At 39.6% G+C, this 72089-nt stretch overlaps 4 protein-coding genes across 6 annotated transcripts in view; 1 reads left to right on the forward strand and 3 right to left on the reverse strand.

The window, feature by feature from the left end:
- Window positions 1–10809: 10809 nt before the first annotated feature.
- ohgt (E3 ubiquitin ligase component cereblon) lies at window positions 10810–23864 on the reverse strand. The gene is made up of 9 exons (XM_045748802.2): window positions 23596–23864; window positions 22398–22516; window positions 20858–21066; window positions 19016–19168; window positions 18702–18844; window positions 16873–17033; window positions 16079–16213; window positions 15202–15395; window positions 10810–14255 (listed from the first exon to the last, which is right to left on the reverse strand). Exons 1-9 carry the CDS (start codon window positions 23768–23770, stop codon window positions 14084–14086), a joined length of 1461 nt encoding a protein of 486 aa, XP_045604758.1. The 5' UTR covers window positions 23771–23864; the 3' UTR covers window positions 10810–14083.
- A 3526-nt stretch (window positions 23865–27390) lies between these two features.
- Window positions 27391–38940, reverse strand: p23. Of its 2 annotated transcripts, none has more exons than XM_045748800.2 (5): window positions 38782–38940; window positions 31676–31865; window positions 30286–30474; window positions 30047–30167; window positions 27391–28423 (listed from the first exon to the last, which is right to left on the reverse strand). In XM_045748800.2, the coding sequence occupies exons 1-4, from the start codon at window positions 38793–38795 to the stop codon at window positions 30066–30068; spliced, it is 495 nt and encodes a 164-aa protein (XP_045604756.1). In that variant the 5' UTR covers window positions 38796–38940; the 3' UTR covers window positions 27391–28423; window positions 30047–30065. The 2 variants fall into 2 exon arrangements, with proteins under 2 accessions (XP_045604756.1, XP_045604755.1); XM_045748799.2 differs by lacking the exon at window positions 38782–38940 and adding an exon at window positions 34948–35796.
- Window positions 38941–46806: 7866 nt separating this feature from the next.
- On the reverse strand, window positions 46807–55463 carry LOC123762327 (small ubiquitin-related modifier). The gene is made up of 4 exons (XM_045748798.2): window positions 55351–55463; window positions 55156–55212; window positions 48689–48838; window positions 46807–47478 (listed from the first exon to the last, which is right to left on the reverse strand). Exons 1-4 carry the CDS (start codon window positions 55363–55365, stop codon window positions 47419–47421), a joined length of 282 nt encoding a protein of 93 aa, XP_045604754.1. The 5' UTR covers window positions 55366–55463; the 3' UTR covers window positions 46807–47418.
- A 6020-nt stretch (window positions 55464–61483) lies between these two features.
- The window catches only part of LOC123762325 (cysteine and glycine-rich protein 1), a 37529-nt gene continuing 26923 nt past the window's right edge, over window positions 61484–72089 (forward strand). Inside the window, exon 1 of one of the 2 annotated variants that reach the window (XM_045748796.2) lies at window positions 61484–61648. Coding sequence is in view for 1 of the 2 variants with exons in the window: in XM_069325851.1 (XP_069181952.1) it covers window positions 67328–67392 (65 nt within the window). In the remaining variant the exon portion in view is untranslated. Of the gene's footprint in view, window positions 61649–67312; window positions 67393–72089 lie in introns of those variants that run through there. The other variant, XM_069325851.1, reaches the window with a different exon arrangement.

Raw genomic sequence — 72089 nt, forward strand, 5'->3', positions numbered from 1 at the left:
TCGCATGGTTTTTGGCCGCTAGCGGCGAAAATCGCGCGGTTTTTGGCCCGTAGCGGCGAAAATCGCGCTATTTTTGCCCGCCAGCCGCAAAAATCACATAGTTTCTGGTCGCTAGCGGCGAAAATCGCGCTATTTTTGGCCGGTAGCAGCGAAAATCGCGATTTTTGCCCGCCAGCGGCGAAAATCGCAGTTTTTGGCCCCTAGCGGCGAAAATCGCATAGTTTCTGGTCGCTAGCGGCGAAAATCGCGATTTTTGCCCGCCAGCTGTACAAATCGCATGGTTTTTGGCCGCTAGTGTCGAAAATCGCGCGGTTTTTGGCCAGTAGCGGCGAAAATCGCGATTTTTGCCCGCCAGCTGCGAAAATCGCATGGTTTTTGGACTCTAGCGGCGAACATCGCGCGGTTTTTGGCCAGTAGCAGCGAAAATCGCGCTATTTTTGCCCGCAAGCTGGAAAAATCGCATAGTTTCTGACCCCTAGAGGCGAAAATCGCGCGGTTTTTGGCCACTAGCGGCGAAATTCGCACGATTTTTGGCCGCTAGCGGTGAAAATCGCACGGTTTTTGGCCGCTAGCGGCGAAAATCGCGCTATTTTTGGCCGGTAGTGGCGAAAATCGCGATTTTTGCCCGCCAGCTGCGAAAATCGCACAGTTTTTGGCCGCTAGCGGCGAAAATCGCATAGTTTCTGGTCGCTAGTGGCGAAAATCGCGATTTTTGCCCGCCAGCTGCACAAATCGCATGGTTTTTGGCCGCTAGTGTCGAAAATCGCGCGGTTTTTGGCCAGTAGCGGCGAAAATCGCGCTATTTTTGCATGCCAGCTGCAAAAATCGCATAGTTTCTCGCCGCTAGCGGCGAAAATCGCGCTATTTTTGGCCGGTAGCGGCGAAAATCGCGATTTTTGCCCGCCAGCTGCGAAAATCGCACGGTTTTTGGCCGCTAGCGGCGAAAATCGCGCTATTTTTGGCCGGTAGCGGCGAAAATCGCGATTTTTGCCCGCCAGCGGCAAAAATCGCATAGTTTTTGGGCTCTAGCGGCGAAAATCGCGCGGTTTTTGGCCAGTAGCAGCGAAAATCGCGCTATTTTTGCCCGCAAGCTGCAAAAATCGCATAGTTTCTGGCCCCTAGAGGCGAAAATCGCGCGACTTTTTGGCCGGTAGCGGCGAAAATTGCGATTTTTGCCCGCCAGCTGCGAAAATCGCACGGTTTTTGGCCGCTAGAGGCGATAATCGCGCTATTTTTGGCCGGTAGCGGCGAAAATCGCGATTTTTGCCAGCCAGCTGCGAAAATCGCATGATTTTTGGGCGCTAGCGACGAAAATCGCGCGGTTTTTGTCCGGTAGCAGCGAAAATCGCGCTATTTTTGCCCGCAAGCTGCAAAAATCGCATAGTTTCTGGTCGCTAGCGGCGAAAATCGCGCTATTTTTGGCCGGTAGCGGCGAAAATCGCGATTTTTGCCCGCCAGCTGAAAATCGCATTATTTTTGGGCGCTAGCGGCGAAATTCGCACGATTTTTGGCCGTTAGCAGCGAAAATCGCGAGTTTTGCCCGCAAGCTGCGAAAATCGCATGGTTTTTGGCCGCTAGCGGCGAAAATCGCGCGGTTTTTGGCCGGTAGCGGCAAAAAAAGCGCTATTTTTGCCCGCCAGCTGCAAAAATCGCATAGTTTTTGGGCTCTAGCGGCAAAAATCGCGCTATTTTTGGCCGGTAGCGGCGAAAATCGCGATTTTTGCCAGCCAGCTGCGAAAATCGCATGGTTTTTGGGCGCTAGCGGCGAAATTCGCACGATTTTTGGCCGGTAGCGGCGAAAATCGCGATTTTTGCCCGCAAGCTGCGAAAATCGCGATTTTTACCCGCAAGCTGCCAAAATCGCATAGTTTTTGGCTGCTAGCGGCGAAAATCGTGCGGTTTTTGGCCGGTAGCAGCGAAAATCGCGCTATTTTTGCCCGCAAGCTGCGAAAATCGCATAGTTTTTGGCCGCTAGCGGCGAAATTCGCACGGTTTTTGGCCGTCAGCGGCGAAAATCGCGCTATTTTTGGCCTTTAGCGGCGAAAATCGCGATTTTTGCCCGCCAGCTGCGAAAATCGCACGGTTTTTGGCCGCTAGCGGCGAAAATCGCGCTATTTTTGGCCGGTAGCGGCGAAAATCGCGATTTTTGTCCGCCAGCGGCGAAAATCGCATAGTTTTTGGGCTCTAGCGGCGAAAATCGCGCGGTTTTTGGCCAGTAGCAGCGAAAATCGCGCTATTTTTGCCCGCAAGCTGCAAAAATCGCATAGTTTCTGGCCCCTAGAGGCGAAAATCGCGCGACTTTTTGGCCGGTAGCGGCGAAAATTGCGATTTTTGCCCGCCAGCTGCGAAAATCGCACGGTTTTCGGCCGCTAGCGGCGATAATCGCGCTATTTTTGGCCGGTAGGGGCGAAAATCGCGATTTTTGCCAGCCAGCTGCGAAAATCGCATGATTTTTGGGCGCTAGCGACGAAAATCGCGCGGTTTTTGGCCGGTAGCAGCGAAAATCGCGCTATTTTTGCCCGCAAGCTGCAAAAATCGCATAGTTTCTGGTCGCTAGCAGCGAAAATCGCGTTATTTTTGGCCGGTAGCGGCGAAAATCGCGATTTTTGCACGCCAGCTGCAAAAATCGCATTATTTTTGGGCGCTAGCGGCGAAATTCGCACGATTTTTGGCCGGTAGCGGCGAAAATCGCGAGTTTTGCCCGCAAGCTGCGAAAATCGCATGGTTTTTGGCCGCTAGCAGCGAAAATCGCGCGGTTTTTGGCCGGTAGCGGCAAAAAAAGCGCTATTTTTGCCCGCCAGCTGCAAAAATCGCATAGTTTTTGGGCTCTAGCGGCAAAAATCGCGCTATTTTTGGCCGGTAGCGGCGAAAATCGCGATTTTTGCCAGCCAGCTGCGAAAATCGCATGGTTTTTGGGCGCTAGCGGCGAAATTCGCACGATTTTTGGCCGGTAGCGGCGAAAATCGCGATTTTTGCCCGCAAGCTGCGAAAATCGCGATTTTTGCCCGCAAGCTGCGAAAATCGCATAGTTTTTGGCCGCTAGCGGCGAAAATCGTGCGGTTTTTGGCCGGTAGCAGCGAAAATCGCGCTATTTTTGCCCGCAAGCTGCGAAAATCGCATAGTTTTTGGCCGCTAGCGGCGAAATTCGCACGGTTTTTGGCCGTCAGCGGCGAAAATCGCGCTATTTTTGGCCTTTAGCGGCGAAAATCGCGATTTTTGCCCGCCAGCTGCGAAAATCGCACGGTTTTTGGCCGCTAGCGGCGAAAATCGCGCTATTTTTGGCCGGTAGCGGCGAAAATCGCGATTTTTGCCCGCCAGCGGCGAAAATCGCATAGTTTTTGGGCTCTAGCGGCGAAAATCGCGCGGTTTTTGGCCAGTAGCAGCGAAAATCGCGCTATTTTTGCCCGCAAGCTGCAAAAATCGCATAGTTTCTGGCCCCTAGAGGCGAAAATCGCGCGACTTTTTGGCCGGTAGCGGCGAAAATTGCGATTTTTCCCGCCAGCTGCGAAAATCGCACGGTTTTCGGCCGCTAGCGGCGATAATCGCGCTATTTTTGGCCGGTAGCGGCGAAAATCGCGATTTTTGCCAGCCAGCTGCGAAAATCGCATGATTTTTGGGCGCTAGCGACGAAAATCGCGCGGTTTTTGGCCGGTAGCAGCGAAAATCGCGCTATTTTTGCCCGCAAGCTGCAAAAATCGCATAGTTTCTGGTCGCTAGCAGCGAAAATCGCGCTATTTTTGGCCGGTAGCGGCGAAAATCGCGATTTTTGCCCGCCAGCTGCAAAAATCGCATTATTTTTGGGCGCTAGCGGCGAAATTCGCACAATTTTTGGCCGGTAGCGGCGAAAATCGCGAGTTTTGCCCGCAAGCTGCGAAAATCGCATGGTTTTTGGCCGCTAGCGGCGAAAATCGCGCGGTTTTTGGCCGGTAGCGGCAAAAAAAGCGCTATTTTTGCCCGCCAGCTGCAAAAATCGCATAGTTTTTGGGCTCTAGCGGCAAAAATCGCGCTATTTTTGGCCGGTAGCGGCGAAAATCGCGATTTTTGCCAGCCAGCTGCGAAAATCGCATGGTTTTTGGGCGCTAGCGGCGAAATTCGCACGATTTTTGGCCGGTAGCGGCGAAAATCGCGATTTTTGCCCGCAAGCTGCGAAAATCGCATAGTTTTTGGCCGCTAGCGGCGAAAATCGTGCGGTTTTTGGCCGGTAGCAGCGAAAATCGCGCTATTTTTGCCCGCAAGCTGCAGAAATCGCATAGTTTTTGGCCCCAAGAGGCGAAAATCGCGCGATTTTTGGCCACTAGCGGCAAAATTCGCACGGTTTTTGGCCGCTAGCGGCGAAAATTGCGCTATTTTTGGCCGGTAGCGGCGAAAATCGCGATTTTTGCCCGCCAGCTGCGAAAATCGCATGGTTTTTGGGCGCTAGCGGCAAAATTCGCACGATTTTTGGCTGGTAGCGACGAAAATAGCGATTTTTGCCCGCAAGCTGCGAAAATCGCATGGTTTTTGGCCGCTAGCGGCGAAAATCGCGCGGTTTTTGGCCGGTAGCGGCAAAAATCGCATAATTTCTGGCCGCTAGAGGCGGAAATCGCGCGATTTTTGGCCACTAGCGGCGAAATTCGCACGGTTTTTGGCCGTTAGCGGCGAAAACCGCGCTATTTTTGGCCTTTAGCGGCGAAAATCGCTATTTTTGCCCGCCAGCTGCGAAAATCGCACGGTTTTTGGCCGCTAGCGGCGAAAATCGCGCTATTTTTGGCCGGTAGCGTCGAAAATCGCGATTTTTGCCCGCAAGCTGCGAAAATCACATGGTTTTTGGCCGCTAACGGCGAAAATCGCGCGGCTTTTGGCCTGTAGCGGCGAAAATCGCGATTTTTGCCCGCAAGCTTCGAAAACCGCATGGTTTTAGGCCGCTAGCGGCGAAAATCGCGTGATTTTTGGCCGGTAGCGGCGAAAATCGCGCTATTTTTGCCCGCCAGTTGCAAAAATCGCATAGTTTCTGGCCGCTAGAGGCGAAAATCGCGCGATTTTTGGCCACTAGCGGCGAAATTCGCACGGCTTTTGCCCGCCAGCGGCGAAAATCGCACGGTTTTTGGCCGCTAGCGGCGAAAATCGCGCTATTTTTGGCCGGTTGCTGCAAAAATCGCGATGTTTGCCCGCCAGCTGCGAAAATCGCATGGTTTTTGGCCGCTAGCGGCGAAAATCGCGCTGTTTTTGGCCCGTAGCGGCGAAAATCGCGCTATTTTTGTCCGCCAGCTGCAAAAATCGCATAGTTTCCGGTCGCTAGCGGCGAAAATCGCGCTATTTTTGGCCGGTAGCGGCGAAAATCGCCATTTTTGCCCGCCAGCGGCGAAAAGCGCACGGTTTTTATCCGCTAGCGGCGAAAATCGCGCTATTTTTGGCCGGTAGCGGCGAAAATCGCGATTTTTGGCCGGTAGCAGCGAAAATCGCGATTTTTGCCCGCCAGCTGCGAAAATCGCATGGTTTTTGGCCGCTAGCGGCAAAAATCGCGCGGTTTTTGGCCCGTAGCGGCGAAAATCGCGCTATTTTTGCCCGCCAGCTGCAAAAATCGCATAGTTTCTGGTCGCTAGCGGCGAAAATCGCACTATTTTTGGCCGGTAGCGGCGAAAATCGCGATTTTTGCCCGCCAGCTGCAAAAATCGCATAGTTTCTGGTCGCTAGCGGCAAAAAGCGCACGGTTTTTGGCCGCTAGCGGCGAAAATCGCGCTATTTTTGGCCGGTAGCGGCGAAAATCGCTATTTTTGCCCGCAAGCTGCGAAAATCGCATAGTTTTTGGCCGCTAGCGGCGAACATCGCGCGGTTTTTGGCCGGTAGCAGCGAAAATCGCGCTATTTTTGCCCGCAAGCTGCAAAAATCGAAGAGTTTCTGGCCGCAAGTGGCGAAAATCGCGCTACTTTTGGCCGGTAGCGGCGAAAGTCGCACGGTTTTTGTTCGCTAGCGGCAAAAATCGCGCTATTTTTGGCCGGTGGCGGCGAAAATCGCGATTTTTGCCCGCAAGCTGCGAAAATCGCACAGTTTTTGGCCGCTAGCGGCGAAAATCGCGCTATTTTTGGCCGGTAGCGTCGAAAATCGCGATTTTTGCCCGCAAGCTGCGAAAACCGCATGGTTTTTGCCCGTTAGCTGCGAAAACCGCACGGCTTTTGGCCCGTAGCGGCGAAAATCGCGCTATTTTTGCCCGCCAGCTGCAAAAATCGCATAGTTTCTGGTCGCTAGCGGCGAAAATCGCGATTTTTGCCCGCAAGCTGCGAAAATCGCATAGTTTCTGGCCGCTAGAGGCGAAAATCGCGCGACTTTTGGCCACTAGCGGCGAAATTCGCACGGTTTTTGGCCGCTAGTGGCGAAAATCGCGCTATTTTTGGCCGGTTGCGGCGAAAATCGCGATTTTTGCCCGCCAGCTGCGAAAATCGCATGGTTTTTTGGCTCTAGCGGCGAAAATCGCGCGGTTTTTGGCCAGTAGCAGCGAAAATCGCGCTATTTTTGCCCGCAAGCTGCAAAAATCGCATAGTTTCTGGCCCCTAGAGGCGAAAATCGCGCGATTTTTGGCCACTAGCGGCGAAATTCGCACGATTTTTGGCCGCTAGCGGTGAAAATCGCACGGTTTTTGGCCGCTAGCGGCGAAAATCGCGCTATTTTTGGCCGGTAGCGGCGAAAATCGCGATTTTTGCCCGCCAGCTGCGAAAATCGCATGGTTTTTGGCCGCTAGCGGCGAAAATCGCGCTATTTTTGGCCGGTAGCGGCGAAAATCGCGCTATTTTTGCATGCCAGCTGCAAAAATCGCATAGTTTCTGGCCGCTAGCGGCGAAAATCGAGCTATTTTTGCCGGTAGCGGCGAAAATCACGATTTTTGCCCGCCAGCTGCGAAAATCGCATGGTTTTTGGGCGCTAGCGGCGAAATTCGCACGATTTTTGGCCGGTAGCGGCGAAAGTTGCGATTTTTGCCCGCAAGCTGCGAAAATCGCATGGGTTTTGGCCGCTAGCGGCGAAAATCGCGCGGTTTTTGGCCGATAGCGGCGAAAATCGCGATTTTTGCCCGCCAGCTGCACAAATAGTATAGTTTCTGGTCGCTAGCGGCGAAAATCGCGATTTTTGCCCGCCAGCTGCACAAATCGCATAGTTCCTGGTCGCTAGCGGCGAAAATCGCGATTTTTGCCCGCCAGCTGCGAAAATCACATGGTTTTTGGGCGCTAGCGGCGAAATTCGCACGATTTTTGGCCGGTAGCGGCGAAAATCGCGATTTTTGCCCGCAAGCTGCGAAAATCGCATAGTTTTTGGCCGCTAGCGGTGAAAATCGCGCGGTTTTTGGCCGGTAGCAGCGAAAATCGCGCTATTTTTGCCCGCAAGCTGCAAAAATCGCATAGTTTCTGGCCGCAAGAGGCGAAAATCGCGCAATTTTTGGCCACTAGCGGCGAAATTCGCACGGTTTTTCGCCGCTAGCGGCTAAAATCGCGCTATTTTTGGCCGGTAGCGGCGAAAATCGCGATTTTTGCCCGCCAGCTGCAAAAATCGCATAGTTTCTGGTCGCTAGCGGCGAAAATCGCGCTATTTTTGGCCGGTAGCGGCGAAAATCGCGATTTTTGCCTGCCAGCTGCGAAAATCGCATATTTTTGGGCGCTAGCGGCGAAATTCGCAAGATTTTTGGCCGGTTGCCGCGAAAATCGCGATTTTTGCCCGTAAGCTGCGAAAATCGCATAGTTTTTGACCGCTAGCGGCGAAAATCGTGCGGTTTTTGGCCGGTAGCAGCGAAAATCGCGATTTTTGCCCGCCAGCGGCGAAAATTGCACGGTTTTTGGCCGCTAGCGGCGAAAATCGCGCTATTTTTGGCCGGTAGCGGCGAAAATCGCGATTTTTGCCAGCCAGCTGCGAAAATCGCATGGTTTTTGGGCGCTAGCGGCGAAATTCGCACGATTTTTGGCCGGTAGCGGCGAAAATCGCGATTTTTGCCCGCAAGCTGCGAAAATCGCATAGTTTTTGGCCGCTAGCGGCGAAAATCGTGCGGTTTTTGGCCGGTAGCAGCGAAAATCGCGATTTTTGCCCGCCAGCGGCGAAAATTGGACGGTTTTTGGCCGGTAGCGGCGAAATTCGCGCTATTTTTGGCCGGTAGCGGCGAAAATCGCGATTTTTTGCCTGCCAGCTGCGAAAATAGCATGCTTTTTGGGCGCTAGCGGCGAAATTCGCACGATTTTTGGCCGGTAGCGGCGAAAATCGCGATTTTTGCCCGCAAGCGCGCGAAAATCGCATAGTTTTTGGCCGCTAGCGGCGAAAATCGTGCGGTTTTTGGCCGGTAGCAGCGAAAATCGCGCTATTTTTGCCCGCAAGCTGCAAAAATCGCATTGTTTCTGGCCGCAAGAGGCGAAAATCGCGCGATTTTTGGCCACTAGCGGCGAAATTCGCACGGTTTTTGGCCGCTAGCGGCGAAAATCGCGCTATTTTTGGCCGGTAGCGGTGAAAATCTTGATTTTTGCCCGCCAGCTGCGAAAATCGCGCTATTTTTGGCCGGTAGCGGCGAAAATCGCGATTTTTGCCTGACAGCTGCAAAAATCGCGTAGTTTCTGGTCGCTTGCGGCGAAAATCGCGCTATTTTTGGCCGGTAACGGCGAAAATCGCGATTTTTGCCTGACAGCTGCAAAAATCGCGTAGTTTCTGGTCGCTTGCGGCGAAAATCGCGCTATTTTTGGCCGGTAGCGGCGAAAATCGCGATTTTTGCCCGAAAGCTGCAAAAATCGCATGGTTTTTGGCCGCTAGCGGCGAAAATTGCGCGGTTTTTGGCTGGTAGCGGCGAAAATCACGCTATTTTTGCCCGCCACCTGCAAAAATCGCATAGTTTCTGGTCGCTAGCGGCGAAAATCGCGCTATTTTTGGCCGGTAGCGAGTACATGTGTGTTTGTGCAGAGTACGTGAGGGGTAGAGAGTACATTTGGTGATACAGGGTACATATGGAGGCACAGGGTGCATGTGGTGGTGCAGAGTACATGTGCCGGTGCATAGTACATGTGAGGGAGTTCAGAGTACATGTGCTGGTAGTATTGAACCCAATGCCCTTCCTGTGGGTGTAATGGTCCCTATTCCCATCCTATGAACGGTATTGGTCCCCCATACCTATCCCGTTAACGGTATTGCTTCCCATACCCATCACCATGAATTATACCCTTCCTGTGAGCGGTAGTGTAGTGTACTCTACCATATACGTTTTCTATAATACATAATGTATAATCCATTTTATTGAATTTGTGTATTTAAATGTTACAAGATATATATTGGTTGATACAAAAAAATGCCTAAAGGTTATGGATCTCTTGAAGCTCCTCCGCTTCCGGACAGGAACCGAGGATGCAGCAGGCATTTCCCCTCTGGATCGCTACACTGAGGCGCTGAAACAAAAAATTGGAAGCCCTTGGGTCTCTGGTGACATCAATGAGCTTGGAGCCCAATTCCTTGAGAAATCCCAAGGCACTCTTGGCCCAGGGGCCATGCGTCTCAGACACTATGGGAACAAAGAGGTACTGACCTTCCAGTCGCCTGTCCTTGAGTGATTTTGCTGTTTCCCTGTGGTTGGCCGCCCCACCTGCTTGATCAGCACCGAAGTGTACATAGGTGTCAGCCAGGGTGGATACACATGTGTAGTCCCACACCAACAGTTTGCCCGCTTTCCAAGGGTATATAGTGATACCATCAGGACGAAATGGGGTCATTCGGGTGGTGGGCCCCTAGGATGCGAGGTTCTCTCTCCGCTGGGCACCGAGCTGAGACGAGGCTTCTCTTGATGATGTCATTGACCGCGTAGTGTCTTGCATGCCAACCCTTTGTGCTTCCGCAGTGCAACCCATGCAGTCCATATTGGTCTGCTTCCACCCTGTTGCAAATACACTTGTATTCAGTGTGAATTGGGGAACCAAGGCGGAGGGCCACTGCTACACGAAGGGATTCTGGATCTAGGTGCATGCCCATTGCCGACATGGGTACTGCCAGGAGGAAGTCTCCTGCATGGGGGTACACACACTACTCTGAGGCAGGCTTTCTCCTTGTCTGATGTTGCAGCGCTGAGCATGGCATCAGCTACTTTTTCCACTACTGAGTGGGCCTAGCCGGACTGTTTGTGTTTTTTTGTTGGCTCTATAATTGAAAGGATGAAATACAAATTTTATTGAATTTGTATAGAGCATATCCTATTGTATAATATTATTATTATTATTTTGCGACACAAAATATTTAGATATAACTTCATAGAATAATTATTATAATTTACTGAGAACTACCAAGATTTCTCAAAACTAAACTACGAGTCTTCATTAGGCTGTAGTTGATCTGTGATATTCTAATAGGATGGAAAATATTATGTAAATATCACACCAGAAGTGGGACTGGTAAAATACAATTATCATTAAAATTTAAGCAACAGACTATCCTGCTGTCTACGGGGATGGGACAAGTACTATGGAACGTACTATGGTACTATGGAACGTACTATGGTACGTGACTAAGGGTTGGTGACTGATGATAGCTAATCATTGTAAATCTACCACATGGAAAAAATGAACATAAGCAGCATAGGAACTATGAGCATTGCATCAAGTGACACAAGTACTATAGTATCCCGAGGACAGGTTGACTGCCCACCATCGCCAAAGGAACAGTCCCCCTGCCTCCGGAAAAGAGCATAGAGCTCCCCAACCCTGCAGCCAGAGGCAAGAGCCAACTAAGACCTGACCAAGATGCAGAGAAGGAGCAATGCGCAGGCTGGTGGTGAAAAACCACGAGACAGCTTGTGGAATGGAGTATTAGAGGATTGAAATTAATAACTTTTGTTACATTGAAATAAATAAATGTATTTAATTGAGGTATTTTTACAAACCTAAGATTATAAATACAGTACAGATCTTGAAACAAACAAGTAAATTAAATATAAACACACAGAAATCACATTAACGTGATATATATCAATGAGAAAATCCCCAAGGGCTGAGGGGTGAGCGCGAACCTACGACCAAGGCATTGCCAGCCGCATACTCTACCACTAGACCACTGCTGACTTGTAAAAGTCATACAACCAGATTCTTACTGAAATCACAGGAAGTCTGGAGGCCCCTACTGAAGCCAGTCCAAATGTTTACGTATGACCCACAAGCAATCAGGTGGAAGGGCAAAGTGGTCCCACACCTTACACCCCAACTTCAGAAACACTTTTTCTGAAGTTGGTCATGGGTTTGTGCCCACCTCACAGCCCTAGTGGATTTTCTCTTTAATATAACAAAAATTCTTAAACTGAAATGTATAATAATTGTAACAATTTTCATAAAAAACTATCATTAACTTTCTTTAAGTAATGGTAATGTCTTATCACAGACATAATAACAGGGTAAAACATCCACACTTATGTAGTTTATGTAAAGATTTGAATTACAGAGTCTTTCGCACTCTCCTGAACACAATATCACGGTCTCGAGCACAGTATATGGATTGGATGTGACTTACATCTCAACTAATAAGGTTGCTCTCAGAGATCCAGTCCGTTCATCTTTCTTTATCTCCTGATCAAGTCACCTCCAGTCCCTCCTGCCTATGTTCCCAAGGGTATGTCGTCTAGGGAATTAAGATCAGTTGTCATTTCTGTCATCCTGGGATTCGGAGAACTGGTGATGCTAATGATGAAGGCATTTATTTGCATGCTATCCCTTATAACTCACACCATTCCCAAGGAGAGCAGTTATTGAGACAACTGTACTTGGATTTATCCATTTATTCAAACCTAGTTTTAATCAAAATCATTTTTCTCAAAACTCAAAATCATTTTTCTTGAAAATCTGTCTTTGGAAGTAAAGCTCTTATTTCCAGTGAAAATATTTAAACAACAGTACAGTACTTATTTAAAAAAAACTAGTTCTAATATTAATTTTATAGATAATTTCACACTTCTTAAGTAAGTATTTATCAAAAGAAGGCACCAAGCCGGGGAGACTATGCAGCATCATCAAATGTGTGGGATATTTAAAAAGCACTAAATATCACTAAGGATGCCAATTCGAGAACAAAAACGCATAAAGCAAATGATATCAAAGGTATTTGATTATATAAAAAAAAAAAAAAAAAAGTTTTCTATCGAGGAACCTGACCTTCCCTGACCACGAGGGACAGTCGGGAAGCAAGTAAGTAATTATCAAAAGAAGGCACCAAACCGGGAAGGCTATGTAGCACCACCAAATGTGCAGAGTAATCAGAGGGCGCTAAATATCCCCAAGGATGCCAATACAAGAACAGAAACACATACAGTGAACGATATAAAGGGTATTCGATTCACCGAGAATTCTACCGAGGGACAATTGACCGCGAGGGACGGTCGGGAAGCAAGACGCACACACATCCTGGAAGTCAGGACATTCAACAAGGATATGCACGACTCAAACAATGCACTTTGGACAATAAGGAACAGGGCGGCGCTCCATTAAGTGCCTGCGAGTTAAATATTTATGGCCAAGACGTAACCTCACCAAAGCCGTTTCCCATTGCCGGTTATGGTGGTAGGAGGAAGGCCATGGGGACATGCTACCGTTAAGAGCATGCAGTTTGTTACTGGACCAGTAACAGAAGACAAACAATCCTGCCAATGGCTGCGGATTGAGGAAAACTGGTTAGATCACACTTCTTAAAATCAATTAATATTTCCCATAGTTTGGAAAAGGATCACAATATTGCTTTTTAAAAAGTATGAAATTATCTATAAAAGGAATATTAGAACTAGAAGGGTAGTTAAAGGGTTTTTAATTAATACTGTAGTGTAAATTTTTTTATACTGGAAGTAAAAGCTACTTCCAAGGATAGTATTACAAGAAAAATGATTGAGAGAATTAAAATTAGATTTGAATAAATGGATAAATACAAGTACAGTACAGTAGTCAATAGCTGCTCTCCTTTTGGTATGAAGTGTGTTACAAGGGATAGCATCTGAATGGATATCTTCATTATCAACACTACTGGTCCTCAATCTCAGAATGACAGAATGGACAACTGCAGTCCCCCCCATGGAGCACACTCGCCCCGCACTTCCCGAGAGATTTGGCCTAGGATCATATCCTGGCCAGGGATGATTGACTACCTTCCAATCCTTAACTGTACGCCTCTGTTCACCCAGTGACTGGATACATGGTTGTTAAATGATTCGTAGGTCGTATTCTGGGTAAACTAGTGGATAAGGCTATCCCATGAGCTATGAAATAGGAAAGCTCTCAGCCTGCTAACAGGACTTAGCAGTTGTTTATTCCTGTACCAACTTGTGTGTGTGTGGGGACGGGGGGGGGGGGGGGGGGGAAACTTATCTAAATTTCCTAGAAGACATCTTCTTGGAAACATTGGCAGACAGGAATGAAGGTGACATGATCAGGTCAAGAGCAAAAGAACTGCATCCCAGATAGCAACCTTATTAGTTGTCGAGATTTAAGTCTCGTCCAAACCATATACAGTACTCAGACCTTGATAATGCACTCAGGAGAGTGCAAGAGACTAGGTGTAGTTTAAATCATAAAATACATGTGTGTTTTTTTTATCCTATTAGCTTCCTTTATCACTAGAGCCTCTCAAGGCCTCTCCATAGCAAAATATAGGAATTTGGAGCATCCTGCAGTCTTCCCAAATATTTGGTTGCCAGTGGGTGCAATATGAATAAATAATTAACTATAGGGCTACAAATGTTGAAATACTTGCACAACACATCATGAAATATTTTGCTACCTGTCTATTGTATGATTAATTATTAATAATCACATGAAAATGAAATGCTTGTCTGACATTCACAAACTAATTACTGTACATAGGAAATAAGGTAACATGAAAGAAACTGACTTTCATCACAGCAATTAGGTACATACATTATTTTACATGATGCCAAACCTTACAATTCCATCCTCTACTTATAAATGTATTTTCTAAAGTATTTGCAACAACATGCAGGTAATAGCAAGTTGACTATAGACAGCTGTAGCTCTTAAAGTAGCCAACACAATAATAAATATTGATTAGATGTAGTGTACTATCTTCAAGTTGTTATATATTAAAGCAGTTATCAACAGTGTAAATGTTAAGACTATATCACATGACGCATCTCTCCCTCGTCTCCGTCCCACACCAGTTTAGCTTTGACTGCTTTACGGGTCACACCATAAAATTTTTGAGGCTTAAGTTTACGCTTAGTGGCAGTAAATTTCCAGCCTATGTGATGATGACAGCTCGAGCAATTAGCAATTGTCCAAGCATACCTGAAAAATAAATTAAAATAGTTTAATAGATGGAATGACATACTGCAGTATGATAACCCAGAGGCAACAAAATGTAGTTATCAAGTCTACATTGTGCTGTAAAAAAACCAGCGTTGAATGTAATGAAACGCCATTTTCTGGGTGAGTCCCGGAGGCTCCCCGGAGCCTGCGGGGCTCCCCCCAGAAAGATAAGTTAATTGAAGGGGACCTTGATTATTTACTTTTTCTGACAATTGATGGAGCAAGATGGTACAATTCGAGAAAACAAATGTATTCTTCACATTGGGGTCAACAATTGCCCGAAACGCTATGCGTACTAGTGGCTTTAGGTATTGTATGTACTAGCTCTATTTTTAAATCCAACATTATGTTTGTAACCCATCTTCAATGTATGTACCTTTACCTGAATAAAAAATCTAATCAAATCTAATCTAATTTAATTGACACCTTTCTTACTATATAGTGTATACTGTACAATTATATTTTCCACTTCATTTGCTATTTTTACACATCCTAATGGTTACAAAGCACAGTAGTGTTGTAACACTATAACAAGGGGTTAATATAAGCTTGCTTTGAAACCACTTGGGCTGGGTGGTAGAGTGACCGTCTCGCTTCATGCAGGTCGGCATTCAATCCCCGACCGTCCAAGTGGTTGGGCACCATTCCTTTCCCCCGTACCATACCAAATCCTTATCATGACCCCTTCCAAGTGCTATAGTCATAGGGGCTCGGAGCTTTCTCCTGATAATAATTCCCTTCCCCCTTGCTTTGATACCATAATAAAATACAGTACAACAGATTATGCAAATATTATATGCCTTAAAAGAATACAGTATAAAGTAATGTTATACAGTACAGTACTGTAATATAGTAATACCTATGATAAAAGAAGCATCAAGTCAAAGTTATAGCATCACAAACTGAAAATGTTAATTTTGCCTACCCTGGAAACCACGAATGTTCAGTTGATGGTCGACCATAGTACGTAAGGTTAGAAGCTTTACCGAGAGTCAGCATCTCGTGTACATATCCACCAGGATTTACAAATGTTCCTTGAGGTCCTTCCACAGACATAGAAAAGATATCTGCAGTGTCTCCAATTACCTCTGTACACTGAGTACAAGTTAGCATTTTACACTGAAATATAACAAAAAAATTAATTCTGAATGTGATTTTAGCAATAATTTACACAGCAATTCTGTCAAGACTTAATTTACAATTCATATTTTAAATAATTATTTATTATTGTACAAGCAATCGCTGAACAATGCAACACCATTTCACATTTTTATTTGGTTTGGCAGCATCTACCAAATTGGACAATTATCTGTTGAGAAGATGACAATATAGATTTGGGGACATCCTATCCATTATACTACTTCCCACACTTGGTAGCACTGCTGGAAAGTAGCCCCCCCCTCCCCCCCTCCCCCACACACAAAGTTTCATTCAAGCTATATCATAAGGAATGTACAAGGATATGCACAACTGTAAGAAGGACAATGCAGTTTGGACAATAAGGAGCATCTACAAACCAAATAAACATCTTTGTGACCAATCCCAGTGTGTAAGAGTACTCTTCAATTGTCACAAAAACATCTCGATTCATTCTTTCCTTGAAAACAAACTGCTTTATCTTCGGCCTGACCCTCGCTCCTTCTCATCTCTGTCCACAAGCACACCACACATCATTACTCGCCACATCTGCCTACATTCTTCTCATACACAAAAACTTATTTACAAGCAGGATAAATGCTGTATATAAAAAAATAAAATCTACTAGGAATATTATTCAAATTCAAGAAGAAAACCAATCTGACCTTTGAAAGTACTGAAAGAATGTATCGAAGGCGCTGAGTGGGAGTGTTGAGACCCAAAAGGGCAAGGCGATGACTGTCATCCAGAGGCAGGTTGATGGCTGCCCAGTGCGACAAATCTTGAGGATCACAAGGAAGCTGCAAAAAAATAGAATAAATTATGAAACTATTTAGGGGCTTTTCATAATCAGTTAGCTATATTAATGGTGGGCTGTTTAATGTGACATCTCCATGGTACCCACAAAAATAAATTCAAAAAGTTATTTTCTTTCAAATATTGTTATTGATTAATTTCAGTGTTACTGACTTTTTTCCTGCTTTTTTTGCTGTTATATTATGCAATAATGTATAATTTTACAAATATCTATAATAAATTGTGCAGAACATTGATACACACAAAAACATTCATGTTACTACTATGCACATATTATATTCTTTGGACAATAAAACACCCCGTTTTGCTGTTTCTATGCATATTTTAAGTCAGGGTTCAAATAAGAAAGGTTATAGACTAATATACACAATTATACCAATAAAAGGTTTGAGTTTGTAATACATCTGGCATGTCAAATGACCTTTTCAAGGTCAAAGATTAAATTTAAGGTCAATGTTTTGATTTGAACCCATATTTACTAATCAAGTATATGTAACAGAACATATTAGTATGTGATTAGAAGATAAAACTGCAGTAGCAATAACACAAAAAGTAATAAGCATATTCATAAGGAACAATACTAAAATTCACATAAATTAGAAAATAAGATAATGGTACACAACATGTTACTTCTCTTACTTACTTTGAGCATGTTGGGTTGGATCATGGTACTTTTTTTTATTTCATTTATAACTCTCTGTGCCAAGAGTAGATCATCATACTGATTATATACAAATAATGGCCAGGGAGTCAGCCAAGCGTTTCGCCCCCTTACCCGCCATGAATTTGGTGTTCGAACCGAAGCTGTTGGAAAATGTTATCTGTAAGTCACAGTGGAAATTAACTAGTGAGATAATTTTTCTCATTTATGGTCCAAAAGTAAAATTTCAATCAACATAGTCTGCAGATGTTATAAGAAAGACATCTGCTTTGATAACCCATTTTTAATAGTGGAACATAGGATAAAAATTATTATAACATGACAAGACATATGCTTGTGATTTCCTTACGCTGATCCTATAAACAAGAGTAACCGAGTCTGTCAAAGCCAGACATTCCATCATTACGAGACGAGAACGAAGAGAGAGAATATGCTAAAAAATCAGTAAGGGTCATGAGGAGGATTCGAACCCACACACTTGGTACTCCCAAGCACATGCCCTAAACCACTACACCACGACATGGTCAAAGTCAATGCAACCTGGGATTCAACCGAATCCTATAGGGGTCCTGAGGCCTCTACAGAAGCCCAAAAAGGATTTCACACATGCTCACTGCAAATAATCATAAACAGTAAAATCAAATATATTCGCTCCTTTATAAACTTTTGTCACACATCCTTGTCCCCTACCACGTCCTATGCATTATTACACTCACTCCCCATATCCACCCACCTTCTTCCAGGCCTCCCTTCCCTTCTACCTTCTGATGCCCTAGCTGCACCAGTCTATCACCATAAATTCCTCATTCAACATGCCCAAAACTGTCTCGGTAAAATCACCTCATTCCTTACTCCATTCTCCTAATACCACACATACTTATTACTCGCCTCTGCTATTATACCTCTGATTTTTGTAGTATACTGTACCATACCACTGTTATGTAACCAACATAAGTGTTGCTACCACTCCTTGTGTAGCCCTCTAGCTGCATCCTTTCCTATCTTAATTTACTTAACAGGGACTTTAATTGCATCTGCCATTTTCCTTGTTCAACCTGAACTACTCTCAACATCATCAGCACAAATTCCTCGTTTATCAATCACATATTCCAGGAATCTTAAAATTAATTGCCCACTTCTAGCACTTCATCTGGACCCATTCCCCTATTTCCTTACACACTCACTATCTCTGTCCAACTTCTTGGTTATCCTCTCTGCATCTTTTCTTCAAATCCCTACCACTCAGTCAATGTGCTATCTATAACCCTAGTATGTAAGAATAGGATCAGCTTTACGTTTAACAATGCTGTCAAAGGTTCAGGTTCATTTCAGTATCAAAAATGTTGAAAGCTTTACATTTTTTATTCAGCTGTCATTGTTTATTTGCAATGTTATATAGTATGACTGATATTAATAAAATATTACTCATAAATTTTTAATATCTATAATTTTCCAATATACTGTGAATAGTCACATATCTCTGAGCTGATACTTCATAACCCCATGAAGGTTTTAATTGGGATAACAATAATGTATATATATATGCATTGTTTATCTTTCATACCCTAGCCAAGAATGTCATCCACTACTGGTACTTCTAGATGGAGCTTTGGTTTTCAATATCATATAACCAGTTTACAATCACAATGGGTTTCACAACATACATGCACATATGTGGGACCAAAGAGCCAAAACTCAACCCCCCCCCCACCACCACCCCAACAAGCACACCTAGCGAGTACGTACAATCCCCAGCACTGGTTCACACTTATTAATGCCCCAATCACCTACTACTCTTATTCATTTCTTACCTAAATCTCGTGTTTGTGCTACATGGATAGAAGCCTCCTGGGGGTGAGGTAGCGTTAATTTGTCTAAGGACTGCAGACGCATCATTTCAAATGGATTGCCCATGCGTATCTCAGGCAATATCTGCACTCTTGCCACAATCAGTCTGGATTCAAAAACAAACTTTAAGAAGCAAAAAATAGTAATAATTTGACAAATACATGTAGAATTAATATATTTAATTCAACTGAGAACCAAGAGGAAATGCACATCTGAAAGAATTTCCTAGCATATATATATATATATATCCTATAGATAGTGCTTCTTAAGTACTAACCCTGTAGTCTCTCGACGAGTTGACATAACCTTGAATCTCTGGCGACCTTTGGCTTTGATTGATAATGTTCCTGTAAGTTCTTCCTCTTGGTATTCATAAATTTCTGCTGTTGTTCCATATCTGGCCATCTCTGAATTACCATCATGTGACATTCTGAGAGAAAGAAAGAGAGAGAGAGAGAGAAACCATTTGTAAATTACCCATACCTTAGAATAACTTTCACAACTACATCATATTACCTTTACTAAAACATCTTTTGCAAGTACTAAAAGATAGTCATCTGCTATACTGTACAGTTACAACACAGTAAGTACCAAAGTCTCATAATCTTTGAGAGTGGTTCTCTCAACCACTCTACCCTGAGCTCATCCCTATGGGACAACACTATTAGTGTGTATTACTAAATACAGTCAAATGTACTATATCTTAAGACACCTTAATGAAATGGCTCTTAATTATTTATTCTTGTAGAATTTTTGCTCTGTGCTCCCAATTTCATTTCTATTTACAGAAACATTTAAATGACCCACTTGACCTATTCAACCTCAAATTCTCTTGTACCGAGCTTAAACAAAATACTGTACTTTTAAGACATTAGAAAATAAATGTTAATTCTTTTTAATAAAGTACAGTACAGGTACTGTACATATAATAATAAATTTATTTTGTTCACCTTTCATTGTTCCTTTACCTAATCAAATAAGTTTTACTCTGACCAAGTAATTACCAGTAATTACCTATGCATGGATGTGTATAAATAAGGACTTCCTTGCCTGGACCACGAGGCCTTCAAAACATTATTTATATATATTCTTAGGACATGTTGTGTTCAGCTTCATCTGGGATTTATTTCTAGAAGCATTAGCAAAAAGACATATAATGTTATTCTTCAGCTTTATAATGCTCTTGATTATGCAGCTTACTTTTGGTCGCCATACTACAGAATGGACATAAATTCACTAGAATGCAAACAGAGGACGACGACAAAGTTAATCTCAGGAATTACAACCCTCCCGTATGACAAGAATAAAAAGCTTCATTTAACTTTTCTAGAAAGATAGACAATAAGTGAAAACATGATTGAAGTACAGTGTATAAATGGGTGATATGTATAAGAATATAAATGGATGAAATGTATAACAAAGATGATATAAATAAGATTTTACATATACAGTATAAACACAAAATAGAATGTGAAACGATGGGTAACAGTAAATACCGGCTTGGAAACAGGGTAGATGATTTTTTAAACAAATTACTGGACAACATATTAAACGTTGGATCACTGGATTATTTTAACCGTAAGTTAGACATACTGTATATGAACAAGTAGGATGCATATAAATAGGAGCTAACTCATACAGGCCAATAGACCTTCTGAAGCTACCTTTATTCTTATGTTATTAATACAGAAAATATACCAGGAAAACATTTTATTTTTTAATCTTAGTCCTGCTTATGTGGCCTACATTTAGACGAGCTGTTAAGGCACAAACCAAACAAAGTTCGGTACTGTAACTAGTTTTTGGGACTCAACATTTACCAATTATTCTGCAAGTCAGAACATGGCTCTTGAATTGGATGCTGTCATCACAGACCTGGTGAAGTAAGGCCTATTTTACACTTCTCTTTTGTTCTAAATTCTGCACAGGTACTTTATTTAGAAACACTTTTTTTCAGTTAGTTTAAATGTGAAAGTAAAAATGCAACTTGGCTTTCTTTTTTCGTTATACAATTTATCATTAAAATGCAAATGCAGTACTGTACATTCCATAATACAAATCAAGTACATTACTATGGTACATCATGAAAGTAAAGATGAAACAAAAATCGCCAACTTACTTTGAATGAACAATGCCAAAAGTACGATCCTTATCGATGACATTGCGAAGCATAGAAACGTGTAAAGGATGGAAGATGCTTAAAGGGAGTGTTTGCGTAGGCACTAATACCAGGTTCATAAGTGAACTGTGCATCAATAATGGTATTGTCACGTAGTCATTCTCTTCTTGTACAGTACGGCCTCGTAACTCCTCCGTTTCACCAAGATACTAAAATGAAAACATAGCATTTTTACATAGTGCACGTGAGTTACTTATAATCAATGAAATTCCATTAATAAGTGAATTTCACTGGTTACAGTGACTTCACTAACAATGAAGTCAGTGCTATTATACTAATACAAAAGAAAAAATATCTAGTTTTAGAATTTAATTACCATTTAGGGTCTTTACCACAAACAATTTTATGTATGTTTGGTGGTAAAATTTTGCCAAGTTTAGTTGATGCATGTTTGAACTTTTGCCATTCATACACAATGGCAAAAGTACAAGCAAGGCAATATCATTATTCCTGAATTGTAACCCCCATCAAACTCTCCCAGCCACTCACTCAACCCTGAGCTCAACCCTATGGGAGAGAACTTTATTAGACTGCCTCCTATCACATGGTCAGCAGAGGAGCTTCACAAGTCACACTTATCAATATTTCTAGTCATCAGATCAATCAGTCCATCCCACTACAAAAAGGGTGTTTCACTGGGGGAATGGGTAATAATCCTTAAAGATATAGTCAAGAATAACAGCCATGCCAAATATTACTTACACTAAACATGTTCTGATCGTAGCCAATCAAGAGATATAAATAGAATGGTGTAATAAGAAGGTACAATTATTACATGGTCCACTAATGAGTACAGTACAGGGAGCTGTAATGAACACATGCTTATGAGTACAAACTGCTGTAAGGAGTGGTAGGAGGAGACAAAGGTGGTTGTGCTGTAGTGGTGTTATGGTGATAGTAGTAATGTTGTAGTGTTTGGGGTAATTGTGTTATGGTGTGATCTTGTGGTGGTCAAACTGTGATGATAATGTGTTGTGGAGCAGTTGATGTGAATGTGTTGAAATGTTCCCTTTATAGATATTTACCACATTCTCTACCACATAAAGGAGTGAGAATAGCTTGAGCTACCTCATACTTTTGTGTGTATTAATACCTCAATAAATTTATTTAAATTCTATCTACCACATTTATTGCAGTTTTACTCAAGTATGCAAGGTTGAGGTTTTATGTCGATCAATGTCTAAAGACTTGAAACCAGCCAGATATGAGTAATATTACCCTTCTGTAGTTGCTCTTCCCCGACCTTTCCCCCATATCTCTCTCTCTAAAACCTGCTACAAAAAGCACAACGTGCACATCACATATGCACATATGTGCACATTGAGGCCTGGTCGACGACCGGGCCTAGGGATTGCTAAGCCCCGAAATCACCTTACGGTAACCTCAAGGTAAGGTACCCCGGTTCAACAATTCTCCCCAAAAATCAGTAAATATTCCTAAATTGTGGCATTTCTTACAAATTATATAGCATCAATCTTACTTCATGTCTAGACGGTAATGTAGTGTCATACTGTTCACCACAGCCTTCATCACCGCTTCCATTACTGTCTGCACCATCCGATTCCTCACGACTTTCATACTCAGCCCAGCTGTCAGCATCTGAAAACATGGGTTATCTGTACACTACATTATTCATTTGATATTTATGTATTTCATTCAGGACAAGGGGACTTAAAGAATCCAGGCCTCAAAATAGTTGAATTCTTAAAATCCAAGAATTATTTTTTTAACAAGAGAACTTGTCAAAATTTGGCAGACCCAAATTTTCACTAATTTCCAACATGTACCGTAGAGTAAAAAATCTGGAATATTATAGGATTCTTAGTGCTATACTACTGATCATATTTGTCAACAAGTTTGCTATTATTGAACGTTTGCTTATACGATTATACAATATTTTACGTATTTTTACAAACTTATACACAAGTTTGCTTACACGATTTACCCGAGGGCCACTAACCCTAGTGGCCTCAATGAGGACAGGAAGCTGGCGGCTTGTCCAAGGTCCCCCCACCCAAATTTCCCATGATGATCTTTTCTAGGTATATTTTAAAATTAAAGTGGTAGCTGTACAGGCGGTTCCCCAACTTATGAACATCCAACTTAATAAGAACACCCAATCGATCTTATAAATGTCGACCAAAGTCCCCATTTTTACATCTTGGGGATGGAGCATGGGAAATATTGAATATGCAAGTGAAAACTCAGTACAATAAAGTTCTGCTGGTTGTTATCCATAATGTGACAAGTTGAATTTTAAATTTCACTCAAACTTGGTATATAGAGCATGAGAAAAAAAGAGGGTACAAGTGGAATCTTTTCAAAATTGTGTCAAATGACATAAAAATTTGGTGTTATTTTAATTAGCTAAATAATTAAAAACAATAATTCCCATTGTCATGGACAAGAAGCCTGGACTTTTATTAAAGTCCCCCATGGGTCAAACTTTGTGCTGCCAGTCCTGCTATATTTGTCCTGCCAGAGAATCGAACCCAGGATCCCAGAGATACTGAACAAATCACGGTTAACACAATCATATTATTACAAATTATACTTTGATGCCAGAACCATGTTGGTTAGTAAAGGAATTCCCTTGGTAACTTGCTGCTAGAAAAATGGCATTTATAGAAGCAGCCATTACACAAGTCTTATCTCCAGGACTTTGCCAAGGGACTGACCTTCATCCACGAGCACTTCCTCCATCAGCACAAGCTCCTGTGGCTCCCCTTCCTCCTGGAATACATTCACCACCTGCCCCTCTTCCTCCACTACTCCCACCATGTCACCCACTCCATCTGCTTCCATCTCTTCCTCCGCATCTTCCTCCAGCTGCCTGTCCTCTCTGTCGGCCATAAATTATCTTCAGTTACTTCTTATGACACATATATTCACGTCACCTGCCAAGCCTGACCAAAACAAGTCAATGATATTACGTGGTCGGTTGTGTGTCGGGTTCGACCTCCGGAGGCTTCCAGTCTCCTAACTTTCACTCACGCTAAATTGACTACTTTTTACATATCTCAAAGAAACTGATTTATTATGAACATTTTTAATGAGCTTTAAGGAAAGTAGACTAAATTTAATATACAATTTTGACATATAGTAGAAATGACCATATGCAATAGTAAACAATAGGAAATTTAAATAAGATTGAATCAAAATATTTTGGGTTCAAAGTGCTGAAACGCTCGAGCAGAAATGAGCTATTACAGACTTTCTCTATAGTAATATTTGCAATATATGATATACTAACAAGGGACTAAAATAACTCTGAGATAATCAATAAACCTGTCCACAGGGACTATTAATTAAGCTCATAACTACTGTATTAATCAGGTGATGTCCATGACGTCGTCAGCTTCGCTGCTTCACCAACAAGTCCGCAAACCAATGTCAATGTATTTTTTTATAATAAACTTAGGCACATGATTATTGTTCAGTGGATTTATTGGAATCCCTCGATCTTCGTCGCCCCTCAATCAACAGCAACTTATTGGAAAGTCTATCTTAACTTATTAACCACATAAAGGGAAAAGAAGGCAAATTAAATGTCAAACCAAGAGATTAAAGAGGGTGTGAACATCATTTGAAAAAGATCGCGTCTTTTTATGCCTATATAATGACTAAGATGTGGACAAGACTCGATATAGGACTCTTAACTACTCTGACACTGAAAAAATTCTTTCTAATATCTCTGTGGCTCATTTGGGTACTAAGTTCCCCTTGTTCGTGTTCCACCCGTGTTAAAGAGCTGTCTTTGTAACTATCAAAATGCATATATCTTTGCTTTCACTTCAGTTATATTTATGACAAGGGATTTAAAATTTGCCTATATTTCTGCTTCTCTGATGACATTAAAAACTTTCGTTTATTACAGTATCTACATAAAATTAACATTTATCTTCATTAGGTTGTAGTTCTCATCAATAGGGAGAGCGTCGGTAAAAAAAAAAAAATTGTTTAAATATAAATATCTTTCCTCTCTCAATAATATGCCCGAAACGCTATGCGTACTAGTGGCTTTAGGTGTTGTATGTACTAGCTCTATCTATAAATCCAATATTATGTTTGTAAATCGACTATTTATGTACTTTCCTGAATAAAATGAACTTTACTAATATCTAATCTCTGTGACTAAAACGTAAGAACGACTTTATCTATGCCTTTTTGATAACATATACAATTATAAGCTTTATTAGTGAATCTCTATTAATTAAACAATATATCAGAGAGTGTGTAAGGTTTGGTGTTCCATGTGCGAAGAGACATGGGAGATTTTACATCAGTACAGTAAATGTTTTAAGTAGCGAACGCATACTAACGAATAACGATTAGTATAGACCAACACTATTGTTCTATGAAGTCGATTTAACTTCCAGACATGTATTTTTCAATAAGTCTTAAATATTTTCTGGCTAGTTATGTTAGATATTATTAGAAATACGTATTCTACTTGTTAATATAATAAACTAAATTTGCGATCATTTAAGGAGAGAAGTGCGACGACTGGATCACTGTGTACAGAAGGTTGATATGCCAACAAACACTTTCCAGACAACAATATATCTTGGATAAGTCGCTCCACAACATTGACACCTGGACCGTTGACTTCCTATGAGGCCACATATTTACTTATTTCATAATGGAAGTATATTATTTTATAGTAAATATATGTTTTCTCGTGTTCTGCATTAAGCACCAACATTATAGTGAATAAATATACCATATTTCTTCATTATTTAAGTAATGCTAGGAGGCGTTGAGTAGCTTTGGATCATTAGGTGAACAGAATCTCCAATAGATGGGGCGAGAGTCGCGCTATCTCTTGCCCGAGCGAGAGTCGAAACTTATTTTAGAATTGATATATCTTTGTCCTCCAACAAGATATATTTCCTTTGGTGCACTCACAATAACGAGCATATCTCTGTCTTTCTGAAGGCATATAATATTTTAGGCTTTATAAGCGTATCTTTGTTAATTACACACTATATTGGCAAGTGCGTAGGCTTCTGCATTCCATGACCGACAAGCTACTGAATGCCACTATAAAAACGTATGTATCTTCACTTGAGGTTTATATATGTCTATGTTAAAGTATTTAAAATGAAGCTTATATTTCTATCTTTCTTGAGACATATAAAACATATGTGTTTATTAATGAATTTACGTGAAATAAGCATTGTTCTGAGAGAGAGTTGCTCTGTCGATAAGTCTGTGCGGGGTCGGAGCTCGGCGATTATTAAAACACATATATCTTCATTAGAACTTTATATATATCTATGGTAAAGTATTTAAAATGAAGCTTATATTTCTATCTTTCTCAACACATATAAAAACATTTGCGTTTATTAACGCATTTACGTGAAATAAGCATTGTTCCGAGTTACTCCGTTGCTCGATCTGTGCGGGATCGGAGCTCGCCGATTAGAAAAATACACGTATCTTCGCTTTAAATACAAATATGCCCATGGTAAGGCATTTAAAATGAAGATTATGTTTCTATCTTTCTTGAGACGTATAAAAATCTTACGTTTATTAACGATTCTGCGTGAAATAAGCATTGTTCTTAGATGAATATTGCGGATTTCCGGCTCTACGACCGATGAAAAATGCAACTTTTATACAACTACAAATATCTTTAGTTTTACTTTAAATTTTGTCCTGAAAGAGTTTTCATATATAGATCCAGTTTCTGCCGTTCTTCTGACATAAAAAGACCTTTGGTTTAATAAGTTATTAAGATGTTTTCAACAATATTACTAGGGCGTTCACCGATTCTAACATGGGCGACCCTTTTGGAAACGCAACACATGGGTTGACCTGATTGATATATGGGTCAGATTCCATTAAGGTTCGGAACAGTATCACTGACCCCTTCTCCATCATGCAGAACCCATCTCATAAGACAAGGATGACAAAACGGCTTTATATCACCAGCGGTTTATACAGTACCAGACATTTTCATTCTACTACAAAACCTGCTAATCAGTCTTCATATCTATTGCTTTCATTTTCACGCTCATACCACTCCAGTGGTACATAATGGTCTGCATTACCACTCCTACATTACACCCTTAAGTAATTATCAAAAGATGGCACCAAACCGGGAAGGCTATGTAGCACCATCAAATGATTACACCCTTAAGCTGCATCTCTTGACAACCAGGGTTTGCACATTGGCAAATCTTAACTTCAGTAGTACAAATGCCTTTTATCAGTCACATCCCATGCATTTAAACTGATCTCTTATAGCGCTGCATTAAAAATAACTATTTCCTTTTCTCAGCAGTTTCTTGTCATCTCTCACAAATGACAATTGTAGTATACAAATTTCTACCACATTGCAAAAAGAACTTTCACATTATACAAAGCACTCTTGACAACAAAAAATACTGAACATAAAGTATAGGAAATTAAAATGTAAACCATTCTAATTCATCCAAGTTCAAATAGAGGATAAGTGAAACAGTAACTTGCATTTGGTGTATTGGAAGTTTAATTTTTATAATGTGGATGTTTCGAGTTCTTATGATATGGCATTTGTAAGAAACTTTCATTTTTAACATTAAGGCAAATAGATGGTCTATTATATTTTACAAACATCAGTGGCTATACCAGATAACTATGCCTTAACATACAATTGCAAATACAATTAAGGGGTAAAGAGCTAAATTAGCATCCCACATTACATTCACAAACACACGTCAAGATCACCACCTCGCATATGGATACACTCTTTTTACAAAATGTATGAAACCAACTCAACTTTAATATTACATACAGGTACTCCTTTTAACAACTACATTATTAATTTTCCTCAAATTCAGCTTCTATATACCAGTATTCGTCAACCTATTACTACAAATAAAAAAAAAATACATTATCTGGTTAAAAATAACCTTGAGTTGCCTGACCTGTTGAACAAACCAACACATTCTTATCTGATTATTTATTGAAAGAACAGACTCCAAATATGAAAATTTCTCCCAGTATAAACAAGACCATCTACTTACTCTACCTATCTTTTGAAAGGAATCTGTAAATTCTATATACAGTACCACCAACACACACACTTTAATTAAGGATTCTGAAAAGAAATCCTCACAGATCAGAATTTATTTTCTTCCACTGCCAGTAGAATTTGGTACTGTATTTGAATTTTCTATAAAAGCTGTAAAGGTATGTTTGGTGCAAGCATAGCTTATTTCTGTTATGTATATTGAAAGAATTTGGTATTTTTCTCCTTGTATTGTAATGGTATAAAGCCACTAGTCCATCAGCACTGCAACCTTTCACATGGGGGGCAGATAGTCAAGTCTTTCAAGCGCACAGGCCCCATAGGATAGTCATCTTTGTTTTGTTTCAACTTGGATGAATATCACATATCAACTTTGTCCCTTGGGAGTTAACTATGGAATATGCACACTTTAACTTCAGAAGCTACACCACTTAAATGTGGGACGTAGCTTTCTTGCCCCCATGATCAGATGTGGTCCACGAAGGCCTCTGAAAATGAAACCATAAAAAAACTATTAATGGTCAATCACCCCTCATTCTATTCCTATTTTTTTAGTACAGGCATACTTTGAAAACAGCATGTAAAGAAACGTTAACTTTATATGAATGCATACCAGAAACCTCCAAGAGTTACTCTCAGTAATGTTTTCTGGAAACATTATTAATAGTCCTTTCTCTTTCCATTCACAAATACATCACATAAATGAAGTAGAGAACACGTTGGAGGTGCCATGGTCTGAATTCTAGAATGTAATCCAAATTACTAGATATACACAAATTTTGAAGAGCCATAAAGCTAAAACATAGTCTATACAGCAAAGTCTTATCCAAACTCACATAGGAACAGGCCTTTTAGTAAAATCCTTTTAACTATAGCTATAATTTAAAATTACGTAAATATCTTCAGCAAATACATTATAGTGTTTAAAATTATGACTATTATTTAAAGCTGTCAAAACTGGGTTGTGCATTAACAAAGCATAAATATGCTAGCTAGTATTTCAAGTCTTGCTCTCTTGGAGGCATATGGCCAAAAGATGTAATTATGAAGTACAAGAGATTGAAAAAGCCTGGAGACTCAATGCTGAAAGTATGGTATACAGTTCTGTAATTGCATTAATGGAAACTGCCCTTGAACTACATTAGAAGAGTACACAATTTTTTTTTTGTTAGAAAAAACGACAATTGCAACCAGAAATTCTGCCCTCTGCTAAAATTAACTTTGCTAAATTTATACTGTACAAAAACACTGCTCGGGATTCGTAGTTCTACGGCCCAGGGATCGATCCTAATTGGAGGTGGAAACAAATGGGCAGTTTCTTTCACCCTGATGCCTGTGTTCACCTAGCAGTAAAAGGTACTTGGGAGTTAGACAGCTGCTACTGTTTAACATTGCTTCCTGAGGAAGTGGGGGGGGGGGGGGAAGAGAGAGAAGGGCAAGCACAACTAGGTGAGTATACTAAATACATCTGATACAATGAAATTAAATTATAACATTTACCATCTTATTTATGGAATGCTAAGGAGCCAAAATTGTTTAGTAACAAAAGTACCTCATTATTAAGCAATTGCATTACTATACGAACATGGCAAAAGAATTAAGAGATGTAAGCTCCTCTGTTGAATGTTAGGATTAAGTTTTGATATATTACACAAAAGGAATAAAACATTCAAGGAGGATTATACATACTATACCATTTTTTTGATAAGGGTGCTTTTCAAAAGGAACAGCAACAAAAGATATAAATTGCAACATACAAGCAAACACATACTTGACACTTTATAATCTATTTACAATGATGAACTTGAATCATTATGGTTGTTATACAATAATTTTTTTCAACGCTTCAATGGATGCTAGACTATATGCTTGATTACAATTTTTAAGGTCTACAATACTGTATTTTATATTTATTGACTTCACTAGTCGTTATGATAATTTTTTAAGAATGTAAGGTTGTCAACATTGGGAATTTGTTCAGTTTTAACACATTTGTACATATAGAAAAAACAAGTTTTACCTACTGTTTATATTAAATATTGGATTGAAATAATAGAAAACTACATTCAATAGATTAATAAATTTAGCAAACACATGCCTCAATTACTAACCTGCAGCCTTGAGGTACAATTACTCCAAGTCTGGGAGATCTTCATCGTCTGAATCTTCATCTTCAAGATCATCCAAAGATGGCCGGCTGTCACCACCCAAGCCACCCATCTGACGCATTACCTGAAATGCAACATTTTACATGAATCCGAGACCAGGCTATTGATGTTTGCCGAATAATGCACCGGTAAACAAAAAATATCATTACTTATAAGATACTAAATATTCTTAATATGCCTACCTCTTCAAGATCTTGGTTCTGACCTTCTCCTTCATCATCACTATCATCTTCATCCTTCCACCTGCTGAAGTCTACCTTAAGCCAATGTTGCTTCATTTTTTGTTTAAGAAGGTGTGGCCAGAAAGGTCCATCGTCCTTCTTGGTCAATATCAGCTCTATGTTACGAGCGCGGACAAAGCTACGGCTTTTCTGTCAGGGTTAGTAAGTTGGATATCAGCAAGTGCAGTAAGACAATATAATGATCCCTAATACTTCACTCAATGATAATGCACTTCACTGAAAAGAAAGTGAAGGGGCAATTATATTCAAATCTACAGTCAATTGAGCTTATGAAAGAAAATAGTATGAATAATGGTAAAAACTACTGAAAACATGCTTTTGACAGCAAGCAAAGGTACGTATCCCCAAGATAAGTTCACTGTCAATATAAGCAATCTTCCAGAGGAAATACAAAATCATATGAACATGTTTACTGATGATCCTGTACTACTGGGGGAAGAAAAGGGACTCGGATAATTATTTTGCCCTTCGAGATAACCCAAAGTATGGAGTAACAAACACTTGGCAGATGGAATTGAACATGAATAAATGCCATGTTATAGAATGTGGAATAGGAGGAAATAGGCCCCACACAGCCTACAAAATATGCAAAAAGCCATTAAAAAGTCAAATAGTGACCATTTGGGACCATCTAGGAATGGTACCAAATAGTAAACTTTTTTACATAAAAATAAAAGAATGAATTGTGAGAGAAGCCTATGCTCTGCACTTTCCAACTTTAGAATCACTGAAATATATGGACTGTGAAATACTGAAGAAACTCCATGACTTTTGTGACCAAAATTGGAACATGCAGCAGTTATATGGTGCCCATACCTCAAAAAACATATCAATAAACTGGAAAAGGTGGAAAGACATGTTACTAACTGGCTTCTAACCCTGAAAAAAACAAAAGTAAGAGAGACTAGAAGTGTTAAATACGGCAAAGCTAGAAAATAGAAGGAAAAAGATACATTATGATCACTACATACAAAATATTAATAGGAACTGACAAAGAAATTCTTTGCCAACAGCGTGGTAGAAGATTGAAACAAGTGAAAAGGCAGTGGATACCAAAACCACTGTAGTACTGTAGTTTCAAAGTGTCATACAACATAGCTGGGAAGACTAGGCACCACAGGCACAGCTCTAATACTGTAACTACACAATCTCTATTTCAATAATAGCTAATCAAATTACAGTACTTCCACTATTGCTTTAAACCCAAGGAAACCAATGTCTTAATTTAATGGCAATAACTCCCATAACTTGTTTCTGGAAAGCTAACTTACAAAGTAAATTAAACCAACACACGTGACTAGAATTTCACTATATAAAATGAATTACTTACTTCAGGGTCAACTTCTTTAAAGAGATCATACGTATATTCATAGTCTTTCTTTTCTGTTCCACCAGTGCCCTTGAAATATATTTTATTTTCTTCTATATTAATTGTAGGACTTTTGCAATCTTCCACACAAATGGTGAGGAACACCAGGTGTTTCCTCTGTGCCCAGGCAACTGGAGGAGGGGCAAGATTCCTGCAAGTAGGAAACAAAAATTCAATATACTGATATGGTTTTAAATCAATGATATACTCAACACATCGCCAAATCACCTTCAATACCCTGACTTGTACAAACAATTGCTAGTGTAGTACTATAAGATGTTTGCGATAAGCTGTCACTGCAGTAGTGAGGAGCACAAAGCGCTGAACACAATGTAAAGAAACACCAGGGTGAGAGTATAGTTTTACAGTGGATGAGGTAGAGGTAGTGCAAAGGTGAGGTACTTTGTATTGTAATTCATATTTCTGTACCATTTAGTAAAAAGGGGAAGTCCATGTTTAATTTTTGGCCATTCTGTACGATGGTAGGCTTATATCGAACCAATAAATTCTCTTCAATTATAAATTAGTAACAGTAATTTTCATAAACAATATATACATTTGTACTCGCCTAGTGTTATGTATGTACACACACATGTACGTGTTTACATAAACGTGTGTGTGTGAATGTGTCTAAAAAAAACTAGGCAATCTAAATTTTATATAAAAAATTGCATAGTAAGCAGTAAATTATGTGATTTCCTATTATTTAATAGAAATCAAAGTTAATATGTCATAAGCGCTGGTGAAACTATAATCGCTGTAAAAATTACGAATTAAATAAATCAAACTGATAACTGAGCCAGAGGCAGTGGGCCACACGCAATGCCACAACTTACTATAGGGTGCTCACCTGCTAAATTCATACAGAGTGATGCATGAGATATGCTCGTTTTTGCTAGACTGTCATATCTTACGACACCTGAAGGGTTTGTTCAGTTACTTAAGTGTCCAGACACTACAATACTGAATTGGCAAGCGGTAACTACAGCATTCCCAAAAAACAAAGCAAACCAACGAAACAATATTGATGCCACTGCACTACACACTCCACCTAACATCTTGCTTCTATCAAAAGCCAAAAATTGGCCCACTGTCTTATAAATTAGACTCCCAATATTATTAATACAAGTGTCTAGAGATGGAAATTTTGTCTCAAACAGTCTGCATCAAGACTGTCTCCGACCTACAAACCATCACACACTAAAGTCGTCGGTCGAGTTCTAATGTCTTTCACATTTAGTACTGGATCCATTTATTGATGTATAAATACATATCCTAATTCATAGGCCAAGCAAGACTTTTACCATCAAAGCAATATATGGGAGTACAGTTGTACACTTTTGCTTATCTATGTGACAATCAACAACTACCATACCTTTTGATTATTGAATACAAATTTAGAGTAACCTATCATGACATTCTGTTACAATAGAATTTCTAATCACAGTAAAGTATTTTCAAAGTGTAGAACCGTATTGGCAGAAGTCTATAGCAATCTGCAGACGATGAGTGACAATAACATGAGTGAAGATATGACGACCAAACCACACATCAGAAAATGAAGAAACGACGACGTTTCGGTCCGTCCTGGACCATTATCACACACGGCTTGAAGGTCCAGGACGGACCGAAATGTCGTAGTTTCTTCCTTTTTCTGATGTGTGATTTGGTCACCTATAATAATCTGTAATGAAACTTGTCAGTGAACTAACGTCTTTAAAGTTAACTTAATTTCGGTTGTTTGTAAACCATATTGAACTACATACACATTTGAAACACTATTTTCTTATCCTTCATTACTGGTCCATCAGAACAAGTTATTAATCTTTCTGTATCTGGAATGAGTGTGGTCTCTTAGTCCATTTTTCAAAGATGACTAATACTGTACTGAATATGGAAATTTGTTCATTTTATTTCTAAGTTTTTGGCAATTCTACAAACTGGCTTCTAACCTGAAATGAGGGACACAGACCAATGCTGGCCTTCAAATTACAGTACTAAATATACACATACAAGAATTAAGAAGCACCCCAGAAACCCTATTGGCCCATACTAAGTGGAGTCCGTTCAAATTCACCACCTCTCAAGCCATGTACCTTTCCAGCCTACAGTATTCTTAAAACCTGCACAACTTACTCAAAATGCAGTACTATCTATGTAGAAAACCTCGAGAAGTATTACAAGTTAAGGAGTGCTAGTGAGAGGATACTTTAAGCTGGCCTGACCTAGCTCCTGTATAGTCATTATCTTTTTTTTAATTATCTGGAGATACCAATTGGTTCAGATAATATGGATAGCACAGTAGAAACAAGAAATGCCAAAAAAGTATTTTGAACATATTGTACTTGAATGTAAAATTGGTGGAACAAACAATTTTGGGAACATTTTTTAAATTTGTACTTACCTTTAAGAATACTATATATTAATACAGTAACTCCTTAAATTAAAAGGAGTAATTAATAGGAAAACAAAAAGGAGTAACGAAAGGAAAAGGCACCATCTCCCAGCTTACTATACGAGTTTGCCCATTAGTGATTTCTTTCCGGACCAAGATCAAACTGGTTGCACAGTATATATTTACATACACAGCACTGTGTGTAGAATTATGTAATGAAACTCTACAAAATTGCACCCAACAGAAATGATAGTATAATGATACAATAAGTTCATACCCAAAGACATTTTACCAATAAATATTTAAAACCAAACCATCCTATCAATATAACCAGTATGCAGTTTTAACAAGTAGAAAATTAACTTTTTCTGAAGACCAACATATGACTTGACCCAGTATAAGAGGTTTAGCGTTCTCACTGCTTTATCAAAATAGGAAATTACCAAGTATAATAACAAGGAAGATGCACCCTTAAATTATTAGCTACACTGTACAGTATAAGAAATTCAATTACGTAAAATAAAGTTTTAGTATATTATATTCACAAATGGTGTAGAAAAAATGCTCAATGGGCAATTTAGACAAAGGGTTAAAAAATGGTCAACACTATGCCATTCTTCTTTATGATAGGTGCAATTTGCATGAAGGCCGATTCAACGAACTATATGGGGACCAGCCCCAGTGCGTTGCAGCGTTGGATTCGTAGTAAGAGGTAACCTTCAGAAGGCATTTGCATTACTTTTTTTTCTTGTACACAATAAAAATGCATTATCATATTATATACTGTACCTATATATTACTACTCTACTAAAAAATACTGGTTACATTTGTTATTTACCTTATTGTTGGAGTTATGTCCATCTCGAAGGAGTTGTGAATGCTGTACAGTAAATATGTACTGTAGTGTATTATGCCATTAGCACTATGTTGTTTAAATAGTTCTGCTGTATGTTGAGTACTACAATACAGTTTATGAAAACTACTGTAAACTAAAATTACTGCAACTTTAATTTTAACACTATGTACACACAAATTTAACACTTGTTCTAACTGTTCACTCCACGCACACACACAATGTTTTTAGATGTTTGCAACAGCTTTGCTGGTGCTCGCTGCTGCTGTGTTGGCTTCAGCTGCTGCTGAGCTGGTGCAGGCTGCTGTTATACTGGTGCTGGGTACAGCTGTGCTGGTGCTGTGTACGGCTGTGCTGGTGCTGTGTACGGCTGTGCTGGTGCTGGGTGCGGCTGTGCTGGTGCTGGGTGCGGCTGTGCTGGTGCTGGGTATGGCTGTGCTGGTGCTGGGTATGGCTGTGCTGGTGCTGGGTATGGCTGTGCTGGTGCTGGGTACGGCTGTGCTGGTCGATTTTCTACTAGTTTGTGAAAAATATTGACTCGTTTTCGCTTGTTTCCTTCTTTTTCTCATGTCCTCGAGACAAATATCTTTCATCATCCTTAGGTGATGATAAAAGCCTGGTAGCTCTGGATTGTCAGTTTGTGAAACAATATCAAGGAGCTTTTCAACATAGAACAATGCATCAGCACATGTAGCAGATTGTAACCTGCTATCATGCTTATCCTTATCAACAGTCATGTCAGGTTTCTCTATTATGTCTAATTTCTGATCAATGGATAAACTCCTCTTCCTCTTTGTAGATACAGCACGATTAGCAAGCTCTTGAGACATCTTCTTGTATAATAATACAGCTGTAGTCAAAAAATAGTAAATTCCACGAATTATTCTTCCATCAGCGGACAAACACGTCACTCGCAGACAAAGCTAATGGAACTGGATGCCTACTGTATGAACGCAGACTAGGTCTATACAGATGCAGACGAGGAGTCACAGTAACGTGGCTGAAGTATGTTGACCAAACCACACACTAGAAAGTGCAGGGATGACGAAGTTTCGGTCCGTCCTGGACCATTCTCACAATCGACTTGAGAAAGGTCCAGGACAGTCCTAAACGTCGTTGTCCCTTCACTTTCTAGAGTGTGGTATGCTCAACATAGATCTATACACCCTGCAGTAGGCTGGTGTTTAAGCCAGATCCAGTAACAAATTTCTCTCAAATATTGGATTTACAACAAATTACAGTACAGTATATATTTTTGGATTATATATTTAATTTAGTAACATTATTAGGATAAGAGATACAGTATAAAAAAAAACTTATTTTAGAACTGATTTATTAATTTTATTATTTCGAGACCGTAGGTCACTGAACTGTGGCAATGAAATCGAACGAAACACACACAGTGCTGTGTGTACAAGGATTAGACCTGTCCCCTCGCACTGGAGTTGTTGTTCCAATAACATAAATAATTTCTCGTCTATCATATTACAGTATATTTTCGGTTTTATTTAGTTTGGTTTAATTAGGATAATAAAAATCGACTTGAGAATGGTCCGGGACGGACCGAAACGTCGCCGTCTCTTCACTTTCTAGTGTGTGGTTTGGTCAACAAGAATAATAAGCTATTAAAACACTGGTTTTAGAAATGATTTATTAATCTGAAACTTTCAAAGTCATGGGTCACTGAACTATGACGACACAGATGAAGGAAAACCAAGTGAGGTTGACAGTACAGTATTACTTTGTGTCCACCCTCGCTCATCTTGTTTCATCACAGAAAATGTCGTAGATTTTACCACATGTAGCTAGCTAATCACGCTTCAGCCTTTAAATTAATTTACAAAAATACGTGTGCCACAAATCAGTGAACGAAAATCATGGAAACTCAAGTCATTCACTTGTGTGGACCACTCTGTCTGGTGTTTGGTTCATGTATTCACCTAGTTGTGTTTGAGGGGGTTGAGCTTGGCTCTTTCTGCCCGCCTCTTAACTGTCTATCAACTGTTTACTAACTTCTAATTTTTGTTTTTTCCCACACCCCACACACACACACACACCCCAGGAAGCAGCCTGTGATAGCTGACTAACTCCCAGGTACCTATTTACTGCTAGGTAACAGGGGCATTCAGGGTGAAAGAAACTTTGCCCATTTGTTTCTGCCTGGTGTGGTTCACTTGTTGTGTGGTCCACTTGTGTGATCCAACTTGTCATTTGAAGGAATTATTAATTGTAACCTGTGATGGAATGGGGAAACTTTTCCACCACTCTGTGAACTCTGTCCCAACATCGCTTGTGGACCACTTGTGTGATCGAACTTGTCATGAGGGAATTATTAATTGTAATCTGTGATAGGATGGGAAAGTTTTCCACCAGTCTGTGAACTCTTTGTCTCAACATCGTAAGCAAATCCGAACATCGCCCCCTTTGGCGAACCATTGTTTGTCAGACCGGGTAAATCCAGCCTGAAAAGTGTGCGAACTAGCCGGAGATTTGTTGAATCGAGGTAGTACAGTATGTATGTGTATAATATATATATATAAATATATAATGTGTGCAACATGTGTGATGTCAGTTTTAATTCTGAGGACCATTTTAGCATACTACTGTACTGTGGTTAAGAAGTTTGATACTAAATGTTGGAGAATTGTGAGACATGTTTGTCCCAAACAGAGACAAGTTAATTAAAAAAAAATAATGAGAATTCTAGTGAAGTATCCTAAGGTAAAATAAGTGAACTACTTTGTATAGTTATACTTAATACTACTTAATTACATTAAATTATAGCTATATACAGTAGCTACTTAAAATACTAAATTATTTTAAATTACAGCTACTGTATATATATTAAAATAGCTACTTAAAATACTACGAGTATTTTAAGCTGTTGTCGCTAGATGGCACCCACACCAAAATATTTATTTGCAAGATTCAATGTATGGTTAACTAGTATATATACACAGTGTTTACTAGTTTTTATACACTATAAAAACCATGAATAGCTAGATTCAGATTAAGACTTAGGATAGGTTTGGTATGGTTGGGTTGGGCAAGGTTAACAAAATTCCATTAGCAAACAGTCTTGGGGTACAATGATACTTGTAGCCTTTTCAAGACCATGAGAATTTTTTTTATGCTACATACATATAAAGTTAACAAAATATGAGAAAAAGTCATGCTACTGGTAAATTATTTCTGGCGGCAAGTGTTGTTTTTTATAGATTCAAGTTACTGTATTAATTTCACCAATTCATCCAATAAGTACAAAATGGATCTTATATATAAATATATATCTATAAATTAAGCAAGCACTGGCCAGTAGTTTAATTTTGGGATCATTCAATTAGCAAATTGTCCACCGCATGTTTGAACAGCTTCCCGTCAATTATAGTACTATATACGAGAGGAAGTAATAATAATCCCCAAACTAGCGAGATATAACTCATCATTTTAAGTGATAAAAACCTTCAAAAAATGCCAAACGCACTACAACGTGATCATGTCCACGCCTTCACAGTCGCCCACGACAATGACCTCACATTCAACGCCTAACCTTTATCGTGTCTTAGGGTAATGTTATTAATGTTATCCCATAGTGGCTTAGTCGCTATAAGGCGGGTATTGGTATCGATAACTTGGGTGAATGAGGTGGCGTGGACCCCCACGCTGCCGGTGCTTCACGCGCTCATTTAAGCTCTTTCTTGTACTGAATCTCCCCCAGCCGCCATCACTCCGGCGCCGCGGCTCCGGCTCTCAACTGCTGCAGTCAAACCCTTGCGTCAATCACCTTACAATCACTGTCAAATTCATAAAAGTACTCACTGTGCGGTTGACATGGTGTTTGGCGTTTGGTCTTGGCAACGTAAATAAGTACTTTAAGGATTAATAGAATTCGCAGCCCTGGGCTGAGAGGTGTTAAAGCCTCTGTCTGACTCAATCCTTCTCTCTCCGATGCTCACTTCTCTCTCCTTTTACATTCAGATCCTTTCTAAATTTATACACCGCTCTGCACCAGATATTTGTACGATGATGCTCAAATACAGCAGCCAAATTATTCAGTGATATAATTGGTGTAATAATGCCGGGAAGGGTTAAGGCGTTTTATTTGATTTAGCCGCTGATCACGCGGGCACATGGTATGGGGGAGGGGCTGGAGGGCAGGTTCCGCTTGCATGCTGCTCGTCCCGTATTTTCGGAAGCTTCCAGAATGAGCTGGCACAAAATCATTAGAATCGATAGAAATTTCGGAATATGCATCTTTTTAGAAACAACTCGACATGATTTCGCGACTTGACAACAAAAATGAAGCGAACATTATTAACAAAAGTTAAACGTAATATTGTCTAAAAATCGATTTTACTCCTGCCATAATCACATGGCAACTGAAACATGCCCGATTTCAGACGTCGGACTCTGAGTTTGTCACGTGTTATTTGGAATGATTTTTACAATATGGCTTCGGCAGTCTGTCATTGCATGAATGATAATTAAATACAAATTTAAACGAGTTGATTAATTAAATAATTAATACAAAAATAATTCGTCATGTACAACTTACTGAATCACGTCTAAAGTACGTACTGAACATGAACTGAACGAATGCAAAAACGAAACGTGTTCCCTGCTCCGGCTGTAGGTAATGCATGCACATGACTAAAGCTGCCGCCCAGTTGCGTGGGTGTGCAGCAAGACTAGTAACTGTGTGACTCACCATAGATGTAAAGTGCCTTGTATAGTGACTTGTGAGCTTCTTGTTGAATCACTTATGACAAAAGATTATTGATGTGTGGGTGATTATATATGTATGTGTATGTATACATATATATATATATTTCATTGAATATGACCGCATATTCTGTATTTATTATTTTCTGGTTTAGGGCTTCTATCCCTCTAACTATTTTCTTAGCATCAGGGCTTAATTGAAAAATTGAATTTAATTGAATTTTTCAATTAAGCCCTGATGCTAAGAAAATAGTTAGAGGGATAGAAGCCCTAAACCAGAAAATAATAAATACAGAATATGCGGTCATATTCAATGAAACATGTTTGAAAGAAAACCTGCTGCCAGTATACACCAATATATATATATATATATATATATATATATATATATATATATATATATATATATATATATATATATATATATATATATACATATATATATATATATACATACAGTTAACTTAACTGGCCAATTGTTAACTTAATTGTTGGGATTGCAAAAGCCATTCATTCATCTATACCTTGAAAAACAAAGGATTCTCAACACGGTTTTGCTAAGGGCCACTCGATCTTGTTTACCAATTTGGTCTTTTACTATTCAAGCATATTTGAAGTAGTTGATAGTGGAAAGGACTGTAACGTTGTGTGCAACTTAACTTTAGCAAAGCTTTTGATACAGTGCCACACGAAATACTGATTAAAAAGATAAACCTAGGCGCACGGTATTAGGGGGTGCTATCTTACATTGGATAAGGGCATTGTTGTGTCAAAGGAAACAAAAGAGTTAATTAAGAGTGGTTAAGTCAGATCGAAAAATTGTAGGCGGAGTGCATCAAGGCTCTGTCCTGAGACCTTTGTTGTTTATCATATACGTAAATTATTTTGAGTCGGGATTGAGCAACAATATTTGCAAATTTGTAGATAATATGAGAATTGGGCAGGAGATAAATTCAGAAGACTCAAAATCACTTCAAGACGATCTAGACAGACTTTTGAAATGGCTGAAAGATTGGCTGTTTGGAAGATGCAATTTAGTGCTGACAAGTGTAATTATGATGCTTGATAATGATTGCGGAGTTACAAGATACCAGCTGGTGATGAAGTTGCGAAGTCTGATTGCGAAAAAGATCTGAGGATCATGATGAGTAGAAATTTAAAACCAAAAAATAAATGCATAAATGTTGGAAATAAGGCAAATACGAATACTAGAATTTATTTCTATCTTGTTATGCCCCATTTAGATTATGCAGTTGAGTTTTTGTCGCCATACAATAAACATAATTCACTAAAATGCATTCAATGAAAAATAACAAAGGTGGATATAAATGGGACATGCCACAATTTGGTCAATAGGCCTTCTACAGTTTCCTTAATTCTTATGTTCTATTTTGTGTTGCCGCTAACAAAATCTTAATCATTCTCGACTCACAATTGGAAGTTCCGGGTTCATATCCTATCGCCTAATGCCCCGTTCATCCAACAGTAAAGGTAGGTACCCAAGAAGCCAGCTAGTGGGCTTACATCCTGGGGTAGTAATTCGACCTTAGGAGGGACCTCGATATAAGCCTAACATATATATATACACAGGCTATCTGTCCCCAGACACAAGGAATTATTACTATAAGTTTGGAGTGGCAGTTTGATAAACTGTCGCTCCTAAGAGGGTATATAGGGTTGATAGCGCTTTGGCAATACTCACCTTTTTCATTGTGGTTTTCAGCATTAATATTATCAGCATCATTGTTGATCATTTCGTGCGTATTGAGTATATATGCACAATAAACTACCGCTCACAGAATATAAACAAGTATGGGATGCACAATTGTTTTTTAAACTACTGCTCACAGCATATATATGAATATGGGGTCTGCAATAAACTACCGCTCACAGGAATGCATATCCTGTGAGCGCAATATAATTATCGTCATAGGATGAGTATTGTGTGCGCGACAAACTACCATTGGTAAAGGTTGATTATATTCTGGCATGATTGGTATTAGAATGCCAATAAAGAGTCCGAGAGGGAGAAAGAGCTACAGTAGAGTGTAACATGGAGCACTATGGCGAGCAGTGCTGCACGGAACACACGGTGATCGAGCAACGATGCATGGAACACAATATAGGAATCGAGGAATACTACACAGCACTGGGAAACAATGCAGCACATAGAACAATGCAGCGTTGTGATTACAGCTGTAACTGCGAGACTGTGTTACTGGAGTATTGGAATGACGTTTAGACAACAATTAAGTTGAGAGGGTACAAACCGGTTGAAAAGTGTGTGTGTGTACACCACGTGACTGGTACCACAAGCCACCCACTTTGTCCATCCCCCCTCCCTGCTCTCTGTACTCAATTAAGGTGAGTACAGAGAGCAGGAGGGGGGATGGACAAAGGGGGTGGCGCGAAGCCTTATTTATAGTATCAAGTATCCACTGTGACCCACACCTTTCCGCGGCCCCTGTCTAGCTAGCCTAGTACCCCCACACCAAATGTTATGCTCGCTATTGTCTTCTCATCTAGTTTTTTATTTCTTTTCACATTTTCATGCTTAACTGAATGCTCTTCATCTGTTCTATATATATTTTTCTGTTCAAGTGTCTTATCAGGGTATCAGCTCATGACAACAGACTCTCTTCCACAAATAATGAATTATCAGAGTTTACCCGAGGGCAACCAACTCTGTATTGAGACCTCGACGAGGATAGGAAGTCGGCGGCTTGTCAAAGATACCCCCCATTTGTCCTGATGATTTTATTGAACTTAAGTTGCAGCAGTGTTTTGGCATTTACGGCTTCAGCGGGTATAGGACCTCAGAATAAGTCTACCGTGTATGAATACATTCTGGCCACTTGTCCCCCGACACAATGAATTATTATGAATTATAAAATGGTAATTGTTAAAAGTAGAGGTAGAGGTCTGCATAGAGGTAAAACTAAAGTGACTGCATTATTGGTATGATCAATCCAAGTGAATTACTCCAAACTATATGCAGCTCATCCTCCCCCCGTCCCATCCCAGATCCTTATCCTGATCCCTTCCAAGGGCTATATAGTCGTAATGGCTTGGCTCTTTCCCCCTGATAGTTCGCTCACCCTTCTCGTTAAATAGTACTTACAGTAACCATGTGGTCCACCGTACATATGTTGACGTAATGGACAATTAGAAAGTATAATTTGGTACTACTGAATTTAGACAAACCGGAAAAAGATTTTTAATTTGTTGCTAACCAAACGCAGCCTAACTTAACCATTCTAGCCCTAATACACGATCTGAAGCCTCAACGTAGTACCTATATGTACTTTATGAAGCCTAGGAATATTCATGTTCGGTTTTTAGATTGATTTTTTCCGAACGTTTAGTATATTACAATTAAGTGTATTACGTTTAGTGAACGTTTAATTCATTGCGTCTATACATGTACGATGGCCCACAGTTACAAAAAGTTCTAGTTAAACAGGAGGATGGGTTGTATATGGCCACAGTTGTCAACCAAGTAGCGGGGTTATCGTGTGCGAATGTGCAACTTGCACAAGAACGGCCACTGAGGAACGTGTGCTCAAGAACATGCACCCCGAAACGTGCGCGTTCAGGAACATACCCTCAATAACGAGTGCAGAAATGCACGGCTCATGAACGTGCAATAGCTACCAGAAACGTCTCGAGACTGTCAAGAGAAGATTATTTTAAGGACTTGGCTGCTGCAACATCGTGATGCAGCCCCGTCCGCCTAAAGTTTCCCAACGTCAAGAAAACGGTCAATGTAAAGTGTTCTCTCCCAACGTACCAGAGGTCCCAAAACAGAAAACGGGACAGTACGTCACTTTTCGCCAGCCGCTTCCATTTTCTAGTACGACAATTTTTGGCCTTTATGTAACGCATACGATTGAATAGCGACGTTCTTTGCAAGAGGACACGTTTCCTGATGAGCATAATTGGGGACTTTAATTACGTTTATTGCTCATATATATATATATCTATCTATCAATCAAGCGTAGTGGGCGCTGTTTGTCGAGCAGTGTCTTCTATGTTGGCATCTTCACGTTCTGTGGTCTTGTTCTTACTCTCATGGTGGGCAGAGTGAATAGTTCCGTAATTTGAGTATTTATGGTAGGTTGTTCTATTTTTATGTGGATTGCTTCAAGAATTTGTAAATTATAAGTGTTTTTATTCAACATGTCTCTTTGTTAGGGTGATGTCATGGGCTTGTGGAAATTAAGGGTAACATAACACACATTGCTTGTTGGTTTCAAGGTCCACCCTACCATGTGATGCTAGCTATAGAGGTATTTTTTTTAAGCTGTTAGTAACTGGTGACAAAAATGAGAAGCAATAGTAAGATGCGATTTTATTTACATTTTTACATATATTTTTTTTTAGCTGGTTATGTTCATGATCAATTTCCTCAACATTACTGTTAATTTTTCTTACCGAGAATATACCAATGATAGCCTGGCACCGTTGCCTAATATTGAGTGCTTTTCTTCACCGTTCGCACAGTGCTACCATACTGTATCTTATCAGCAACTGTTTTATCAGTTCTTATTGTATTAAAAAGCTGTTATGCTGCACCTACCAGCTAGTCTTCATTTTCCTTCACCAGTTCTCAACAAGGATAAGTCATGCCAAAATAAAATTGTCTAATTTTTACCTGTTGACTAATGTAACTAATAAATTTGACTTTAAAAATGTCTAAAAAATAATAATAATAAAGGCGGACGTTTTCTATAGATAAAGGTGAACAAAGTCGGGTACATTAGCACTGCAAGTGATAGTGGATCAAGGTCACTAGCCTTACTGTCATGAAGCGCACACTACCATTTGATATATTAAACCCTGAAGAATGACTATAGTACTTTTCTGAACTAAGTTACTGTGCTATGGATATTGCGAATCTAGTTCAAGAGAAGTTTAGTTGATAAGATGTTATGCAGAGCTGTATACAGTATTGATTTGCAAAAGTTTGCAAACTGCTGAACCTGGGACTAAAATTAAATTCAATCAAGACTGTATTCAAGATGGATATAGTATACTATACATTGCCAAAAAAAGAAACATGCATGGGTTGTTGAGGTCACCCTGTCCAAGGACAAGGTATTATGTTCTGTGGTAAATAGAGTAGAATTAAGGCTTAACAGCATAAGTGTTGTGGCTGTGTAATCCAGTGTTAGTGTACATGTGGTCACCCATCAATCTACCAGCAGTCTGAATGGGAGCTTAACCTGATCGACCAAGCAATGATACATCCCCAGCACCATACCAATAAAGGAACCAAACGTTTTTCCTTTTCTTTAGTAAATTCTCTAAGAACAGCACAGATATATTTGCCAACCTTAAAAGGGAGCAGCAGCTAGTAATAAGTAAATGGAACAGTTTTGATAAAAATTAATTTCTTGCCCATGTCCTTTAACAGATAGATTTCAAGAAACTGGTTTAGAAATTGTCTAGCATCAGTGACTTGTGACTCGGCTATTACCAGTGAAAAATATATTTAGTTTTATGCAGGGCACTAGGCAATACCAATTTTTAGGCTGATGAAAATAGAAAATAAAAATTAACATTTGGTTTTGGGGATTATAGGTACACGAATCGAGACCTTGCATTAAAAAAAAAATTGGAAGAGATACTGTTTATGGTTTTGCAGATGAATGCAAGAGTTGAATTAACCAAATTATATAGCAACAAACATGATAGGGAAAAGTTAATGGGCCAAAAAAATGACATTTTACAGGAGCCAAATATCCTGTAAAATGCCAATACGAGAACAAAAGAACCCAAGAGTAATGACATATTTATCCGATCCCTCAAGAATTGTCGAGTGACAAGTGATCCAGAGGGATATTAAGATAAGATTTATGATCTTGAGGAGGAAGGAAGAGCAATGTTAAGAGTGTGCAGTTTGTTACCTGTAATGCCAGATCATCGACATTACCAACAGTTGAATGGAATGAACAAATTCCATACGACCACGAATGAAGTTCAAAGTAGCAGAAAAGCTACCAGCATCTATCAATGAATATGATAAACAAACTTGAGACAACTTCACACGTGTAAGGCAAAAAGAGTATACATGGCAAAGCCAGTATACTATGTCTACTGAATTCCAAGATTTTTATTTTTAATTTGATTTGGAAAGAAGCAGCACATTATTTATGGCTGCTGAATACCATTACTGAAAAACTATTAGGCTTAACAAGGTTTTTATGACCAAACCACACACCAGAAGATTGAGAGACGACAACGTTTCGGTCCGTCCTGGACCATTATCATATTGACACAATCGACTTGATAATGGTCCAGATGGACCGAAATGTCATCGTCTCATCTTCTGGTCATCACATCTTCAGCCACGTTACTGACTCGTCTGTTTATCGAGGTTTTGTTAGCCCAGGGCAAGGTACTGAACCCAGTTACTGAGTGATGTGCACATTAAACTGCCTCAATGGAATTTTAACAGCAATTAAGAAATCGACAACTTCCTGCTCGATTTTATGGGATATGGAGAAAATCTTCCAATAAAACCAAAAGTACTAATTCATAGGTAGTAGAGAAATACCCAGATACACATGCATGATGTATTAAAAGTGGAGAAAAGTAAGGTTGGAAGTAATCATCATAAGGCACCAAGCCAGGGAGATTAAGGAAGATAAAAGCAACACTGTCTACAGTACACTTAGTAGAAATGCTTTAGCCTCTTTGTTCTATAGTACTTTTCCACCCCCATTTCCACTAAGAAAGTTGGAATACAAGTTAGCAATGATGACTCGGCACACTATATGGCAAGCAGTCATTGCTAGATTTCTCTCTCATTGCAAGTTTCCTCTTTTTCACAAATTAGCTTTGAAACTATCCAGAGAATTCATTCAACCTTTTTTGTCTTGCAGATGTCACTAGACTTCAATGAACAAAATGCTTCCAAGACTTTTTTCTTCCAGAATGGATTGCATTTTGAATATAATTTTTAATGTCCTAATCAGTTTAGCCAATTACTTTTGTATTAAAATAGTTGCATATATCAATTTAAATTTTATACAAATCATTTAAGATTCCACAATGATACTTCAATAGCATCTCATGGCTTATACTAGCTTAAAACTATGAATGAAAATAAAAACTTGCTCATGGGGCAAATTCAGAATGTATTTGAATAAGAATTACACATAAAACTCATAGAGTCTATTTCCTTTCACAGCAATTAAGATGTCCAGCTGCATCTAATACACAAAAACCATACACATGAAAGGTTATCTATCGGCTAATTGTAAACCTTGTACTGTACAGTTTAACAAGGTTCTTTTGGGTCAAAACTTTAAATGATTTGTGATAAAACCTTTGAGCCATAGATGGTCTACCAATAGTATTCAATGCTTAATTTATAAATAAGAAAATAGCATCCAGTACTTAAGCCTGAAAAAAAGTTGACAATTATTTTTATTAACTTCAACATAATTTTGAGTATAATTACACTTCTATAATCTACTTGCACCATCCACTTAGGAGTATCACAATCAAGGAAATTTTATTAATTTTTAAATTCAGTCACCAATACTATATACTGCATATACACTGTAGGAGACTCATACAAAATTCTACCTAAAAACCACAGATGCACATAGCTGGGTCTGTGCAAACTTTTTCAATCAGAAAAAAAATAAAGGTACTTGTGTGGCAAAAAATAAACTTCCTTAACCTAACATAGCCTTAGTCCTACACTCGTGGGAATGTGTTACATCAATGGCCTCCAGTTTGTTCCTGGTAAACTTCAATAACATCGTCATTTTCCATTTCCAGCTGAAAAAGAAGAAATTTAATTTGTTTTAATTGGAACGTGTTATAAAATTTTGCAAAATCTATCATATTTCTCTGTACAGATGTTTAAACATCAATGCTAAGCTCAAAATACACAAGAATTCAAGTTTTTCTATTAGCATGCAATTCAATTATTTCATTAAGAAGTGTATTTCAACCAATTTAGTACCTAAGAAATAAGTTAAAAGTTCACAAGGCATTGTAGAGGGGGTGAGAAGATGGGGGAACCACCTTCCAAAACAAAGCCAAATCTTGTTGGACTTTGTTCACAGCACATGAAGTTGACGGTTTCATCTTAATGTATTTGGATATCATATTGTTTCAATATTTATTCAGAACCATTAGATCAACTCATTTAAGTGCAAATTGATGCTTACATAATTACTAATCTAAAAACAAGCCTGCTACGAGCTCACCATAGACCGTGCTGCTTGGAACTTTTGTTCCGAATTGCTGAATCTAAAACATACTAATCTAGGAATGTTCTATCAAACATTAGAGATAATAAATTACTCCAACCTCCCCCTACATCATTGTAACCATTTTCCCTACAAACTATCTTCATCACTGAGTCTATCTTAACACTTTTGTGTTCCGATGAGTTTTTACCATCACCATTTACCATCATTCTTCACTGTCCTCCTTATAATTCACCACATTCCCTACCCTTCGCTACTTTTCTTTTATTCCTGTAGTCTTAGTGAGGATGGAGTCTTAGCTAGATTGTAAATTAGTATGAATTGCCATTTCATGCAAAAGAGGGAGGGGGCTTGAATTCACTTATAACCATCTCTGGGCAAAAAGCGGTCACCCTGCAAAGTCTGGTAAAGCTTGCCCTAAGCACCTCTTTTTATAGATACAGTATTAGATAATAGACAATAACAGAAATTGGCCTAAGACAGCTTATACAGTATATCAATCCTAGGATTACTCAAGATTCTTTAGTTATTTTCCCATTTTAATCATACCAATTAGGCTAATCTAATACTCGTTTTTCAGTCCATTTTTATACGGTTTACCAAATCGTTGCTATAAATACTATCATTACTGGAGAACGGGCTCCCAATTTCAAACAACAGTACATTAAATTACTCACTTATTTAAATTTCTACTTCAGCTTTTTCAAATTAAAGGTACAGCAAACAAATCTGCTTAATATTCACATGGTACAGAAATACTAAAATTAACTCACCGCTTTGGGAGTCTCCTCATCGTTTATACGTCGTCCATCAAAGAGAAAGCGGAGTGATGCTACCGGAACTCCAACACGTTCACTGTAAGACTTCTTTAGTTTGCCCATTTGAGTAGTCATTTTCACCCGAAAGTGGATTTCATTGGAATCCTGTTGAAGGGTATAAGGCATTATAATAATTGAATTGAAATTGAAATTGAAATAAGTTTATTGAGGTAAAATACACACAAAGGGATGAGGTAGCTCAAGCTATTCTCACCCCGTTCAGTACTACGTGTTAATACATACATAGACACACATCACAAACAATAAACATATTTATTGTATTACAACTATACTGTACATTTAGAGTAGAGCACAACAAATCCCTCATTCAAAGACTGATAATGGGGATCAATAAAACATACAGGCAATCCTTTTTTTTAAGTATCTTATGAAATCATTTTAAGTTACAATACCATATATAATTAAAAAATACTTAAAAGGATGGAGTATAATACCATAGCAGACAACCAGGAAATCATACATATTGATTATTTGATATAAATGCTTATTTTACAAGTGTCTGGAGAATAGCACTTTTTCTTATATAGTAGCCAGAAGTTAATAAGCATAATAAAGTGTCTGGTCCTGATCCTTGAACATCTGTTTTCTGCCAAACTATATTACCAAGATCAAATCAAATTTGGTCAATGGTTCCATTTTTAGTTTAAAGATGGCTCTGGCAATCATGTCATTTTTCTTTTTAATTACAAATTAGTCCAGTGACACTTCCAGGCAACATTCTTTGAAGCAGCGACCACATCTGGCACATGACTTTCCTGGTATGCTTCTGGTAAACCTGGTATGCAGGTACTGTATATAGGTATACTCAGACCAGGTTTCTGTACTCAAGGTACTGCTTATAGTGCATTTTGACCTGAATATGATGCAGAAGCACAAGATAAAAGTGTGTCAACAAGAATGAGAGAGATAGGAAGAGCATGGCAGTGTTGACTTGCCCCTTTCAAAGGAATTGCCTATTCTACCACAGAGATATGACACACAAGGCAGCACCTAATACCTTATCTACCTTATCTGATGAAAATAGCTCATTCCTCCAGTTTAATAAGCCCAATGCTAGAGGTGTTGCTAGATCCCAATGCAAGGCAACCATTGGTAGCAGGTGTGGCAATGAAGGCAGTGAAGCACCACTACCCAACAATAACATTTGTAAGGTATCAGGTGTGTTGGGCATAGTTGTTCCTGATCCTCCTCCAACAGATGCCTGATGAACTAGGCTGTGATTCCCCAAGAAAGACTGTGCGGCTACATACAAGAGCTTGATTGATTACATCATTAACCAGGTCTGGTGTCACCCCACATGAACACTGAAAGTGTAACAAATTTATTGAGGAATAAAAACACACACAAAGGGATGAGGTAGCTCAAGCTATTCTCACCCCTGTTCAGTACAATGTGTTTACAGTATTTATATTTACTTATATATATTCTCAAGTCGATTCACAATCGACTTGAGACTGGTCCAGGACGGACCAAAACGTCGTCGCACCTTCATTTTCTAGTGTGTGGTTTGGACAAAATAAATATTATTATATATATATATATATATATATATATATATATATATATATATATATATATATATATATATATATATATATATAAATATATATATATATATAATATATAATATAATAGGGGTTATCTTGAGGTTATCTTGAGATGATTTCGGGGCTTTAGTGTCCCCGCGGCCCGGTCCTCGACCAGGCCTCCACCCCCAGGAAGCAGCCCGTGACAGCTGACTAACACCCAGGTACCTATTTTACTGCTAGGTAACAGGGGCATAGGGTGAAAGAAACTCTGCCCATTGTTTCTCGCCGGCGCCTGGGATCGAACCCAGGACCACAGGATCACAAGTCCAGCGTGCTGTCCGCTCGGCCGACCGGGGTACCACCACTGGTGCAATTGTAGGGACCCACAGCCTCCAAGAAGAAAATAAAGAGTAGAGAAGAAGAGAAGACGTCGATTCTCACTGAACACTTTAATCTTTTCTTCTCCTACCACCCCCATTATTTTTATATATATATATATTTATATATATATTTATATATATATGCAACAATGATCACAAAAACACTGATCCAAGTATGCAGAATAACCACATATGAAAAATAGAAAATGCTTAACGCGTTTTCGGCTAATTCGCCTTCATCAGAGCAAAGTAGAATGAGGATAAGATTGCTGATCAGACCTTTATATCCGCCTGGGCAGATCACCTGACCACCAAAAATAAGTGGAGGAAAGGAATTATAAGAAAGAAGGTAATTGCAGAAGGCCACTTGGCCCATACAAGGCAGCTCCTATTAATATCTCCAAGTGCCATACGTGTTTAAATGATTGCTATATTGTACTGATGAAGGCGAATTAGCCGAAAACGCGTTAAGCATTTTCTATTTTTCATATGTGGTTATTCTGCATTTATATATATATATTAGTATATTTTGGTAGCAGTCTTTATTATAAACATATGTTGTTGAATATGACCGAAAGGGCAAGATTAATGATTCCAACACGAAGCTTCTCAATATTTCTTATGTTTTTCTTCACTGTTAAGGGAAGTTGAAAAATGAACTCTTCAAAGTTCATCTTCACACTTTATTATGGTCTGATGCCTAGGGATGCATTTCGTAAGGTACTCTGGCCTTTATGAAAGGCCACTCGGGACGCTAAGACCCGAAACCATCTCAAGGTAACCCAAGATAACAATCACAATCAACATATTACTGAAATTCTGGTTGATAAACATGTACATTTCTTCCTTTACTCATGCAGTATGATACCAGATATACACACATACTTTTATGACTAGGTCCATATACATTCAGACAATTGAACCAAAGGATACAATCTTAGTGCAAAATTCTTATCTCTCTCTCTCTCTCCAGAATATCACCAATCTTTCCATTGTGACACATCAAAAAGATTGATGATATAGTCAATATGACTATACAATCATACTGGCTTCGCACATTCACCTCATAATTACCTACCTCCCTACTACCCGATTTAATCTGACTTCTTGTGTTGGTAGGTATCTATAAAAGTCTTGGGCCTTTGATATTAATCAAGTTCTCTTTCAGCATGCCTATTGCATTTCTACTTTTATAATCATTTTATAATATTTTTTGGATTATAATCATAAATTTGGCATCCAAATATTTATAAAATGTCAACAAAGGCCCAAGACTTCAACACACTCCCTCTACCAGCCCGTCCTCCAAACAAAGATCCAAAAGTGTTTCCGTGCACCCGCAAAACCCCCGTTTATGAATGAAAAATGGTTTACACATGACTCAATTGATTTCGTTTGAACACTTCCGGAACAAGTGCTTCACTGACGAATTTTGTTCGAACCACAATGCTGTAAATGCTTCACCCACGTACTACAAATACAAATAATTGCCAACAGAACCTAAGCACCTAACCTAACCTATATATGCACAATATGCTATTATATTAATTTATATTTGAGAAAATTCCTGTTTTGAATGAACAGCGTGTTAAAATTTATGAATGAGTCTGTGGGGTCGACCTCTGGATGTAATGGATTTGAGTCGAGGATGGGTTGCCTCTACACATACAGGGCATAACTGGCCGAACTCTCACAGTGTTCAAAAAAGAACCTGATAACGCCTTCAGAGGATCACCTAGGCTGTGACTCCTACATCAGACTATGAGCAGCCTCATCAGACAACCTAGTTGGCCAAACCATCCACAAGGAGGCATGGTCAGAGACCTGGTCACGGGGATGTTGATCCTCGGATTCATTAACAGGTATGTGTCTGCAGTAGTAGCTATGTTCTCAAATCACAATCAAGGTTTCCAGATTCAACCTCTAGGAGGGATATAGATGCATACATCATGGCCTTGTGTGGAAAGTTATGTCTTCTGATATCTAATGACTAGTAGGCTAGAGGAAAGTGTTGGGCCATAAGGTTAATGAAAAAATGAGAATTCATTGTGAGGCAATGTATAGTTCGCATACTAAAATTACGAATTGTAGGTAAGGCAGCAAGGTCCCTTTTATTAAAACCCGCTTGATCAGGTTTTGGTGGTAAATTACACTAGGGGGTCAGAAATCACAAGAGAACCGTAGAGTCTTAAAAACCTGAACAATGCAGCATGTCATTTACTGTTGACCAAGCTTAGGGTTTTGCTAAAATTAGTACATTATAAAACTCCTTGAGTAAGCACATCAAAGGTTTAGGTGTAAATAATAATGATTTTCAGAGGTTTAATGTTCAGAGCCGCAGGCACATCAGCAATGTGAGATGTATCACTGCAGAATATGTCTAACACAACATTTTTGAGTGTTGTAGTGTCCTGGATGAGCAAACACAATGTAGAGTAGACGTCAATACAGCAAGAATGCTGGCCCATGTGAAGCAGACCACTTTACACCTAAAGGCTACCAGTTGTGTATCTTTATAAATGCATTTACTTCAATGATGTTATGCACATCATTTGGAGAATGAATCATATCCATGAATAAATAAGCACTGTACTGTAAATATGAAATCTATAAATAAGGCTTCCTTCGTGAGAAAAGAAAAGCACTACTATAATACAAATATCTTTTATTCAATGCCAAATAAATTAAGTTATTTTAGCCTGTTGCATTTGATACAAAAAATCAGTGCCCCAATCTCTAAAGAACACGGCACCCTTTGATCTGTAAACGTAGGTTAGAAAATAAGTTTCCTACATCTCAGTAGTACAGTTTGGTTAACACTTTGCCTGGCCTGGTGGGCCACATGCAGCACACCGGAAGGTAGGCCGGGTATTGTCAGTGAGCACACAACCTGATGTTAAACTCTTTCATCACAATGTTTATACTTAAGAATATGCAAAAATTAATTGATGACGGCGCTAACGTCATGACCCAAACTGCGTATTTTTTTTCTATTTATATAGACAACAGTTCTTACATTCTTGCACAGCCACTAGTACACATAGTTTCGGACAAGTCCTTAATCCTATGTTCCCTGGAATATGACCCCGAGAAAATCGTCTAACAACCAGGTGCCCATTTTACTGCCGAGTTAAACAGTCTACAGTTAAGGATTTGCGTCCATTAAATCCTCCCGGCCAGGATACGAACCAGGGGCAAAGCGCTTGCAAAATGCCAGGCGAGCGTCTTAACCACTACACCACGGAGACGGACATATTGTTGTGTATTATTTTAATGTCTGCGTGAATGTCATTGCCAGTGTCAATTCTCAACCGACAATAGTTTGGTTAAGTCATTAACCACAATAGTTAATAGTCATCCCGGGTTTGGATATTGTGGAGGAGAGAGAAATGGTTGGGCATGTTTCCTATCACCTAATGCTGCTATTCATCTAGCAGTAAATAGTACCCATGAGTTAAGTCAAAATAATGTGGTGTTGCATATGGGGGGGGGGGGGGTTCAGTACTGTACCTTCAGGGATTCAAGTCTAAAGTATATATATACATATATGCGTGCTAACTGTCCCCAACAAAATGAATATTTTTTTATATATTCATTTAACTCATAAAATTAGCCAATACCCATGTGAATCATGAAACATAACTGAAGATGTAAAATTTGACTATTCTAAGAGTTTTCCCCACTCAAAATAATTCAAACCAATGTAACACAATCTACCTCAACCTATCCTAACATTAATTGAAAGCATGAGAACCAAAGGAAAATTCAGTTTAATAATTGGAGGTAGGCCTCCTAATATTTGTCACGCCTCGGTAGTCGTGTACAGTATTCATAAACCAATGCATAACAGTAAAAATTTACCTACAAAATAGAAAGTGGTAAAATTGGCTATAAATTCTATATCAATATAGCTTGTGTTAGGTTTAGTCCACAGTATCACACCATTAAAAAAAAAACTACAATTCGCTAACAATATTAAATACCAGTTAAACGTGACAAAAATTAGTGGCCAAATATTCAGAAGGCATCAAAATTATATCACGCTAAGTACAAACTATATATATTTATATATAAAAAAAATCCTTGTATTTGTTAGGATATGTTTGTTTAAGAACAATAAGTAGCAAAGATGAAGAGAAGAAAAATGCTTCTTAGACTTAGTTTCTTAGACCAGAGTGGGGGGCTAAGACCAGTCTTAAGTCTTCAGACTCCCACACTCCAAATCCAAAGTCTTAACAAATACAATTTACCAGTGATGCCAACTTGCAAAATCTATTAATAACCATATAATCATACAACCACGTAAATCCATATACAACAATTACAAAAATCGTGTAAATACTTGACAAGAGCGAGAGAGAAATATTACTACACCCCCATGCAGGGGGGGCCACCTGCCCCACACATCTCTCAAACTTCCCCAAACCTTCCCAAAACTCCCCAATTTCCCCCCCTAGAGAACATCTTAAGACGAACAACTTGCACAACTTACCTGGCCTACGACTTTAAGTTTGATGTACTCGTTCCCCTCACCCTCTGGCTTGGCGTCCTGGAGGGAAGACGAATTACAAAGTCACTTATTTGCTCAAGTCAGCTATTTAACAGCCTCAACCCCTCTCTATATTAACAGTAGAGCATCCCCGCAACCTCCCCATACACCCGAGAGATGAGAAAATGGCGTACTTACAGCGTTATCGGACATTGTGCAAATTTATGGCGGGAACGCGTGGCCTTTGGTGCGACAAACAACAAGAAGCAAGAAAAGCATCCGGGGACTCGACAAAACAAAGATGGCGACCGGTCTTGGCGCCAAGTTTGAATTGGAGAATTAGTGTCCACCTCGTGGAGACTTGCCGCCTTGTATAACTAATTCCATTATCCTCGTTAATTAAAACTAAATTATTGTCGTGATATGTTTTGCATCATGTCAAGAAATATTTGTGAAGAACTAGAGAATAATAGGGAAATACGGGAATTGCCGTTTTCTATTGGGCTTTTTAATGGGGTGTGGAATAGAAAACGGAGGAAGATGGCAAGCACTTGGTTCCATGTGAATCAGTAACCAAACCCCTAAAGCATTCGGTGGCGCCTCGTATTACGCAACTCTTCTACGTATAATCTCTAAACTTGACTAAATTTCAATATATCAACGCAAAATATATCCTCCTTACTAATTCCGATTGCGTAATAGCGATTATTCCCAAGAAGATTTGAGCGGGAAACTCCCTATTGCTTTTTAGAAGACCGAGAGTACGAGTTAGTTCCTCCTATGATGAATAAACCGTATAAAGACCATTCACAAAAAAAAATTGCTTCCGTATCTCATAATTTATACATTACTTGAATTAAAAATTTTTGATACTTTCCAAACATTAATAAACCGTGAGGAATGTTTATTTGAGTCAGGGGGTTTATATATATACCTGCCAAGATAACACAAGATAACATGATAAAGTGATTATTAAAAAAAACTGTTACCATACAGGAAATATATATATATATATATATATATATATATATATATATATATATATATATATATATATATATATATATATATATTAAATAGCAGGCTGGAGCCGGCTTCCTGATACAGTCGAGGCCACTGCAAAGAGATGGGTGGCACTCAGGTAAATTCAGGTAAAAAAAATCGGCTTCGACGAGGACAGGAAGCCAACACAGGCTTGTCCTCATGGGTCCCACCTCATTCATTTGTCCTCGTCGTACACTCTATAAAATACATCGATGAAGCTTTTAGAGTACTTTTGACTTTGCAAGACTGACGTAACACTCACACACACACACCAGTGTATGTAATTTCGCAACCCGGTGGACCTTCTTGTATATTAATACATAAGTAAATGTATAAAAATAAATATCCAAATTGCGCATCGCCTAATGTATAGTGTGTATCCATATATGTTCAGCGCTCCGTATAGTCGATGTGTATAACAAGTTCCGCAGTGCCTTATTGGTATATATATATATCCAAACTGCGCAGCGCCCCATATATTGTCTTTCCAAACTGCGCAGCGCCCATATATTGTCTTTCCAAACTGCGCAACGCCCATATATTGTCTTTCCAAACTGCGCAGCGCCCCATATATTGTCTTTCCAAACTGCGCAGCGCCCATATATTGTCTTTCCAAACTGCGCAACGCCCATATATTGTCTTTCCAAATTGCGCAGCGCCCCATATATTGTCTTTCCAAATTGCGCAGCGCCCATATATTGTCTTTCCAAACTGCGCAGCGCCCCATATATTTTCAAAACTGCGCTGCGCCCCATATATTGTCTTTCCAAACTGCGCAGCGTCCCATATATTGTCTTTCCAAACTGCGCAGCGCCCCATATATTTTCAAAACTGCGCTGCACCCCATATATTGTCTTTCCAAACTGCGCAGCGTCCCATATATTGTCTTTCCAAACTGCGCAGCGCCCATATATTGTCTTTCCAAACTGCGCAGCGCCCATATATTGTCTTTCCAAACTGCGCAGTGCCCATATATTGTCTTTCCAAACTGCGCCCCATACATTGTCTTTCCAAACTGCGCAGCGCCCCAGATATTGTCTTTCCAAACAGTTGAGAAGAACTACAAAATCGTAATTTTTTGCGCCGTTTTGGAGAGTAAACAAAGTACGAGAAGGTGCAGCCCCGCTGAAGGAGTTCCAAAAACGCGAGCCCATATTGATAAACAAACATTTAAGTTCAATTATTACGTCTTTCCTTGTAATAAAAATTTAAGTTATAAATAATGTAATTACTCTATATTTTAATTGCAAATACAAATGGAAATAATTTAGGAGCCTCCTAGGGAGATTAATGATGTGCGGCGTTTGGAAGACTGGACCACGTTGAGAAAAAGTGGAGGCCTCGAGTACCGTGGGATTTACCATAGGCCTAATACTCCCTAGTGGCCTCGACGGAGACAGGAAGCCGGCGGCTTGTCGAAGGTACTTCCATTGTTCCTGAGGAATTTTTATATCGGGTTTTGAACTGAAGTAAGTTGTTGACAATAATAATAATAATTTATTCCAAAGAATAAAGAATAAAAACAAGAATAAATTCTTTCTTCACAATAATTTTTTTTTTTTTTTTTTTTTTTTGAGATATATACAAGAGTTGTTACATTTTTGTACAGCCACTAGTACGCGTAGCGTTTCGGGCAGGTCCCTGGAATACGATCCCCTGCCGCGAAGAATCGTTTTTTCATCCAAGTACACATTTTACTGTTGCGTTAAACAGAGGCTACAGTTAAGGAATTGCGCCCAGTAAATCCTCCCCGGCCAGGATACGAACCCATGACATAGCGCTCGCGGAACGCCAGGCGAGTGTCTTACCACTACACCACGGAGACTGTACAAAGTCTCTGTAATAAAGTATGAGCCAATGGGTTGGCGAGATTACATAAGAATGACATTTGTACATTCTTGTAAAAATATTATATTTTTCAGCGTAAACGTATATTTTGCCATGTTCTGCATTCAGCACCAACATTATAAGAGATTTTATTTTTATTTATAGGAGATTTATTTTTATTTTATAATGAGTAAATATACACTGGCAATACCACTAGTAACAGTAGCAATAAAAATAATTGAAGTTTTAATTAAAATTAAAGTCTATATTCATTAATGCATGACATAAATATTTATTAAAATATCAAGACAATTTAATTCATCAAATGGCTGCGCATTTCTAATTATATTAGTTTACCAAAAACTAAACTACATTTTTCATTTATTAAAGAAAATGGAAATATTAAAAGTCTAACTCTGATATACACACAGAAATCGCAATAGCGTAATGCATCAAATTAACAAATTCACAAGAACAATGATGAGGGTTCGAACCTGCGTGCGGGATGATCCCAGACACAGAGCATCCCAGATGCCAGACCCAAATTATTTTCCATGTCGTGGCGCAGTCGACTTAGGCTCGTGTGGGATAATCCCGGACGTTGGTTCGAATCCCCATTACGGCCCTCGTAGATTTGTTCACCTAACTATGATCTTAAATATTAAAATGAATAATCATAAACTGTATAATATAAACGACAAGGCTCAGTATACTGTTATCATGCTAAGTGGAATTGTTTGATATAATTGTTTACATTTTACGGACATTAAGTAACAAATCATAAAAGATAGTCAAAACAAATAATTTGAGGCACAAATCACTAAGATGAATACAATTTAATAATTCACTTTGTCGGGGGACAGGCAGCCAGTGTATATACATGTTTGGCTTATATCGAGGTCTACCCCTCCATTCCAAGGTCAAACTACATACCCTCCCCAGGATTCAACCCCATAACAAGCCGACTAACTTTTGAGTACCTATTTACTGCTAGGTGAACAGATGCATTAGGTGAGAGGAAACACGCCCAACCATTTCCTTCCCGCCCAGGATTCGAACTCGAAATTCTCGTTTGTGAGTCGAGAACGAACCCGACAGAACAAACTAATTATTCCAGGAACCACAAACTTATAGACATTTGTAGAGCCTCATAATTTTTCATCAATAGATTCATGTACAACATTATCAATACCATTTTCAGTACACAGCTTATATATTACTATATTGAACTACATGATTTCAACAACATTTAAAATGCAATTGTTATAAGCCATCTCTTTGTGACATTAATTCCTTAATAATTCTAAGTATCCAACTCGAGGTATTCCTTCTGACTGGCTGTTTTATCCTCTCCAGTAGATCTTCTACACAATTATATGTCACCGAATTTATAATACCTCACCATCAAGCTGGACGGTTTGGCGGTTAATGGTTCAAAGAAAACGTAATTGTTTTACTAGAGGAACTACACTAGATATATTAACGTAACCCCGGAACAAATGAAGTGTTAGGCAATAATGATACTGTTAGTTGAAACTGCCTACCAGATTCTGGAGGTGGAGGGAGTACCATCTCTAACTGGAAGAAAGGGACCCTTAGCCTCGGAGGAAAGCACACATAGTGCATTAGAAGGGATGTTTAGGTCCCCTCCAATACAGTTTCTATGTTCTTTCCACTACCTTTCCCATATGATAAGTATGGAGTACATAATAAATGAACTAAACTAACTATAACTTGTTTAGCTAATAAACTCATGACGTGTCATATTGCACGATAAAGAGTCACACTACCAGCTAATGCACTTTAATGAACTAGATTTAGGACATACTCTCCAACACTATATCTGTGATTGCCCTGTTAGTTTAGTTCATTTATTATGCACCCCATACCCATCTTGTGGGCGGTAGTGGAAAGGGTTACAGAGGCACATAATGGGCTCAGGGGACTGAACCCCACAACTCATTTAGCTAAGCAAGTTACAATCTTGATGAGCTAGTTACAAAATTCAATATAAGTCGTCACATCAACAATGGGTTCGAGATCGACCTCAATTACAGGTTCTAAATTAAGCAACTGACATATGTGGAGAGCTAGTGTCACAATTTATGCGTTTGTCCTGCACACCGCCCCCCATCCAGTGGGCAGCGGTGGATAGGTTACAATCACTTAGTTACTACCTACAGTTAGCAAACTGGGGATATTTGGCTAAAATTTCTGGTAGCAGATCATTTTGAATGAAATATTTACACATCGCTGGAACATTGGTTATAGAATTGTCTCTAAATTCACGTATCTTTTCGCGCTCTGTAATTACTTCATATACTCAGGAATATTGGAAGATATTCTTGTGCTGTACCAAGATTTTGCTAGTGGGGGCTAATAGACCAGTCTTACATTTTATGTTCTCATCTGATTTTTTAGTCAGAGTTAATTTGTTTTTGTATTGAGGTTGGTGTTTTAATTCTCCCCTGATTCCATGTATGACTAACCATCCTGCGAGGTGGGAATATTGGAGGAACTTATAGATAGTTTTTTGTTTATCTACACTGTATAATCTTTCATATAGAATAAGGTAGCAGCACATTGCTATGTATACCTAAGTTTATTAATAAGGAAATAAAACTTTCAATCACAAACTTTTTACCTAAGATTTGTGACTTGCAAGATTTTTGGACATTTGCAATGAGGATATCATGAGGATATCCTCATGAACGTATAGCTAGTGTTTGATCTACACTGTGTAATCTTTCATGTGGAATAGGGTAGCAGCACATTGTTATGTATACCTAAGCTTTTTAATAAAAAAACATCATTCACCTAACGTTTGATAGTGCTGGCTAATTGTCATGTATACATGCCCTCTGTATGACAATTAGCTGTGTTTGCTAAACTCACTTAGCTAATGACAATGCTATTAAATGCAATATTAATTCGTGCTAAACTCTAGTTAATTTGTAGTGTAGGAAATGAATGCAATAGGTGCTGAAGGTGCCTTGATCACCTCAGCATCTCCCACCTGGCAACTCACCCACCAGCTGCCAAACGTTGCCATATCGTGACCTTCCCTTACCAATATTGTACTTCGTTTTCGTACGATTGTATTACAGTGCCAAACACAAGTGCACATTTTAGTTATCCAAAAAATTATCCCGGTATCCTAGAAAACAATATGATTACTTTCGTGCTTTGAATAAAGGAGGTACAAATATGATAACATAGTTTGACAACGGTATTTGCGAGTTAGGAGTTTGTCTTTTTTTTTGGTTTCTGGTGTATGTCCTTCAGACAGTTAGTTATCTTGACAGGTAAATGTGAGTTATCAGCTGTAGAGGAACTCAAGTGAGCGACACACCACATAAATACAGACGTGACACAGGAGAGGGAGTGAGGTGTGATAAAAGGTATATGCCATGAGGCCAGCGGCAACACAGGCGGCCGCTGGGGGAACAGAGGCGGGTGGCCCAGCATGGTGAACCAGTCGCGCTTGGCATTTTGTACCGTTCACGTCTTCTCTACTTCCTCCCACCACACAAAACTCTCTCAAGAAATTACATTTTTTGGTTACAGAAGGAAAGGGGGCGTTTTCGTCCTAGCATCCCACATTCCGCGGCTTGCATTTAAGCGCGTAAGTATGCGAGGTTACTATACCATTTTACTGTTGCGGGCTCTCCAAAGGTACTTTAAGGTATTATCATGCCCCCCTAAAGTTAATCATCAAAGTAACTACGGGGGGCATGCATAACCTGTATCACATCCTGTATCACATCCACATAATCAAAATGAGAATGAAGGTATGTGGCTTAATAATTTGGCTACACCGTTACTCTCTCATTTGAAAGCAAAAATATTTTCTATAAGAAACTGGTTTTACGCCAGGTGTTGTGATCCAGAAACGCTCCGTCATCAACGCGTGGTCGAGGCAGAGGTTTCAGCTCTTGGTCTCCAGTATATATATATATTCATCATTCATCCAGATATTCGTAGTTTAGGGAGGCGCGATAGATATTCCCACGTGTTGGGACCTCTTGTCAGTCTTCGGGAATCTGGATAAAGATAGTGATCCTATTACAGCTTTATAACAGTCAATAGCTATATCTAATTTTTAGAGATGACTTAAAAATGAAGTACATTTGTGTAAAGCTGGTATATGGCTAGTACACACATAGTAAAATACGAATATTGTGGGACCCTATACCCAGTTAAATAGGGGATGGCATAAACGTTAGTCATATAATTGATTCAGGAATTGGCCCTCAAAGTTATTTAAGGTAAGCAATTGTGCATTTGTGGTTGATTGTTGGGACAATCCATTGTAGTTACACATTTGTATTTGCCTCAAATCTGTGGTAAAATTACAAGTAATAATAAAATTATAGTACTGTACTTATATGTTACAGAATAGCTATTCCTGTATACTGAAGAATGTATTTTCATCCTAAATAACGGGTTCTACTTTATTCGAATAACACGTATACTGTATAACAGGTCTACATGTATACTTGCCAGACATTTTAGTTAATAAGGACTTCGGTTAACATGTTTAAATTCCCCAGGAAATTAAAGAACATTAATTGTTGTCCAATTCCTGAACCAATTACGTGATTCGGTGACATTTCCACCCACACGATGGGTATGGGGACAACAATAATCCAATTAATCCTATTCTATGCTTGAGGATATAGTATTACATTATTCTTACCTTGAGTTAGTCTAGTACACTTATTATTCACCCTATACCTATCTTGTGGGCAGTAGTGAAAAGGGTTACAGAGGCACATAATAGGCTCAGGCTCAGGGACTGAACCCCACAACTCATTTAGCTAAGCACGTTAAAATCTTGATATTTCTTGATAAATTATATACTGTATGTTAATATGCGGCTGTCAGTCAGTGTTAAATAATAACTCAGAAGCTGGACAATATGTTTTAATTATACAAAAACTGATTGTCGAAAAGCCTGTTGTAAAAACATGATAAACATATATGGTGCTTGGCTATTTTTTTCTCGTGGTATGGTATTTAGATCCTTTCTTCCTGAAAACGATTTTGAGTTTCAACTTTCTCTTCAGCTTAAATGAATTTGGTATTTTGACCATATTTCTGGCACCCATTATTTTGATCTGTTTATGCTGTCTTTTTCACCATGTGTGTGTGTGTGTGTGTGTGTGTGTGTGTGTGTGTGTGTGTGTGTGTGTGTGTGTGTGTGTGTGTGTGTGTGTGTGTGTGTGTGTGTAAATCACGAAAATTTGCTCGTGATGAAAAATGTGACAGTGTCAGACCACGGAGGAAGAATTGAAACAAGAATTTCCTTAAGTACTTGCATTCCTTCTGAAGTGTATTAATAAACAAAAGTACTTATGGAAATTCCTGTTTAAATTCTTCCTCCGTGGTCTGAGACTGTCTCATATATATATATATATATATATATATATATATATATATATATATATATATATATATATATATATATATACTTGAGTAATATTAAATCAAGGTAGGATTTACATTGATTCAATGTTACATTAAGATCGTTTTCCTAGATTGGCAATGGGGAGGGGGGGGGAGGGTAAGACTGAAGCGGCGTAGATTGATAAAGATTAAGCCACTTAAGAGGTGGCACGGGCATGAATAGCCCGTAAGAAGCGGCGTAGTTACTGCGTTGTGGTCCCGACCTACATCATGGTAGCTTCCGTTTAAAACCTTCCCGCCGCCGCCCGCTGAATAGGCTGTAATTTGCAGGATAGACAAATGTAACTAGTAACTATGTAAATGAACTAGTAACTGTATGTTACTAGTTCACCACGTAGAGGAATTCTTTATTTTAAGAACAACGAGGTCCGGTACCTGACTCCATTACGTAATTATATAACTTTTCCACATAATGAACATGATGCCCATTAAATAAAAAATTATGAAAAAAAGGAGGGAAGTGTCGAAAATAAATGTATATCCAAATGCTTTCCTCCTATATATATACAGTATACATGGAAAGCAAAATATATGTAGGATATTATTTGTCTATTATTAACGTATAGAAAGTAATAAGGTATGTCAACAAATGTTTTGGCCTGTCATATGAATAGCAAAGGGGAGCAGTTCATATGCATTATATGTAATAAATAATGAAGTGTATCGCTTGGCTTCCGTTTACGAAGCCCTGGATGCTGACAGCCTTTGTGAACCCTTGTTGGGGTAATGTTGCCCGAACTCCTCATGTTGTCTAAAGCTACAAGATAACGCAAAGTTAACTTTGATCTGTTTGTAATGAATGTGAGAAATGTGTAGGTTCGTTTATATTAATGTTTGTAGATATGCAAGAAAACTGTATTCTTAAATGAGGAGTTAGGATAGGGAAGTACATACTCAAATATTCCCACTGGGCATTTGGTTGAAAGCGACCGACGTTACATACTATTTACTATGTAACGTCGGTCGCTTTCAACGACCGACGTCCTCTTGGTTGAACCCAACTCCTGGGATTAAGTATCAGGTACTCAGTATACATGACCATGACGGTACAAAATGGTGGAACGAGTTTACTTATGTGATCAACGTGCCGACCTCTAGTTCACAAGCCCCGCCTATTTCATCTGTTGGACTTTCTATGCGGGTTTCTTCTCGCAATATTGTTGATTTGAAGGGCGACAACGATCGAAGGATTAGATGCGTCCAGCGTATTCTTGTTGAATATGCATCTGTATTAAAGGTCATTTGTATCATTGTCATTCGTAAAATATCTCAAATATATATATATATACTGTATTCTCGTCAGATCAGTAACAACATTTGTGAAAGCTGTTGTAGCAACACATGTCGGGTGGTAATTGTTTATGTAGAATAATGTGGACTACATTCCCTCCCACACAATACTACAATGAAGCGCTTAGAATGGTCCTGCCATTGTTGTGCAAGTGGTGCGGGGCGCTAGGAACAGGAAGGTGGTGTATGGAATGTAACATAGAGAAGGAGAGAAATGTGTTGGCACCTAAATGCGCTTACTGGGTCGAGCGCTACGTTTGTAGAATTTAGACTTCTTGATAGTAGGTGCAGTTTGCATGAAGGGTTTGTCCTCCCGATGACTGCACGTTTAAACTTCAGTTCCCTGGTCTGTATTTCAGCCTTCGACCGACTAACGTTGTTGAGCTTTGAGTTCGGTATCTACTTTTGAAGCCATACGGATCCAGTCTACTACTTCTTTAACTAGCTCGTTGCACAGCTTCACCGCTTTTTAATATTGACACGGGCTCCCCCACACGTACAGCTTCCATCTATGTTTCCTGGTCCAGGTTCTTCCAGTTAGTTTGTCATTGTCAACAATTTCGTCAGTACATCGGAGAATTTTGTTGAATTGTAACTGGTGCAGTCTTTCCTCGTTGTTCCTACTACGTGGCTTCTTTGCTAACCTGGTGCCCACATTTTAGTAGTAGGTAGAGGTAGTATGTAGCAAGACCTCACTTCCTCGTAGAGACTGATATCTTCCCTAACCCGCCATTAAGTTCCAAAACTTTGCTGGGTTTTAAAATACAGCTGGAAAAGATCATCGGGGGATCATTGACAAGCCACTGGCTTCCTATCCTCAGGTAAATTCAGGTAAATATGTTGTATAAAATGGGATTGCATGAGTCAGTACTGGCTCAGGCTACCTGGCGGGGATGTTACGCTCTACACGCTCACTTGTGTGCTAAGATGGTTCTCATGTTACACTATTTCCTTCTCTTGCTCTTATCTTTATCTCTCACAGAAGGTACAGGCCTTGGAAAAGCAAAGAAGCGGCAGAGATATTGGGAGCAGGATCAAACACACGGTGAGGCAGGGTGGCTGTGACAGCTGCTTCTCAGCACCTGTTTTTGATTGGGTGTTGCTGTGTGTTAGTGGGATAGTTGCTGGCATCAGGTGCTTTGCAAACAGCCCTCACTGGTTAACCCTTATCACTGGTCGTTTGGTGGTCTCTGTTGAAGTTTAATACTCTTAACCACAACCATGTATATGTGTGTATCACGAGGAATAATGGTAATACTTATGACCACAAAAGATAATTCAACAATAAATTACTTGAGCGCTTTCGTGTATGTTGTAATACATCTTTAAAAGTGCACGAATGAGGTTTAAATTATAAGAGTAATGATAAAAAATGACAGCGCTAAGAGCATTTGAATGTTCCTCGGATAAGACGCCAACATAACGAGATAATGGAGCCGTTACTGCTGGTATAGAGTATAAGGCAGTGCTTCATATTTTTCATATTAAATTTACGTCGCAGCCTAATTTAACTTCCGTGTAACGTTGAAGGAACGTATATATATATATATATATATATATATATATATATATATATATATATATATATATATATATATATATATATATATATATATATATATATATATATATATATATATATATACAGTGGATACACTAGGAGGGGTACCCAGCTGTGCCAGGGTCTTTCTTCCCTTTTCCCCACTCTCTCCCAATCATTCCCTCTCTCTCTCATCTCTTTCCTACCCATCTTCCTTACGTTTTACCACCCCTCTCTACTCTTCACCACTTTCCCTTCATCCCTCTGACCATGTTCACTAAATACTGTCTAAATACAAAATTCAACTAGACTAAATGAAAATCGCACATGGGGGGTTGGTTTAAAAGCTGATATTTCTCAATTACACTACTTAGACCGAGCACAACTAGTCTATGTCCGGCCCGTACCCCAGACCACTTTCTCTGCAAAGTTTGGTGAGGATAGTCCCAAGTGTCGAGCCTCCAGCTTTGGACCCGTCAGATATTCTCTTATAGATCAATTGCCGGAAATGCTTGTAAAACGTGACTTGGATGTAGCACAAGCAAAAACACTACAGTATTAGGATAAGTAAACACACCGGAAGAGCAGGTCATGTTCAACAGTGTGCACTACTTCATATCTTGTTTGTGGTCGTTGGCCAGCTGCAGGATCCATGTATCTATCCTCAGCCCTCTCACCGCCATATGGTGAGGACATTAAAAGTAAATGCAAGCTTTGCCATGCCTTTGTTTCAAACGGGCGGGAAACTTGAACCAAAGGAATTTGGGCTTTAGTATCTGAGAGTTGATGCTTTTATTATCAGAGATTAAACTTTTATTATCAGAGATGAAGCTTTTATTTTCAGTGATGAAGCTTTTATTGTCAGTGATGAAGCTTTTCTAATCTAGTTAAAACAAGAATCTTTGATTGTTTAGTGGGTTGAAGAGTAATCCTTTGGGTTGCCTTGCAGTATTTATATATCCTCTTCTGATCTTTTAGGTGCAGTGTTGTTTTTGTGTAGTGGTGATGCATGATGACCTTGCAACCCTTGCACGCGTACCTGCACCAGCCTATCGTGTCTTGCAACGCAGGTGATGTTCCTCTTTTGTCAAGGCCTCCACTTGTGACCAAATTCTGGGTTGCAAGCTTCAAAGAAAGACTATATCAAATGAATTTTGTTACTTTTTGCTGGGACTGGGTTTAGTTTGAAGCAGGTTAGTTTAAGTTAGGTAAAGATATATTAAATATATTAAAAGTTAACAATATTTTATATTAATGTTCTGGGCTAGGCTGCCATATTAGGTTGTAGAGACCATTAACTGGATTAGGCGTATCAAAAGATAGATTCTTCGCGATTGTATGTGTTATTGTAAGACAATTTAGAATACTAATAACAAGAAAGGAATATAATGTATTGTACTGTAACAGTTTTTCCTTGGATGCATCCGGACTTTAAATGGTTTTCGTGGCAAATTGAATCGCTTACTGGAATGCAGAAGTTACACAGCTGTATAAATTTATGATGCGTCGAAAGTACACTCAGGATAGTAATGGGAGATTGGTTGCTAGAGCATTGTAAATGATAATTACCAGCAATAGCTGGAGGTGTGTATAGTACTTTTAATGTCACTGATGTCATATAATGGGTGACAATAGAGGCAGAAAGTGTGTTGTAATTGTAAGTATTTCCTGTTGCTAGTTATAGTTTACCATGCCAATTTAATTGTTTGGTTTGCCTTTCGTGGGAAGGCTGTTACGGGAGAGAGAGAGAGAGAGAGAGAGAGAGAGAGAGAGAGAGAGAGAGAGAGAGAGAGAGAGAGAGAGAGAGAGAGAGAGAGAGAGAGCGGAAGTTACAAGATGCATAGAGTCTGGTTAATTAAACAATTTTCAGTTCTTAAACGTCACGGTTTCCTCAGCTCTAGTGAAGGGCGGTATTGGTTAAGGGTAAAGAAGGAGGGGGTTGTTTTGTTTTATTTTGTTTTGACCTCGCTTGTCCAGTACTCTTCCTTCTCCCCTCTTACACCACGGCCGTCCTTAGGGAATACTGCAATAAAACTCCTGACTATTTCTGTGAATGCAATAACCTCAGGGAGTTTCCTTATTTGTTCCTTGTATTTGTGCACCTTGTTTGTAAGACCATCCGTGTTTGTTTACATGACTTTAATGCTCATTTCTTTATTTACATTCTATATACGCCTTAGCTCCGTTATCCCTTACTTCCCTAGTGTGGAAGGTTGATTATTGTGGGTTGCCCCGTCAACCACCCATATAGGGGGTAGACGGGGCATGGGGAAGTTATGGGTAGAGGGAGACTGGGTAAAGAATTTATGAGTGAGAGGGATGAGTAAGAGTAGGGTGGGAGTGGAGATGTGTCTGGACGAGACGGGGGAGGCCTAATACTTATAATATTTTTCTTATGTGAATAATATTTTTGGACCTATGTTTATTTAAACTAGAGTCGTTGGAAACATCGTATTACAATCATGATTAAGCCTTGTTACACACGGTTCACTGATAACTGCGGAAGATAACAACACGCACATTTCATTGATAACAGTCACTTTTAATCGTTAGGGTATGTGAGGCTACGACATATTTGGTCCTACGGGAACATTCTAAGCTTTGATACGCGCCACGTTTTCCCATCTTCTCTCAACTCTTAAACTAATGTGTTGTCGTTTTTGGCTTTCTCGCCTTCGTCTCTGTTCGTGTACCTTTCCAATCCCCCAATTTTTTTACCCATTTCAATTCTTGTTTTCATTATTTTTCAGAATCTTTCCTTCATTCCTTAATCAGTTTCCCCCTTTCGTGTCGCCATTTTTTTCCCTTATTCATTTATCAATGTATATCTTCATTTCCTCCTTCATTCTTGACTTCATTCTCGCACACATACACATTTTTTTTAATTCTTCACCATTATTCAGTGTTAATATAAGCGTCTCAGTATACATACAGCGTGACATACATAACTTTTACACACACACACACACACACACACACACACACACACACACACACACACACACACACACACACACACACACACACACTTTTCTTTTAGCGTGAGAGTAGTGGGGAAATGGAATGCACTTCAGGAACAGGTTGTGGAAGCAAATACTATTCATAATTTTAAAATCAGGTATGATAGGGAAATGGGACAGGAGTCATTGCTGTAAACAACCGATGCTCGAAAGGCGGGATCCAAGAGTCAATGCTCGATCCTGCAGACACAACTAGGTGAGTACACACACACACACACACACACACACACACACACACACACACACACACACACACACACACACACACACACAGACACACACACACACACACACACTGGGTGTCGGGTGTGGGGCGGTGTAGGGTCAGTGGATCACTCTCACCACCATTGATTTTTGAAGACCTGCTCTTATGTTACGAGGTCCAGCCCAGCCCTGGTTGTCTGAAGGTGCTGACAGGTGTCTTGCGAAGTGGGCAGCTGTCTGAATGAGTTGGCAAATGTGTTAATGAGCTGACAGGTGCATGAATGAGCTCTCAGATATCAGAGGATGCTGACGTGTCTCAAGGAGTTATCTAGAGATGCTGTCCGGTTGTTCAAAGACGTCTTATCGGCATATAAGTTATCTTTGGGTTATCACTGCCCCTGCATGTCTTTAGCTGGTGTTTAAGAGTAAAGCTCTGCAAGGTGTGCTACTAGTTTCTATGTAACTCTACTCTGGCGGTCTGCAAACGATACCTAGTTTCTAGATATCAAGATATAAAGGGTCTTCTGTCCATATATATTCTAGAGCTCTTCCATGCTTTATATATGTAATGCTGGTTGGTTGAGAGGTATCAGTGTGTTTGGTGTACAGGTGACTTTAACCGCTCGACCATCACGACCGTACAAAAGATGATGGTAGCCGAGGCTATTTGCCCATCATCCCGACGGCACTCTGATGGTAATCTTGGGCATAGTTATTTTATCAAACTTAAAGAAATTCAGACGTTTTTCAAACATAAAAGTGAGTTGAATCAATGAGACCCTTCACATACATTTGAACATTACGTAGCCGTGTTGCATTTCTGAAAAGTATGTCCACTGAGAGTAGGAGGCCGAGTCCCTGGCATTACTTGCGGGAGTTGACGTAGGAGTGATGTTTGGTGGGTGAGAGTGGGGAGGGGTGTCGGCCTTTAAGGGGTGAGAGGAGAAGTCTGCTTTCAAGGGCAAGACTCCTACGCCACATCATTTAATTCACTCGAATAAAGGTTAAAACGTGTAAAAATAGACGAACTAATTTCCTGTAATTACACGCTGCTTTGCCTTTTATAATGTTTTCAAGGGGATGCGATCCTGCCTCTCCATCCCCCCAACCCCAACCCTTCCCTCTCATGACTTGGCGTAAACAAAGCTTCGTCCCTTCTTCAGATATCTTGATTTCTCCAAGTAGTTAGGTAAAGTAACTATGTGAAAGATTTTGACGAATACTACACATATAAGAAGAAAATGCATGTTACTGACATAGTTCACCGTGAGGGGCTAATGTCAGTCAGGAACTCCATCAGAATGGTCGCACGTGGGAATGGTCGCCCGTGGGAATGGTCGCCCGTAAGAATAATCGCTCCATGAAGCAACAGCGTATTTTGTGGAACATTTCAAGATTGCTTTGGGGTGGTTACCTTGTGGGAACTTTGAGGTACACTATCGTACTCTGGAGTATTGGTTGCATTTTGAGGTCCGGTTGGGCACAAAGTTTCTTATCTCTCCTTAATATAAATTAGATAGTTGTACGAGACATTTTGTATTATTGATATTGGTAAAAAAGGTTGGATTTGTTATTCAATATTTTTGTGTTTCAAAGTGTCCCCGCTTTTCTATCTTCCTCGTTTTCTTTTATGAAACATCGATGCATAATTAATCACACGTCGATAGGTCAAGGCTTTACATTATTTTGATTATCCACTTGTTTTTTGGCCTCCATTAAGCACTGGCCAATCCGTGTGATAGTTGCAGATTCACTGGGGTTTTGCCAAAGAAAACGCTGTTAACGAATGATACGAAACAAATAGGAATTTCTGCTAAGTTACCCCTCACATACATACAGAATAAATACTGGTTATCTCCAGATGATTTCGGGGCTTAGCGTCCCCGCGGCCCGGTCATCGACCAGGCCTCCTTTTTGTTACACACCCCCAGGAAGCAGCCCGTAGCAGCTGTCTAACTCCCAGGTACCTATTTACTGCTAGGTGAACAGGTACATCAGGATGAAAAAAATGCCAATTTATTTCCCCCTCCACCGGGGATCGAACCCGGAACCTCAGAACTACGAATCTGAAGCGCTATCCACTCAGCTGTCAGGCCCTTATTATAGTCAGCTGGACGGTTAGGGCATGGCCGAATTATGTTTGGGTATTTAGTGGGACCTAATGGCTGGAATTTCTGGATCTATCGCCTTCCAAAGGCTAATATCATGGATATTAGTGCTATGTAGCACTGGCATCGCTCCAGTGCTACAGCAACAGTGCTGCTGTAGCACTGTCCAATGCTCCAGTGCAGTGCTGTTACCAGAATCAGTGTGGATACGACAGAAACTCAAGTCAGGGATGCTTGCATCATGATTCTTTCTGGAACAAACTCGTAGGGCCCCAACATATGACTGAGTGCACACTGTGGGGGACACCACATCATTAGAAACCGGATATACCTTCAGATAATTGAACAATTAGTGATATAATATCATACGACGTAAGTTTATATTTATGACTAAACGGTTTAATTTTCCCAGTTAATTAAGATGTAGTGTGAATA

The sequence above is a fragment of the Procambarus clarkii genome, chromosome 2 (genome assembly GCF_040958095.1).
Source record: "Procambarus clarkii isolate CNS0578487 chromosome 2, FALCON_Pclarkii_2.0, whole genome shotgun sequence".
In the NCBI taxonomy this organism is placed as follows: Eukaryota; Metazoa; Arthropoda; class Malacostraca; order Decapoda; family Cambaridae; genus Procambarus; species Procambarus clarkii.

What these genes read in the sequence shown, in the direction of transcription:
- ohgt (XM_045748802.2), bottom strand. Translation starts at nt 23,770, where the DNA reads ATGGCCGACAGAGAGGACAGGCAGCTGGAGGAAGATGCGGAGGAAGAG. An exon ending in TTCTTTCAGTACTTTCAAAG is followed by an intron (nt 15,396 to 16,078) that starts GTCAGATTGGTT and finishes GTTATATTTCAG; the next exon opens with TGTAAAATGCTAACTTGTAC. An exon ending in GAACATTCGTGGTTTCCAGG is followed by an intron (nt 14,256 to 15,201) that starts GTAGGCAAAATT and finishes TTTATTTTTCAG; the next exon opens with GTATGCTTGGACAATTGCTA.
- p23 (XM_045748799.2), bottom strand. Translation starts at nt 34,970, where the DNA reads ATGGACATAACTCCAACAATAAG. An exon ending in TTAAAGAAGTTGACCCTGAA is followed by an intron (nt 30,475 to 31,675) that starts GTAAGTAATTCA and finishes TAACCCTGACAG; the next exon opens with AAAAGCCGTAGCTTTGTCCG. An exon ending in AGAACCAAGATCTTGAAGAG is followed by an intron (nt 30,168 to 30,285) that starts GTAGGCATATTA and finishes GTTGCATTTCAG; the next exon opens with GTAATGCGTCAGATGGGTGG.
- LOC123762327 (XM_045748798.2), bottom strand. An exon ending in AACTTAAAGTCGTAGGCCAG is followed by an intron (nt 48,839 to 55,155) that starts GTAAGTTGTGCA and finishes ACCCTTCAACAG; the next exon opens with GATTCCAATGAAATCCACTT. An exon ending in ATGAGGAGACTCCCAAAGCG is followed by an intron (nt 47,479 to 48,688) that starts GTGAGTTAATTT and finishes CTTCTTTTTCAG; the next exon opens with CTGGAAATGGAAAATGACGA.